At 39.8% G+C, this 72089-nt stretch overlaps 1 protein-coding gene and 1 non-coding gene across 2 annotated transcripts; one reads left to right on the top strand and one right to left on the bottom strand.

Moving 5' to 3' along the window:
• Positions 1-28802: 28802 nt before the first annotated feature.
• On the bottom strand, positions 28803-32860 carry LOC141629170 (uncharacterized). The gene is made up of 4 exons (XM_074442213.1): positions 32399-32860; positions 31373-31536; positions 30090-30506; positions 28803-29616 (listed from the first exon to the last, which is right to left on the bottom strand). Exons 1-4 carry the CDS (start codon positions 32858-32860, stop codon positions 28803-28805), a joined length of 1857 nt encoding a protein of 618 aa, XP_074298314.1.
• Positions 32861-33745: 885 nt separating this feature from the next.
• LOC141635972 (small nucleolar RNA R71) lies at positions 33746-33847 on the top strand. Its single transcript, XR_012540620.1, has one exon. It is a non-coding gene; the product is annotated as a small nucleolar RNA R71 (small nucleolar RNA).
• The last annotated feature ends 38242 nt before the right edge of the window (positions 33848-72089 follow it).

Below are 72089 nucleotides of genomic sequence, written 5' to 3'. Positions count from 1 at the left end.
CACAAACAACTCTACAATTAGTAAAGAGGCAAGTAAAGGTCGGATCCCAAGGGACGGGAATTGAGATGAGATTTCTATTGAAACTAGTGGTGTCTTAGGGGTGTCACAATTTGGGTTGATGTAGAAGGTCACTAACTAAATAGCAATGAAAGTAAATAAGCAAGATGAAATAAAAGGGTTGTAAACAATTGATAAAAAGCACTAGGGTATCATGGGGTCATAGGGGAATCATGGGAATTGATCATACAAACATGTTCTCAAATTATAAGCAAGCAATTATTTTGTGATGGATTGAGTTGGGTTATATCTTACAATCCTAGGAAAGTTTGGGTCTCGGAGCCAAATCGATTAGATTGTACAACACCTACAAGTCGACTTAGTCTTTCCTACTCAACAACATACATTGTCTAATGAGACTCGAGTTGGTTTATGTCTTACAAGTCTCATTGAAAAGATAGGTGATGGGTAAAAAATGCAAGGATTCATAGGCTCACATTTCATCAAACATAACATGTGCATGAGTTGAGATCAAAACAAGCAAGCAAATAAACCATGAAAGCATATTAATTTAAGCATGAATCATTCCCTATGTTGGTTTCCCCTAATTACCCATTAACCCTAGCTAGGTCACTACTCACTCATTATCATGTTGATCATGCTAGCAAGGTTGTCAATCATACCAACAAAATGAAACATGATGAACAAATGAAAGTAATTAACAATAATTAAAGAGGGATTAAGAGAATTATACCTACTAATGATTCCAATAATAAAGCAAAGAATAAAAGAAGTACTTGATGCTTGATTGAGAGGTTGTCAATCTCCCAATAATAACCCAAATAATCTTCAATTACCCAAAATAAAGGATGAACAAAAGAGAGATTAAGGAAATAAAACTTGTATTAAAACTTAATTAATTGTTGATTACAATACTAAAGAGAGATTTGATTGATATTAACTACTCTAATAATTGATAAGAAGAACCTCCTCTTCTATTTAGACTAATGGGGTATTTATAGTGGAAATTAGGTGGATGCATTAGGGTTAACTAAGGGCTAAACTAGTAATTACACTTTTTAGATTGAGCAGGGAGAAGCCGGTATTTTTCGAAGGAAGGGCTTCTTTCTTTAAAGCTTGAAGAAGACGAAATTGTGTTGGGCTGGAATCCGGGCGTATTGGTGTCGGGACGGGCGGATTGTAGCAGGGGAAGACGGGCATCTTCAAGGGAATCCGGGCGGATTGTGGTGGCTGCTTACCCGGGCGTCTTTGAAGGAAGACGCACGGATTCTGCTGTGGAGGACGGGCAGATTCAAGGCAATCCGCTCGGATTGTAGCTCAGCATTGTTTCTTCTTCTTTTCTTCCCTTTTCTTCATAAAATCCTTGGGGATTTCCTTGGGGATGCAAGGATCCTTCCTCAACATTGCTCATCTACTATCATATGTACAAAGGCCTTCTAATCTTGTCTCTCCTTGATGCTTGGTCATTGAATTTAATCAATTTAGTCTCGTTTTGCCATGAAAATACAAGATTTGCACTCCTTTCCTACCAAGGGATCAAAATCTCAAAGAATATGCAAAACAAAGAACTAAAGACAATAAATGACCCAAATATGCACTAAAAAACATGGGAACAAGGCTAATTCGGGGGCTAAATATGCGTTAATTATGGTCATATTATTACTATATGTTAGATAAGGTTACCCTAATAAATTTAAAAGGCGTTCATTATATAAAATGCGTTCGCTTCAGCATAACTACCCCGGAGATGTCAACACTAATGAATGCTTCAGGCCATTGCACAATAGAACCCACGACATCTTGCAAACGCCTATTATCACTAAGTGGTACTATTAGAGTACCATACTCTTCCAGATATAAGTCGGTCACTTCCACTTCCCTCCATCCCTCATGGAGGGCAATGCCTTGATTGCCTTCAACCTCAACATCTTGATTCTGGTCGTAATAGAACGCTACTCCCCTAGCAACAACAATTTTGCCCGATGCTACTGCAGAGGCTTTGTAGTAAAGAACACAAGGCTTCTTGTAAACGACCTTCACATTTTTAATTAATTACTATATATACATGCACTACTTTAATTAATAAATTTAATTAATTAGTATATATACAGCAATTATAAACTACTCGTAGTAGCTAATACCTTGTCAAAAGCCGGATTTGGAGATGATAAGAACGTATCTTCGGCTCCCACCTCCACCTCCTTCTCCCCTGCCTTCATGGTTTCCTCTTCAACTACCCCATATTAATCCTTTGCCATGTCTTCCTCACTTCGCATGCCCGCTTTTTACTTCTTCTCCCCTGCTTCCTTTATGACTTGCCGATCCAAAACCAACTCTTCTTCAGATGGCTTATCCCCCCGTTTCCACCATTATTCTGAGTATCAACCTGGCCATTGTTTATAACTGTGTAGTAGAAATGAATATGATTAAAATAAGTATTATGTTGAATAAAATACAGTATTTATATACCCTATCATCACCACTCATTGTCCTTCAAGTAATTTTCCCGAAATACTTAGTGATACCAACATGCGTCGATACCCCTCTCACACGACCTGGATGCTCTGCTTTGCCGATTGCCCTAGCAAGAATGTCATCACGTCCTTCAGGCTTCCATTTTCCTTCATGTACCTCCTTCTCACAGATCCTCTACATACACAAAAAACCATTATGCAACTAAATTTTATTTAAACTCACAATTATATAACCGACCACCAGTGGTAGGAGTGACATATTTATTCAAACTTACAATTTTCTCTTTGATGGCCTTATCATATGGAGATTCTAACTTTCCATTCTTAGGAGTGTGACCGGCCACCCAAGCGTCGTGACGATTAACAGTTCCAAACTTCTTCTTAATCAATCTATAACCACCTCTGGAGCCATGAAAGACTCTCTCTTTCTTTGAAATGTTCTCTAGGTTCTGCTTACTCATAGTCTTCATAAAATGAATTGTATCGAGTAACGTAAGCATATTTCATTACTTATTAAGTGATTACTAATAAAGTAATCCCAATGAGTCGCAGATAAATTACCTCAAACTTGTCAGACTGCCTATAAGCAATAAAGTTATACCAATCTTGCTGGCTGACATACCGATACTTCTTCGTTGGTGGTTTCTTGTTTATCTCCCTGGTCTTATTGTTGGACAAGTGGTTCCGAGCAACCTTTAACTTCCATGCTCTGAAGGATTCCCCTATCTTTTTTTTAGGTAACCATTATGTTCTTGGGGGGACAGTGTAAGCTGCCTGCATATATGGTGAGCATATTTAGTTAGTTTCGGCTAATAGCACATATCGAATACTAAGATAATTTCATCTCACTGCATTTAGTACTGTATATACATACCTTTATTCTCCCCCATAGCTTTTCCTCCTGGTCTTTACTCAACTGATCGATACGCGGCAAATCGAGAGGCACATACTCTCTTACACAACAACCAATCCAACTCGTGAATTTTGAAGCAAAGATACCATCTGGCAGCACCGTTAATTTATCCCATTCAAGTTTATTAGGTATCCCTTTATCTATTGCTTCTAGGGAAACCCTATGGCTCCTTCGCCCAGTATCCGATTCTAAATTATTCTCATCACCTGAATCTTCTTCGTTTGACCTTTTCCCATCATTTCTTTTCCGCTTTCCACCCATATCTAAACCAGAAATTAACAAACTACTAACTTTAAGCATTAAGTCAACATAGCAGGAGCACCGTCTCAAATAAATGATCACACAGCATACCTAAAAATATAGGTGTTGTCTAACACACAATATACTTAAAATAATAGGTGCTGTTTAACACACAATAAACCTAAGATAGTTAGGGGATAATATGATAACTAAAAAAGAAAATAAAGACATTAAGTTAATGAGACGAAGGAGTAAGGTTTATTATTACTTCTTCAAAGAGGATAAGCCGGCCCCGGTATGGCGATGACGGAGGAGACGACAGAGGCAATGGGGATGGCGACGACGACGACGACAACGACGGAGAATAGTAATGGTTCTAGGGAAACTCAGTGTTCGAGGGTTTTAAGTGAGCGAGGAGAAGGTTTGCTTGTGTGTTGGTTGAAGAATTATTTAATTGAAAATAATAAACACGGGTTATGCGAAATCGTCTTCTGTATTTTGCAATATGACCACGGCTGACTATAAACCCGTAATTGTTATCATTATAATACATCGGTTGGTGTGTAACCGTTGTCATTTATCTTTCATTGTGTCAAGTTTTTCCCGCAAAAAAAAAGCATCTTCCATATTTGGTACTCCGTATTAAGTTAGTACAAACTTCTTTCCTCAATTAGGCAACTGGGATAGGAAGTGGGGGAAAATGGAAATTCAAGACTAAATTATACACAACCCAATGTAATTAATGCATATATTAAAAAATTCTTTCCTAAATTAGTTTCCTAAATACAACCCAATGAGCAATTAATAAACATACATTAATCAAATGACCCAAAATACACTGCGTCATGGACAATATCTCTTCCCATTAATGATGGTGTAGGAGTCTATTTCAACTCTGGTCTTTTCCTCTAAATCCGACATCACTTTCGATGACCTAAACCACCATTGACGCCAAGCTTTTGTTGCTTCACTCACGGTAGATACATACCAATCGCATCTGAGTAATATATACCCCACTATCAAATCCTCAGAAGAACCAACTTCAAAAGCCGATGAATTCTCATCTGTACCTTCAAGAATTATGTGTTTAGGGGGGAACTTAATGAAATGGAAAGGACATTTTTCCTTTAACCTTTCTCGTAACGCATCCATTTTCTTCTCGCTTTCAATATTGCTCGGTTGACGAAACAATTCCTTTAATCTTTTATTTTCTGCTTCTTCTGACAACTTATGATCCCTCTGCACCCATGGACTCACAATATTTGTACCTTGGTTAACGACCATAATTTTGGAACAAAATCAAAATTATAGAATCACCCACCAATAATGCAGTGTTGATTCAAACCCACCAATAATGCAACGTTGATTCAATAAAAAATAACGGAACAGTTCGTGCATTGGTCAAATCAAGAATAATGAGAAATATTAGCCACGGCTTAAAAAATACCTTATGGTCAAACAATTAATTATTTTTTAATATATTGAGTCGTATGGTCATATCTTACATGTATTTATTTTTTTAATATATTGAGTCGTATGGTCAAACAATTAATAAACGGTGCACGTTGAAGTTAGAACGTCACGATTGACAACGGTTTTAGGTAAACCATTGTTAATGAACAAATTTACAACAGCTGTAGTTGTAGGTGAACCGTTGTTAATGAACCAATTGACAACGGTTGCAGGTGAACCGTTGTTGATGAACCAATTGACAACGGTTGTAGTGAACCGTTGTTGATGAGTATTATGTAGAATCAATCTTGATCTTGATTATTGACTGATCTATGGAGTTCAAAAAATGGAAGCAAATCAAACAAGCATAACTCAACACTTTCAAAATGATCATTTCATTTAATTTTAAACCAAATACATTGCAGCATTTATCAGAAATCAAAAGATGTATAATAAGCCGGAACAACTCTGGTTAAGAGTAAAAAGCGCTTCTCAACCTGCCACCAATTACGCCACTCTGGTATACCGCTAATTTCCGGGTCATTGGCTTCATATTTTGCAATAACATATTGAATATATGCAAGGACACGACTTGCATGTGGGGATAAGATTGGAAGAGTAAAACTTTACATATCTCTGGCTGCAGCCAAGTTGCGAGTAATAGGCCGACGAGGGTATGAAGATGATGATGATTATGAGGCTTTATTGACAAGCCGGACTGCTTCACGCCTCTTAATCCAATAATTCTGTTGATGTTCAAGGGATGCTTTGATTAATGGGTGTTGATCGGCAGGAAGCCCGGCGAGAACCTTCCCATCATCTGCAATCGTTTGTGTAAGCCATTCTTCGTTGTTGATAAAATTAGGGTTCATTGCCATGTTGTTTCAAATTTGTGTAATGGGGATGAAATATTAAGATTTGATTAATAAATGGTAGTAAAGGATGCTTTAACATTTATAGTCACATTTATAATTTTTTTCAAAACCGTTGGTAATTAATTTAATGTAAAAGTTGACTTATTAACAAATATTTTAAACCTACATAAATTGCAATAAATAATTAGAAAATAAAATACACTACCACGCATATATTCAAGAAAAATACATACATAACAAGAAATTAAAAGGCGTGCGGTTTTAACAACATTAATTAGAATAATAATAATAACTAATAAACATAATCATCTTGTAATTCCCCTGCGATTGAGATAAATATTGGGAATTCAATATGTGGATTATTAGGAGGCACTTGTTCCGCCTCCCATGAACGAGGCACAATATCAATATAGTGCCGATATGTTCTTAATAGATTAATGTCACAATCGGTTGCAATCCATAAATATTGCGTTTGTAACACGTCATCCGTATAATAATTTTTCTTCCCAGCATCATGATGCTCGTATCTTGCCTGGAGTTTTCTCGCTTGACGAAAATATTCCAGCTTCTTCCCAACCTTCAAACTCGATCATTGTGTAACCAATAAAACCATGAACTTTAGTCCAAGCTAGGTGGACCTTTTTAACGTTCGTATAACCACCTTGACGAAGCATATCTCTCATCCAAGTAAAACTTCTCGAAAAAACCTTACCATTGTCATCAAATTTGATTGGAAGGCTGTGTATAATACAGGTAATAGGATAGACATAGCGGGTATTTGATTGTGATTCGGCGGGTGTAGAAGACGACGACGACATGGTGATCGAAGTATAATATTTTTAATTAAATTATAGGCTATGATTAATTGAACTTTGAATTGGTGAATATGGTTAATTGATCACATTTTAAGTGATATTTAGAGGAAAATATGTATGCATGTGTGAATATAATAATGGACGGATAGTAATAATGGTCAAATAAAATAATGCATGCAACGGTTCATTATTTATCATACATGCATCGGTTGAATATTAGTAAACATTGAAAAAGTATATAACAGTTATTTTTAACACGTAAATGATAAATGACAACGGGTACAAAGGAACCGTTCTTTCATAATAGAAAATGATAACGGTTACAAGAAACCCGTAGCTATAAAATAACAACGGGTACCAAAAACCGTTGCTGGTGTTAATTTAGTAACGGTTTTCGAAACACCGTTTTCTTAAACTGGTAATTGTTGTCTAACAACCGTTGATAAGGGCGATTCTATAACGAATTTTTGGAAACCGTTAAATGTTTTTGATAACGGTTTGCAAAACAACCGTTGTCACATTATAATAAGAACGGTTTTCGACGAAAACCGTTATTCTTATTAGAGCGGTCTAGGTTTTCGCCAATATTTTGAAAACGGTAATCTAAGTATCATTATTAAATGCATTAAACCGTTGTAATACGCTCCTTATTGATGGTCAGATTTGGCGTAATGTTGGTTCGGGAATCGGGGGTGCGAACTCCGAATCATGTAACCATGCTTAAAACAACGTTAGTAAAGACTGTTGCACTTGAAGACTTAGAATATTTTTCAAACAAGAGAAATGCTTTTAAGCTTTTAAAACACTTTGCAAAACGCTTTGAAATTCTCAGAAAAAGTCTTAAGAAATGAATGAGAAGAGTATTCCTTTTCTAGAGAAGTCAACTAGGGTTTCAAGGTCAAGACAATTGATAGAAAACAAATATAATTGACCTTTCCAAGTTTGCACAAGAAGGAGTATTCTTCCAAAGGTGAAAGATGAAAAGAGGTTTTGTAATAATCCAAAAGGGTCCTTGTAAATCACTCAAGACAAAGATGACAATCAAAACAAGACATTTCTAGAAAACCAGTTTTGGAAAGAAACAGGTTAAATTTTCCAAAAGTCATGATAAAAGAATTTGCCAATTTGAGTAAAGCCCTTTTGAAAGATGCCTTTGAAATATTCTTTTCTTCATAAAACCCTTTCTTTATATTTAAAATATCAAGGATGTAAACTTCTCAAATAAAAGAGAACACTTTGAAAGTATGAGTATTTTGAAATCAAAGACTTCTTTTTTCTTCAAATGACACGGAATTGAGCAACAGTCTTGCTTACTGTTGCTTGATAAGCTTGCTTACTATTGCATCAATAAACAGACCGTTGCTTATGACTGTTGCTTAGTACCATACTCTCTCACCCTTACATTAGTGACTCTATTACAACACAAGTCTTGGGTAGACTTCATCAACACTTTGTCTTGAACATTGATTAATTCTTAATTAGGGAGATGGACTTAATCCTGAAATGGAATACATGAAACATAATTAAAATGGGCATGTCATCATCAACAATTAGGTTCTAACAAATTCCCCCTTGATAATGACAAGCCCCACAAAATGAATGTTCCCAATAATTTCCCCCTCATATGGTCAGTCCAAAATATATCATGAAGGTAGCAAAAAAAACAAGGTGAACTTATGAGTCTAACAAATCCTAGAGAAAAGACTAACATACTTAGGTCATCATAAAGCAAGAGATTAATCAATAAGCAAGTAATAGAAACATGAATTTTCCCTTTTCCCCCTCTTGACATCATCAAACGAGTAAGATACTGTCCCGAGACATGGAATAAACATGCATGAGACGTCACATAAAAGACAACCAAATTTGCACATAATAACAAGGTCAACATAAACAGATTTTAAAACCGGATTTCAAACATATCTTCGCAAAAGTTAAGAAAAGTTTAATAATACACCACCAAGATAAATAGGAGCAATGGGCGCGGGGTGTAAAACAAAAAGAGGCAAATTTGTGGGATAAAGAGGGAAGGGACAGGTTTAGGAAGAGGAGTCTTGGATCCTATCCAAGTCGTCATTATCATTGGAAGGAGCTTTGGGATCCTTGTTTCCATCATCAACTTTCACTTGAAGGATATTGGACACAATGTCGACTTCCCCTTTCAAAGTGTCAAGGGTGGTCTTGACAAATTCCAAATCGGCAATGAGACTCATCAGGCATTTGAGGCCTGCTACTTCCTCCTTTAAATCTGCAATTGCAGCAAGAATGCTAGAACTGTCCGCACTACCACATTTGGCTACACCCTTGCTAGAGGACCCCTTTTCAGAAACATTACCCTTTCCACTAGGAATAGTCGTAAGACTGGCATTGTTTGGGCGCAACATCATTTTACCCAAGTTTCCCGAGGACATACGGTCAAACATTCCTTGATAACCCACACTTCCCTTAACCAACACTCCTTTGTGACGAAGCATCTCAGAAATACATATTCTATATGGGAGACGAATTTATTTGGTGTATTGGGGATCGCGGATTTTAGCTTCTATCATCGCAAAGCGTTTAAACATTAGATATGGGAGGTTGATTTTGTGGCGAGAGACCAAATGATAGACCAAATATTGTTAGACATCGGATATTCTTGCATGGTCATTGGAGGTGTAAATTGTGCAACTAAGCAAATTATAGAGCAGTTTGGCAAGGGTAAGGAGTTCCGCTGGGTCAGCGGGTTGGAAGGAGGGGGAGGATGGATTCATGGCTGTTATGACATCTGTAGGGGAGACATTATCAAGGACTGGCCAGGTGTTTTTGGTGGGGGTGAGATCATACCCGTCATGGGGTATGTTCAGAGTTTTCGAAAAATGAACCAAAGACAGAGAAAATGTCTTACCATTGACCTTTGTCGTCAGAGATTTCATAGTATCATTGACATGAACCGTCGTATAAAATTGAAGGACTTCACTAGCAAAGATGGGTTTTTCCATTTGTATGAGGCTCTCCCAACCCCGCGCTTTAACCGCTTCCTCAAAACCAGAAAAGGCAGGATCAGAGGATGACCATGATGAGGTGTACACCCGTGGAGAGTGAATGGCCTCCTTGAAGATCAATCGTGCACACGTCAATTTGATGGGTGGAGGAAGAGTTCTTGCCTCGATCTGTCTTTTGAGGGTGGTCGAGTCCCATTTACCGGCTAAGGGAACCAGATCCTTATAGGAAAGATAGTCCCCTTTCTTGTTTGTGAGAGTTCGTCCTTTGGTTTTCTTTTTCGGAGGTTTTTTTTCTGCCAATTCTGCTTCCTTTTTACCCGATTCAATTTATTTCCCAGATGTCCCTTCCTTGACTGAGTTTTTTCAGATCCCATTGAAGGGTTACCTTCTTCTTCCTCGGCTTTTCCATTATCAGACTTACCCTCATCCTCAACATCATACTCTCCTTCTTCGAGAATATCAGACAACACAGAGGGACCTCTTCCTCTTCGGATGAGGGTGTTTGCTTTATTACTGTAACTATATCCCTCAATGTTTTGATTAACTTCCTCTTCGGATGAGGGTGTTTGATCGAGCGGATATTTCTCCCCATTTTCCTCATCATTGATGATGACTGGTTCAGGTGTACTGGAGGTTGAGGATGGTTTCTTCGTTCCAGATCGAGTTCTTTTTCTCAGCATGGACGGAGTTGGTATGAGTGGTGATAGAATAGTTATAGGCGTGGGTTGGAAGGTTGGTTCTGATGAATGGGTGATGGGGAAGGCGTATGAGCCTCTGGGTTTCTCGGAGGTGGCGACGGTGAGTGTGTTGGATGAGGAAGGCGGATTTTGTGTGGTATCGGTTGAGGATTTAGGCATTTTTGGAGTTTGATGGGGTAGGTGAGAATTGAGTGACGTTTTTACCATGGCAAAAGGGGTGGTTTATAAGTTAGGTGAGGGAAATGAGGGGTTTAGACAAAAACGGCGGTTTGAGGACATGTTTTAGGGTTAAATGGGTGTGGGGGGTAGGTGTTCGTATTTAATGGGGTAAGTGCACATTAAACATATGACTAACAATTCGGTTGAGTGATGATTTGATGCATAAAGGCGATTTATCGATTGCGGACATGTCACGGAATGAATAAACTAGAGTAAAGAATAGCAAACTCGGTTTAGTCAATCATGTGAGGCATTAGTTTAATTCACATAAAAATTACATGCAATTAATTAAGCCAATTTATCACCTAAGTTTTTCAAATTGTTCTCTTGCAAGTGCTTTAGTAAATATGTCGGCAATTTGATCTTCGGTTTTGCAAAAAATAAGTTCAACATGCCCTTTTTCTACATGATCACGAATAAAATGGTGACGAATTTCAATGTGTTTGGTCTTAGGATGTTGAATAGGATTTTTTTGATATATTTATCACACTCGTATTATCACATAATATGGGAACGGAGTCGTAAATAATACCAAAGTCGAGAAGTTGTTGCTTTACCTAAAGAAGTTGTGAGCAACAATGAGCGGCACTAACATATTCACTTTCGGCCGTTGAAAGAGCAACTGTGTTTTGTTTCTTTGTGCCCCATAAGATTATGCATGGATCCAAGAATGTTGCAAACCCCAAGGTACTCTTTCGATCAACGCTACACCCCGCATAATCAGCGTCGGAATATCCTATAAGATCAAGGGACAATGTAAGGGGTACCACAAATAAAGATATTGTGTTCCAATCAAATATCGAAGAATACGTTTAACCGCTTTAAAGTGAGATTCTTTCGGATTTGATTGGAATCTAGCACATAAACAAACACTAAAAAGAATGTCGGGACGACTTGCGGTCAAATAGAGAAGCGATCCAATCATACCTCGATACACCTTTTCACTAATGCTCTTAACCTTCTCATCTTTGTCCAATTTGGACTTGGATACCATAGGTGTGGAGTGAGTGTTGCCATTAGTCATCCCAAATTTCTTAAGCATCTCTTTAATGTACTTTTGTTGATGGATCATGATTCCATCTTTGGATTGCTTGATTTGGAGCCCAAGGAAAAATCCTAACTCACCCATCATACTCATTTCAAATTCCGATTTAATTAGTTCCGAAAAATAGGTATAAAGTATCTCATTTGTTGCTCCAAATATAATGTCATCGACATACACTTGGACAACCAACAGTTCACTGGACTGTTGTTTTAGAAACAATGTTTTAGCTATAGAACCTCTTCTAAAACCATTTTGAATGAGAAATTTAGACAATTTATCATACCAACACCTAGGTGCTTGTTTTAAACCATAAAAAGCTTTGTCTAATTTGAAAACGTGTGATGGTTCAAATCTTAACCTCGCAAGTGCACGGTTTGTCGTCGTACAAATTGAGGGTCGAATCGCGAGGAACTAGGGAGATTACTAATTGTCCTAATTCTTAGGCTTAGCTAAGTCGATAATAATAGGGTGGATAAATTAACTAGACAACTAAACTAATCAAATTAAAATGCAAATAAACTAATTATGAAAATTAAGCAAGTGAGACTTAAAGTTGTAATTCAAGAGAATAAAATGCCTAGGACTCGATTTTCCCCCAACAATCCATAATTTTCCGTCAAGATTCCTTAGGCTAGTCGTTGGGTAGGTGCTTAAGGTGGAGATGGATCTAACTCGCCTAAAACCCACCTCTCGGGCTCGCGATAGGACACTAGCACGTACTCCTGACCAACCCCCCTCTCGGGTTCGAAGATCGGTATCCCTAGCTTAACACCCGGTTACCCCAGAAACATGCACATCCCCAAAGTACCCTAACATTAGCTAAGGTCAATAAGCCTACATCAATTACGGGTCATCCCACTCCTCCTCTCGGAGGTCGGTTTAAAATCCTAGTCTAGAGGTGCCCTCCATTAGATCTCCCTATCGGTCTCAACCAAAGATAGCAATATGAACAAACTCCGGGTACCCGATTCCCAACCTAACCAACTTTCGTTGGTGGACATGGGTCACAAACCAACACTACCCAAAATTAACCAATTTATCAAAACAATCCTCTAGCCTACCTTTATTAATCCTCCCCAACAACAAGGGGAATCTATCAAGCAAATTACTCATGTTGGGTTAAACCGAGTCCTAGTTAAAAGACTACTCACTAATCATGGTTCTTAAGACAAAATAGTTGATAAAAATGAATTCTTTAAGCATGAACATGATGTGAAAACGGATTCTACAATTAATCATGCAATAGTTCAACAACTCTATGAGGAAAGACTAATTAAGCTAATATGAGGAAGGATTAAAGCAAAAAGACACAAACTTTAACACAATAACCCAAAGACTCAATCTTTGGAAGAGAACAACAATGGTGAACAAGGAAAAGATGAACAAGAGAGAGAAAGATGAAAATCCAACAATAAAGTGAAGGAATTAAGCACAAACAATTAAATAAAACTTAAAGGAAATCAAATGTAAACAAATGAAATTAAGGGAGGAAATTGTACCAATTCAATAGCAAGAAGGAAACTTGGATTGAAAATAAGGATGGAGAAATCTTCAATCTTGTTACAACCCAATTACTAGAACTAATAATATGCTAATTATTGAAGGATTAAACTAATTAAGGAAAGATTAGCAAAGTAACTAGCAAAGTTTCAAACTTGGAAAATGGAAATAATGTAGATCTAGGGTTGTGTGTCCAAAATGAATTAAGAGCGGGGTATTTATAGTTTACAATCATTTGGGCCAAAAATTACAAGGAAATATAAATGCGGAGAAAAGGAGTCTGGACCGGCTGGCCGGCCGCTGGTCCTGGACCGGCTGGGAACCTCCTGGAATTCCAGCTTCAATTAAGTTGCCAGGTATGCTGAGCCGGCTGACCGACTGCCATCTCTGAAACGGTCCCTTGGAGGGACTCTCAGCCGGCTTACCGGCTGGGAGTCCTTCTTCGCCTTCCTTCAATCTTCTTCCCTATACTTGCCTTGTGAGGTTCTTTGCTAGCTTCTTTAGTCCTCTCGGGTTCAAAACCTGCATGGAGAGACATAAAACTCGTAGTACGGGACTAAAGCTACAAAATCCAAGCTAACGAGGTAAAAACCGTCTAGATTCGGGATAAATTGCATAGGGAAGAAGGGGAAAAGTGATACCAAATATTCACTCATCAAACATCCCCACACTTAGCTTTTACTCATCCCCGAGTAAGTTAGTGAGCAAAAGATAAGACCCTTATTTAACTAGTGCTAATCTAGACTAATAATATCCGATGGTAGGCAATTAACAGGCCTCCTCCGTCCCTTCAACTCACAATGAAATGCAATGAGGTATGCACTCCTTTGCAAGGCAAGTGGGGGCTTGCGGAAAATTTAGACACATCCAACATTTAAGCACGTAAACAAGCATAGGATGCATCAATTAAAAAGTCAACCGCTTTCCTCATCTAAGCGGAGGGTTTTTATTTGAACAATTAAAGGTTTCGGTCGGGAGATACCGTCTCATAGTCTTGGCGGGGTATCAATGCCCTAGTGATGGCTTAAGCAACCTCAATATGACAACCAAATGCCTAGGAAACAAATTCGAAGACGGGAAAGGGGGAAGCAAAGCCTAACCTTCAAGATTGACATGACACACACAAGATTCGACCAAATTGACCCATGACTAAGAGGACCTAGACTACCGACTTTCTCACGGTTTTCACTAGGCTCTCATTTTTTTAAGAACGGGTGATTTTTGTGCCAAAAAGTAACCAAAATCACTAAACTAATCGACTCGTGAGACATGCTCGCAATCTAACGTGGAATCCTCTCCTACAAGACCATTAATGAGATGCAAAAAGGGAAATGCGCATAAAGAGAAACAAGGGTTGTAGCGGGGCTAGGTGACGGGACGAAACGGGTTTGGTGCAAGCACCATTTTGGAAAAATGTGGAGGTACACATCAAGAAGTTGCCAAAATTCTATTCCTTACACTTTATTACAACAAATGAGTAACGTCCATACCCTAACAAAAATTCGGTTTCCCAAATTATGCAAAAATTGTGCAAACACGACTCACTTTGGAAAAACATAAAAATCATCACCTTATTGCAACAATTGAGTAACGTCAACACCCTAACATGAAATCGGCTTGCCAAATTCAAGCAAAAATTGTGTAAACCCGACTTACATTGGAAAATCATCATATGCCCCTTTATTTTTCAACGCCTTTGTCTACTCCTTAATGACGGATGAGGAGTGTTGCATGGCTTTTTCTCATCAAACAAGGTATAAGTGAAACAAAATTTTCTTCTTTTCTATTTTTTTTCTTTTCTTTTCAAAACCTCTTTATTCAAAGCAATGCCAATTGAAACCATTGTTCCGACTCAAGTGGATTGTACACATCCACTAATCAAAGACTCGGGTCCCCTTCATCATACTACCAAAACTCATAGACAACTTTCTTGATCAAGGTCGGTTGTTTTTGGGTTGTAGTTAGTATTGTAGGTGTCAAATGAAAGGTTAAGGCTCAAAAGCGGTAAGCAAAAACGGTCCTAGACTAAAGGGTCGAAAATTAAGCTTATTTGGCAATGTAAGGCTCAAGAACGAAATGCAACGAGTTGTTTCAAATTATGCACACAAATGAACATCTCATGGTAAAAAAGCAGAAGACGCCACGCTTATGGGTAGTGATGTGACATGCCACGCAAGGAGCCTACTCACACCTAAGGGAGACCGGGCATAGATGTACCGGTCCCAAGGAGGCTCTAGATCTCACATGTAAGTGGCTATGTCAAAATCTAGGTCTAGACTACGGTTTAGGTCTCACATGGTGGTCAATACTTTCTGGTTTAGCCTCATTTCCCGGGTATTTGCAAGCAAATACCCTAACAAGGAGGTCAATGGGTTCAAGCCACTAAGAGGGGAAAGACACGGCCAAGACGGTATAATCATAGGGGTATCATGCTCCCTTCCTAGACCACATTTGTTAGAAATATGTACACACAAGATGCAAATAGAAACTAAAGCACAAACAACTATTTACAAGACCCCCGATGCAATTCTAAACTAACAACAAGAGTAAACATGCAAACAATTTTTCTAACCTAGCAGCACGTCAACACATAAACCAAGTTCGAAAATGGAACATCTGTTGGAATATGTGTCCTCCGACAATAATGCGATCACAACTGTTGATCATGATGATCACATGTTTAAGTCTCATTTTAAAGAATACAATTGGGAAGTAATATTTTATCACAATCGGTCCATACATATCGGTAATGATTGGCTGACTAGAGTTTCACATTACTGTCGTGCGACGGTGGTGACCAGTTGATCCCCTTAGGACATACCTAAAGGGTAACACTCTTAATTGATCATTTAATTGATCGTATGACGATACGGGTTAATTAAATTACTTAAAATTGACGGACGATTTTGGAAGTAAAATTTATGTGTCTCATTGTAATTTGATTAAATTAGATACGGTCTAAGTAATCGAATTGTTTTATTACTTAGATGAAATTATTGTTTAAGGAAACAATTGCATTTGAATGAATAAATTATTATAAATACAAGATGTTGTGATTTATAATTGGTAAAATATTTTGGTACAAGTAATTATGAATTACTAAGTCGATTTTTGTATATGACGTATTTTTATTAATGCGTTGATTTTTAATATGTTAAAAATACATAACAATTTTATGTGACATGTGACATGTGACATGTGACATGTGACATATGACAAATTGACAAATTAACAAAGATAAAATGGAGTCCATTTTATCTCTAATGTCCGAAATTAAGGGGAGTATTAGGAATATATTGTGTTGATTATGTTAGTGGTAAACATAATCATTTCCTTCTAAACCTAGCCATGCAACCCTACTTGCTCTTGTGAAGACCACCTTGTGCATGCATTAGTCCCTTTCCTTCCCCCTTACCCGGTTTTTCAAAGAGCAAGGCCAAGGGTGTTTTGCTCTATAATTTATCTTATACACTACATCAAAACACTTGTGTATTCAATATTCATTCATCATCTAAAATAAGAGTTTTAGTGAGATAATATCTTCCTCCTCCTCCCTCTCTCTTAACCGAATTATTGAGAGACAAAATAATATTTTGGGTCAATTTTTATACAAAATTAATATTGTTCTAGTAATAATAATATTAATTTTATTAAGTTGTTACTTTGGGTATAAAACCTTGGGAGGGATTCTCTACTTGAATCCTTGTTCATCCACTTAAGGAAGCTCAAGAACAAGTGAGTAGGTGAACTCACTTGTGCCCATATAAACCGAAATATCAATGTGAGATGATGATTTCTTCTTTAATTATATTATTGCTTGCATGCATAAGATCATCTTTTAATTTTATGACTAAATTAAAATTATAACATTATGAATATGTTGAGTAAAGAGATATAGATTACTAACAAACGGTATCAAGAGCCTTGGTTGTTTGCATGCAAATCGGTTATAGTTTTTCCGAGTTATACGATTAACATATAAAACTTGTAAATTTGTGTTATTATGATATATCACAAAATAAATTATGCATGTTAAAGTTTCTGATCCTAAAAATGTATTTAGGATATTTTGGTTAATATGTGGATTTTTATTGTTCATCTTATATAATAATGGCATTAAAAATGTGATTTTATGATTAAAATGTCATTTTCGGACTAAAATTAGCTAAACTTTGAATTTTCCAGTGGTTTTTGGATATGTTTCATATATATTATTTTTAGATTACCTGTAAATTTTCATAAATTTTTGGAGTTCTTATGCTCGAAATATGGATTTTTCATGATAAAAATCGAATTTAAATGAAAAATAGGTTAATATGAGATAAATTTCGAATCTGGTCATAGAAATTTAGTATGTTGTCACATGCCATTTTACAAGATTTATGTAAAATAATAGGCTATATTGAAGTCTTTATGCATGATTTATGAATTTTTGATAAAAAATAGCATAAATAGTGACTTAATTAGTGAATTATTGCTAAAACATACTTCATGACTAAGGAAAAACGTCACATGTTGCATTTTATTACCTATTTCAGATCTAAAATTGAAAAGTTGATGAATATAATTTTTCTCATGTTTTTATGATTATAATTGATAAATCCGATAAACCGCAACATAGTTTTTCCGATAAATATTCGAAATTATAACCTAAGGTTTTTGAATATTATGAGTGTCATGGTATTTTTCCAGAATTTTCAAGAGTTTAAATTTCAAATTTCAAATTTATTTGAATTTTTGGTGATTTATTTGAAGTTTATAGCATTTTATTGTTATTTTGGGTCCATTAATGAACAATTTTAAGAAATACAAGTTAATTATGGTCAAATAGTTAGTGGAGACTAAATTTTGAGTCCTAAGTGGTTAGGGTAATTAACTTGTGCATAAATATGAATTTATATAATTTATTGTGATTTTAAAAGGTTGAATCACGCAAATCTGTAAAAACCGTTAAATATACGATATTGGCTCCTTAAAGGCGATTTAGCATAAAATTGGGCATGTTCATACATATTATAATGCTGCATTTTATTTATGATTGTCATAATTTTATTTTATGTAATTTTTGAATTATGTAATTTACTTAGTATGGCCTTAGTTTTTAATTGGTATTACCCGAAATGTATGGGAATATCGATTCGGTTGTAATTTATTGTGATCTCGTATCACCGTTTTGTAATTTAATAGATTTATTTTTATTTTAATTACAAATGTATAATAGGAAATTATGTAATTTGTTATGTAATTTATTTGTTCCGGAGTTCCTTGAAGACGGTGTCACACAAGAAGGCGATACATAAAGACGGTGTTACCTCGAGATGCGTGCCAAAACCGAAGTTCAAGGGACCAATGGAGTTGGTTTCCGAATATGTAATAGTTAATTAGATTTTCTATTTTTAGGAAGGCTATACTAGGATTTATTTTATGCTTTGCATTTTTATTTATATGTTGCATGCATCGCTAAATCGCCATAACTAAAACATGCATCATCTCTTAATCGAGTTTATCGACCGTGTCAATTAGAATTATCGTAGTTCACCGCTTTAGTTCACTTAAAACGTGATAGATAATAAACTGACATGACCTCTCGCTAAAAATAAACAATTGAGACATAGCCTTACCAAAAGGTAGAAACCATAAAAACCTATTTCGCGAGGGAGTGCACTCGGCCATCCCGGGGTACAAACCTTGTTACGTAGGGGAAGTGGGTGATAAATGTCTATCCACCTAATTCATGTGTATGAGGGTTTCATCGGCCATCCCGTGCCCAAGTTAATGTGAATTTGGATCATGGACACATTTATTCGAAATTTGGATTGACCTCAACGGAAGTATTCGTGACCGTAGTCGCATGTGTTCCGGGCTATAGATAAACATTAGAGTAATTTTATCGACCAAGAGTTCTAAAAGTAGAATCGATTAAAAGTTAATCCACCGAGTTATATTAATAAGGGTTTCATCGGCTATCCCGTGCCTAAGTTGATATGAATTTGGGTCTTGGAATCATTTATCTAAGTTGGGTAGAGGTCACTAGATAAATGCAATAAAACTTGTTTAATTTTTTTTACGAGTATTATTTTTAAAACGACATATGTTTTATTCCTTCTATTTTGTTTTGTAGACCGCTTTTATTTCTCATAACAAATGGCCAATCCAAACACCAACGCCACGCCTCTCACTAATACTTTATGGCTCCGATCCTTCATGGATCGTTATAAACTTGAAAAGAATGGGTCAAATTTCTCCGATTGGGATACCCAACTCAAATTAGCCACCCAAGGTGACGACAAGCTTCGTTACTTTACCAAGGCCTCTCCACCCGAACCTAACACTAGGTCGACTGCCGCCACTAGGGAAGCATATGAGGCTTACCATAAGGAGTCCGCCGTAATGAAAAATGTGTTGATCTTTGCGATGGAGGCGGATCTCCAAAGGAGAGCCTTTAAGATGAGCACCGCTAATGAAATCTACTCCAAGCTTGTGACAATGTTTTCACAAACTCCGCGGATCGTCCAATATGAGGCGGCCGCGGCATTCTTTGATCTCGACTTCAAAGAGGCCAAAAGGTTAACCCTCATGTGCTCAAATTAATCGAGTTAGTCGAGACTTTGAAGATTCAAAAAGTTGAAATCCCCAAAGAACTCATTGTAGATAGGATTTTACACTCCTTATCCAAAGTCAAGGCATATGTTCAATTCCGGGTAAATTTTAACATGCAAGACAAGGACGTGTCTCTTGAAGAATTGCACAAGTTACTTGTGCAAGCTGAAAGAGACATGGGGTTAAATGTCAGCCCACCCAAGGATGTGCTTAACATAAGCACCAAGAGTAAGGGGAAGTTCAAAAAGAATGGGAAGAAAGGTAAGAAGCAAGCTCCCACTTTCACCAAAGCTAAGACTTATGAAGCTAACACTTCCAAAATCAAGAAGGGTCCTCTTGATAAATGCCATTATTGTAATGGTGTTGGACATTGGAAAAGAAATTGTTCCAAATATCTTGGTGACATCAAAGTTGGAAAGATCACTCCAGTAGGTAAATGACTATCCTTTCTTTTATGTTTCTAATTCAACTATGGTATTGTGATACAAAGTTGTGATAATGTATCCCCTTTTTATTGTAAATAGGGCCTCCACCAAGCAAGGACAAGGGAAAAGAAAAGCAAGCTTGAGAAACCATCGAGAAGCTAGGAGTAGCTTCCATGAAGCTTGTCTTTTTATTTTCTTATTTTAATCTATGTTTCGGATTTTAGAACCTTTTGATTTCCGTGTTTGACATGGAAATGTATTTTGGATATTGGTTGTATTTTGGATAATGGTGGCTTGGTTTGCAACCCAAGTCACCCGTTTTATCGTATTTTATCCTTGTTCTAAAATTCGTCTTTATCCGCTTGCTCATAGAAACATATGATAATTCACTTAAAGTGATCTAATTGACAACTATAATGATGGGATTCATTATATGTCCACAAGCTTAAGTCTTGTATATGATCAATTATAAAGTCAAATTGAGTTGATGAACTCTCTTAAAGGAATGTCAATCACCAAGTACACTCATCAAATTTAAAACAATTAGTCAACCTATGAGATAGTCCTCCTTATACTTCAAAATCATTATTTGTGTCTCATAAGCTATCTTTGAATCTCTAGTGTATTCATTCTAAAAATAGAGTGGGAGAAAAATGAGGACACAACACCAATTTGTGTACTTGTGTAAATGAGATCTACGCAAGGGAGAATGATTTGAATAAAGGTATCTATTTATATAGTATACCCAATAGATGAGATCTATGGTCTCGAATAGATATACATGACAAAAGAGACCAAGTGAAGTAATCAAAAGAATATGTTCTCAAGATAACTACACGAGGAGACCAAAAGAAAGTTTTGGAAGAAAAATGACTAATTTAAAGTCTTAACCAAAAGTTATGACTAAGTTTATGAACAACTTTTGACCAATAGTTTCAATATTGATATTTACTTAAGAGCCTAAATAAAAGAAAGTTGCATCTTCGAAAATAAGTGAGATTTATGACCAAAAGGTTGCAAATGTTGATATGCCGATATCCACAAAAGCTGAGTTAAGTATTAAGCTCGCTAATGTCATTACTTAACCTCATTATGAAAGTTAAATGGTTAAACCTCCTTCCGAAAGGGTATCTTGAAGGACGTGTATTAGATATAATTCACATTTGAATAATGACATTGCTACGCATCATCACAATATGAATGAGTTAAGAGATTAGAATCTCTTTTCATAAGGTTAAGATGAAACCTCTTCAAAATAGGTATTTTGAAAGGATATGATGGGAACATATATGGTTTTTATCTTAATAACTTGGCAAAGCAAAATATATTTCAATTCTTGAAAATGTTTCGATTGAGTAGTCAATTACGAAACATGTGGAATTAAGTGGGAGTTTAGAAATTATCATGTAAAGACATGGAATTTAGTGGGAGCAATCATCTTGTAAAATTTATAACTCACTAACTCATTGATAATGATGAGCTAATACCTTCTTTCACAAAGAAGTATTTGAGTTTTCAATTCTAGATGAAAATGGACTATGATGAATCCAATTACATCACGAGATGTTGGATAAGTATTGAGATATACACATCGAATCAACGAGAAACATAGGTTATTCATGTCAATGAAAATGGAATTGCCATTAGCAGTCATGGTCGTTCATTGAACCTAAGAATGGTTGATCTCATGATTATTAGTTACTAATGTTTCCGCCATTAGAATAATCATGCACATGTCCAATAATGAATCATATGCATAAGTGGCAAGCCATAGAAGAAACGTCATGAATTCTCGAGGAGAATTCGATGAGCGATTTCAGTGTTGGACAGAACACTCTGTTATGTGTCAAGAGGTTGCACATATTAAAGTTCGAACAACACGTAAGGATTTATGAAAATCCTAAGCCTTTCAAGCTAAAAAGTGAAATACAAGGTTTGGAAATGTACTTAGTTGAAGTAAGAAGTTACTCAAAAACTAATATTTCCTAATATGCTAGGACTTGTGAGAAGTGCTAGGCTAATTATCTTGACAATTGTTGCAAGACTCTGCAAAACATTTACCTAGTGCATTATGAGTGGGTGGAGTACTTGATCAGTGCAAGTTATATCATTCACCGCAAATTCATTGGTTATGTGATAATCGACAGAGAAGTTCTTTCAAGATAAAGAACCCAAACCAAGGTTGGAAACCTATATGTGTACTTGGTAAGGTTCATGCTATGATAGATAACATGAATGTAAAGGAAAATGCGATTATAAGAAGTTTGAACACATGGACACATGGTATGTTAAACTTCTATTGCAATCAACAAGTGTTTACACACTTACGATATGCATCACAAGGTTGTAATATGGTATTGACTACCCGAATGTGATGTCGAAATTTGTCGTTTGAGTTATTATTAACTCACCTTATACTTTGTTACATCCAACGGGTTGTAGAGACAATTGAACTCCGTTTAAGTGAACACGGATTAGCATTGTATTCGCCCATAGTTACTTACATGAGGTGACGTCTCGAAGTGAATAGAATGTGATGCGATTGATGGCAAGTTCAAGTGCCATGGAGTCATATGAGAATGACTAGTCGATCACATAGGCAGACTGTTAGGAACATTTTGTCGGGCCTTATGACCGCTTATAGAGTTCTGGGAAATTTATATAGCCTGGTCGTGGCGAGAGCTAATATAGTATTATAATGAGTCGATTCTTTTTGACTAAAGACTATTCGCCTAAGGTGGCGGTGGCACAGTTTCAGATTAACTTTGATTTGTGTTACTACGACCTTCGTAAATGGGGTCAAATGGGCATATTTTGGGTTATGATGGCTGTGACTAGTCGAAGGGAATGAGTGCGATAGGAATTGTCCACCCCTAGTCAGGGTTATAACAATATCTCAGGGCCACTCGAGGAGTAATGAACTGGAAATGCGTGGCCACGCTCGGTAGATAAATCCGGTCAATCAGTTATTCTCCAAGATCGAGGAAACCACTCTCGATATGATCACTTGCAAGTACGACCTGAAAGACACCTTGCATTGAGTGGGAGATAGTAATAGGACAAGAGAATTGGTGACGCACACTTGTCGAGGACAAGTGGGAGATTGTTGGAATATGTGTCCTCCGACAATAATGCGATCACAACTGTTGATCATGATGATCACATGTTTAAGTCTCATTTTAAAGAATACAATTGGGAAGTAATATTTTACTGTCAACTGGTCCACACATATCGGTGATGATTGGCTGACTAGAGTTTGACATTACTGTCGTGCGACGGTGGTGACCAGCTGATCCCCTTAGATCATACCTAAAGGGTAACACTCTTAATTGATCATTTAATTGATCGTATGACAATACGGGTTAATTAAATTACTTAAAATTTACGGACGATTTTGGAAGTAAAATTTACGTGTCTCATTTTAATTTGATTAAATTAGATACGGTCTAAGTAATCGAATTGTTTTATTACTTAGATGAAATTATTGTTTAAGGAAACAATTTCATTTGAATGAATAAATTATTATAAATACAAGATGTTGTGATTTATAATTGGTAAAATATTTTGGTACAAGTAATTATGAATTACTAAGTCGATTTTTGTATATGACGTATTTTTATTAATGCGTTGATTTTTAATATGTTAAAAATACATAACAATTTTATGTGACATGTGACATGTGACATATGACAAATTGACAAATTGACAAACATAAAATGGAGTCCATTTTATCTCTAATGACCGAAATTAAGGGGAGTATTAGGAATATATTGTGTTGATTATGTTAGTGGTAAACATAATTATTTCCTTCTAAACCTAGCCATGCAACCCTACTTGCTCTTGTGAAGACCACCTTGTGCATGCATTGGTCCCTTTCCTTCCCCCTTACCCGGTTTTTCAAAGAGCAAGGCCAAGGGTCTTTTGCTCTATAATTTATCTTATACACTACATCAAAACACTTGTGTATTCATTATTCATTCATCATCTAAAATAAGAGTTTTAGTGAGATAATATCTTCCTCCTTCTCCCTCTCTCTTAACCGAATTATTGAGAGACCAAATAATATTTTGGGTCAATTTTTATACAAAATTAATATTGTTCTAGTAATAATAATATTAATTTTATTAAGTTGTTACTTTGGGTATAAAACCTTGGGAGGGATTCTCTACTTGAATCCTTGTTCATCCACTTAAGGAAGATCAAAAACAAGTGAGTAGGTGAACTCACTTGTGCCCATATAAACCGAAATATCAATGTGAGATGATGATTTCTTCTTTAATTATATTATTGTTTGCATGCATAAGATCATCTTTTAATTTTATGACTAAATTAAAATTATAACATTATGAATATGTTGAGTAAAGAGATATAGATTACTAACAACATCCTCATCAACAAAGCCTATCCTCCTCTATATATACAACAACTTGTAAAAGAAAAGGAATGGGGAAAGGAGAAAGAGATAAGAAAGATCAAACGTGGCGGTCTTCTAGTCTCCTAATGCCTCCAATGTCCCGTATGTGCCTGTGCCACTTGTTAGATAACATATATATACAATGCAATATTTTTTTGAATTTTTTTTTTTGAAATTTTTTAATTTTTAGGCATTTTCTTGAATTTTCTTAAATTTAAAAGTATATATATATATATATATATATATATATATATGGATATTTACAAATGCACATTATATACAAATATATATGAAGTAGATATTTCCCTCCCCACACTTAGAAGTTGCATTGTCCTCAATGGAACAAAGCATAGGGAGAGAATAGGAAAAGAAATAACATATTTTTGAATTTTTGAAATATTGAGAATTGAAAACATATTTTTTTTTTTGTTTTTTTTTTTTTATGATTTTCGAAAGCAAGGAACATGTTTTTTTTAGCCTCCTCCCCACACTTGTTAAATACAACATCCGGTGACGGAGGAAGTGTGATTAGGAGGCAAGTTTATAAAAATAAAAGCAACATATTTTTGGATTTTGTTGATTTTGGAAAATTAAAAACATGTTTTTGTGTTTTCTTTGAATTTATGGAATTTCCTCCCCACACTTATCTATTTACATAGTGTGCGGAGGAGATTCGGAAAACAAATTGTATATTTTTGTGATTTTTGATTTTTCAATAATTTTTTTTTTTTGCATTTTGAAATGGGTATGCAATGCATGAACAATCCTATATGCTATATTGAAATTACGTTGCAAAGTACACTAAATGAATGCAATTCCTATATGTGACAATATTTTACAAAATTTAAATCTAATGCAAGCCTAAATGGATGCAACTAAATGGTTTACTAATCTGTTTTCTTACCTAATAAAAAAAATGATTTACTAATCTAAATATATTACAAGTAACCTAAATGTATACAAAAAATAAATATGAATGAGAGAGTTTGGATTAAGGGAGGGATCATACTTGGCTTTGGATTTTCAAGGTGGGAGCAAAGATCAAGGCTCATTCGATATCCGAGCCATAGTCTACTTGTTCTTGTTCCGGATCTTCATCATCATCATCAACATCAACACATTTTCCTTTTCCGCGGCCATCATCATCATAGCCGCCTTGATAACCAACGTTTCCGTAGACGCCACTTCCTCCATATCCACTTCCACTACCACCAAATCCACTATCATGAGCATCAAACCCACTCCCGCCATAGCCACTATCTTCCACCTCGAATCCACCTCCACTTCCTCTATATCCACTACCACTACAACCAAACCCTCATTGACTTCCATGATGGTCATAATGAGCATCCACATTGATGGTAGGGTTGTAGCCTCCCACACCCGACCCTCCTTGGACATTAAAGACCCCTCCCAAACCACCATAACCGCCTCCTTGGTTGTAATCATATCCTCCACTAGTTTGGAAAGAAGGGGCACTATAATAGTCAGGGTGCAAGTTGAGCCCGCCATGAATTTCCGGATGGGTGTACCCTCCATTTGGTAAGTTGAAGTAAGAGGGAAAAGGGCCATCGGGGGGGGGACCATGCTTCGGGAAGCGTAGTCCTCATAGATCGGGTAGTTTCCAAGGGCTTGATTCACGTAGATTCTATCAATTTTTTGGTGTGCTCGGCCCAAGGAATCACCGACTTGCTCAAAGCGTTTGCCGATGTGGGTGCGGAAGTCATCTGAAGAGGTTTGCACCTTCCCAATCCCGAGGTTCATTTGCTCCATAAGCTCCATTACTCGGGGATCTACGGTTTGGTATTGGGAAGGTTAGGCGGAGGAAGAGGTACCGGTAGAAGGAGGGGCAACGTAAGTGACGGATGATGGTGTTGTCCCTCAGGCATCTCTTCCGTAGGAAAGGGCACTACAGGCTTGTTCATATGTCGTAGGAGCGGGAGTTTGGGTTAGGGGAAGGAGGTAGCTTTGTTGGTCCGGCTCAAGAGTGATAATATGGGCATTTGGGAGGGCAATTGAGGTGAAAGTTTTCCGGATCAAGAGGTATGTCCTCTTATCCTCCCAATTATAACGAATGAAGTCAAGAGAGGTCAAATGGTCATTATTAATCGTGGTAATTCCCTCAACCGGTTTATGCCGCGACTCGACAAATCCCACCGTGCTCTTGGCAATTTGGGTGATTAAACCCCTTATCGCAATTGGCGAGTTGGTTCCGATGTTATTCCCAAGCTTTTGCATATGCAAGACCATCAAATGGGCAATGTTTATTTGGTAGCTCTTGGGTTGTTGCGTAAGAAAACTTCCTAGAATGGCTAGCTCATCGTATCGCATATTGTGAGACTCATACCTCCCGAATATGGTCCAACCCATAGAATGATGCCAAGTCCGGATGATTGGGTTGTGAATATGACTCTCTTTCATTTTAGGTTCATCCTTAACACTCTCCCCTGAAATTGCCTTCCAAAACTCATTTTGGTCAAAAGTTGTCTGGGGAGTATGGCTTCCCGTACATGGCAACCCGAAAATATTAGCAAACCTAGCAAGGGTTATTTCCACCATTTTGTTCATCAAAAGGAAAGATATGCTATTTATCTTACTCGTGTTCTTGTTCTTATCCACTTCTAGGGAGCACAAAAATTCAAGGGTGATCCTTTCGAAGGTTTGTCGACGCAAATTATACAAGGCTCCTATCCCGACCCCTTGGAACAATTTTTCACACTCGGTATCCCACCCAAGTCTACGCAAAGTATTGCGACAAATAAATAGAGTAGGTATAATTAAACTAGACTTTAGGTGAGCAAACCTTATCTTGTGTGCCTCACTAATGAAGATGACCTCCGGGAAGGATGGGTCGGGTTCTATTCCGGTTCCACTAGAGCTAGCCTCGGCCCTAGTCCCCTTGCTTGGTGCCATCTTTCTCACAAAAATTGCCTTACCTTCTTACCCGAGTGAAAACTCAAATTTTTTACACCAAAAGGCTTAAAAAAGGACAAGTAAAACTTAAACAACAAAGCAAGAGTATAGAACTTACCCGAAAATTGATGTGGAAATTTCGGATTTCCCTAACCCTAGATTTTTAAGTGATGATTTTGGTTGTTTTTTTGGTGTTTTTAGGATGAAAAATGAGCCTTGGGGTGAAATTATATGGTTAGAAGGTAACTTGAGTTGATAAAAATGGTGTTTTGTTGAAGATTTGATGAAGTTGAGGTTGAGTTGGTGAGGAAAAATGGTTTGATTGTGTTTATTATTTGTAGAGAGAGAGAGAGAGAGAGAGAGTGAATTTGATAAAGTGGTAAGAAAATGAGAGATGAGGAGAGTATATGGTATCCCGCAGGTGGGTCTGGGCCGGTTTGGGACCGGCCGCCGGTCGACCGGCTTAGATCCTTGGTGGGTTTTTGATTTTTGCAATTTTTCTTCAATTTGAATCAGCGGGTTTTGTGCCGGTCATTGACGTCCGCGGGTGAGCCGGCTGGTAACCCTCCTAAATTCCTCTATTTTTTCTAAGGCAAGCTGAAGGGACTCTCAGCCGGTAGACCGGCTGCCGGCCGGCCGGCTGGGAGTCCTCCTTTTCTTCCTTTCCAAATTCGCGAATAAAGGGAATCTCTGCCGGTGGGCCGGCTGCCGGCCTGCCGGCTGGGAGTCTTTCTAGGTCTTCTTCAAAAAATTTATTCACCAATTTTACAGGAGGTTCCCAGCCGGTCATGGACCGTCCGCCGGTGAGCCGGCTGGGACTCCTTTTTCTCATTTTCTCAGCTATTGGTAACTTGAATTATGTCCAAAAGTTCCAGCGGGTTTTGAGCCTATCTTAGACAGGCCGCCTGTCCACAGGCTCATATCCCCTTTGGACATATACATTGCTTCAAGTATCAAGAATTTACCGATGATGGACCATTTCAAAAATCAACTCCCCCGAACACAATTAAACCACCGAAATTCTTTCTAAACTCCAACACCAACTCCATCGTGCCAAGTATGATATTTCTGAATTTCTCATTATCTAGCTAATATGAGTGATATTTACAAAATCCATGGGTTGCCTCCCAGGTAGCGCCCTTGTTTTACGTCGTAGGCTCGACCAAGTCACGAGATAGCTTAAATAAATAGATAAGTCATCAAGAATGAAATGAGATTCAATGATGGATAAGACAAGTATCAAAGGAATTTATATTCTTCAATATGGGCGATCCGGCTATATAGTGCTTGAGCCATTGTCCATTCACCTTGAAAGCTTGATCTCCATCGGTCACTTCTACCGATCCATGAGGGAAGACTCGGACTACGGTAAAAGGTCCCGACCATTTTGACTTTAGCTTACCCGAGAAGAGCTTAAACCGCGAATTAAAGAGGAGGACCAAGTCCCCTTCCTTGAATTCTCTTCTAATAATGGCCTTATCATGAAATCTCTTTGTCTTCTCTTTATATAATCTAGAGCTCTCATAAGCCGCTAGTCTAAATTTCTCAAGCTCATTAAGGTCAAGGAGTCGCTTCTCCTCCGCACTCTTCAAGTCGAAATTTAGAAGCCGGATAGCCCAATGAGCCTTGTGTTCCATTTCCACCGGCAAATGACATGGTTTTCCGTACACCAACCGGAATGGTGAAGTTCCTATTGGTGTTTTGAAAGCGGTGCGGTAAGCCCATAATGCATCATTGAGCTTGATTGACCAATCTTTTCTTGACCGAGTCACGGTTTTCTCAAGAATCATTTTAATCTCACGATTGGAGATCTCGGCTTGTCCATTAGCTTGTGGGTGATAGGTAAGACTCCGCCTATGTTGCACCCCATGTCTTCTTAGAAGAGCACCCAAAGTCCTTTCCCGGAAATGGGTTCCACGGTCACTAATCAAAATCCTTGGCACTCCGAATCTTGGAAATATGATTGTCTCCATGAGTTTGGCAACCGATTTTGCATCACAAGGTTTGGTTGGAATGGCCTCAACCCACTTGCTAATATAGTCGACCGCAACAAGTATATATTCATTCCCATGGGATGAAGGAAATGGACCTTGATAGTCAATTCCTCACACATCAAATAACTTCACTTCTAGAATGTAATTCATAGGCATTTCATGCCTCCTTGAGACGTTCCCACTCCTTTGGCACTTGTCACATCCCTTAACATAGCTTGCCACATCATGAAATAAGGTAGGCTAATAGAAACTGCATTGGAGCACAGTTGCGGTGGTTTTTCTTGAACTTCCATGCCCTCCACTTGGCATATCATGGCAATGAGAAATTATTTGCTTCACCTCCTCATGTGGAACACATCTTCTAATAATCTCATCCACACATGACTTATAAAGACATGGTTCCTCCCAAAAGTATTGTTTGACATCGTGAAAGAACCTCTTCTTATTATGGGAATCATAGTCATGTGGGATGATGCCCGACACCAATTATAGTTAACGAAATCCGCATACCAAGGAGCATCCACTATATGAAGTGCAAACAATTTATCATCCGGCAAGTAATCATCAATAGGTAGCCCATCTTTCACATTCTCATTGAATAGCCTAGATAGATGATCGGCTACAACATTTTTTACACCTTTCTTATCTCTTATCCCAATATCAAACTCTTGTAACAATAGTATCCACAGAATCAAACGGGGTTTTAATTCCTTTTTTATTAGCAAATGCCTCAATGCCGAATGATCGGTATGCACTATTACCTTGGAGCCCACCAAATAAGAACAGAACTTTTTCATAGCATAAATGACCGCTAAAAGCTCCTTTTCTATAGTGGTGTAATTGGCTTGAGCTTCATCCAAAGTTTTGCTTGCATAATATATGGCATGATGTTTGCCATTCTTCTTTTGTCCAAGCACGCTCCCACCGCTACATCACTAACATCACACATCAACTCAAAAGGTTTTCTCCAAGTAGGAGGTTGCATGATTGGAGCGGTGATGAGAGCTTCCTTCAACCTATTAAAAGCATCCAAACATTCATTAGTGAATTCAAATGGTACATCTTTACCAAGCAAGTGAGTTAATGGACGGGCAATCAAAGAAAAATCATTGATAAACCGCCGGTAAAAACTAGCATGCCCAATAAAACTCCTAATGCCCTTGACATTAGCGGGAGGGGGCAAGGTTTTGATCACTTCAAATTTAGCTTGGTCAACTTCTATACCCTTACTAGATACAACATGTCCCGAAACCACCCCGGAGGTCACCATAAAATAACACTTCTCCCAATTTAGAACCAAGTGACACTCTTGGCATTTAGTCAAGACTTTCTCCAAATTCGTCAAGCAATTTTCAAAATATTTCCCAACCACCGAGAAGTCATCCGTAAATACTTCAATTTCATTCTCAACGAAGTCGGAGAAAATTGACATCATGCAACGTTGGAAGGTCGAAGGTGCATTACATAATCCAAACAACATTCTCCTATAAGCATATGTGCCGAAAGGACATGTGAAGGTGGTCTTTTCTTGGTCACTTGGATGGATAGGGATTTGGAAAAATCCCGAGTATCCATCTAAGAAACAAAAGAAGTCATGTTGAGCCAAACGCTCCAACATTTGGTCTAAGAAGGGGAGTGGGAAATGGTCTTTCCTGGTGGCCTTGTTCAATCTTCAATAATCCACGCACATGCGCCACCCGGTCACGGTTCTAGCAGGTATCAATTCATTCTTGTCATTTCTAATCACCGTCATCCCCCCCTTTTTGGGCACCACATGCACCAGACTAACCCACCTACTATCCGAGATGGGATAGATAATCCCGGCATCAAGTAGTTTGAGAACTTCTTTTATCACAACTTCCTTCATGTTAGGATTAAGGCGGCGTTGGGGCTCAATAGAAGATGAGCCCTCATCCTCTAAGTAAATTCGGTGGGTGCAAAAGGAAGGGTTAACACCCTTAATATCATCAAATGTGTAGCCAATTACATTTCAAAATTTTCTCACAACAATAAGTAACTTTTCAAGTTCAATGTCATTGAGTGCACTATTGACAATGATGGGGTAAGTCTCATTAAGACCAAGAAAAGCATGTTTAAGAGTATAAGGAAGAGGTTTTAATTCCACTTGAGGAGGCATAGATCTCTCCTCAATGTTACCGTCCTTCCTTAAGCTCTCAAATTCCTTGTTTGGGTCTTATATAATTGTTGAATACATAGCCAAAGCATACTCCCGATGCTCCTTGCAATCCCTTACTTTACTCTCAAGAAATCCTTGCAAGCCTTTGTCTTCTTCAAATATTTTCATGTCTACCCATTCTTCTACCATATCAATCATGTAGCATGACTTTGCTTCCGAAGGCTCTTTCATAGCCTTATTCAAAGAGAACTCCACTTTTTCTTCCCAACTTGAAGAGATAGCTTCCCATTTTTCACATCAATCAAGGCACCCCCCATGGTAAGGCAAGGGCGCCCTAATATGACGGGAATGTTTGAATCTTCGGGGATATACATCACATAAAAATCACAAGGAATTTCAAGTTTCCCTACCTTGAGTGGGATATATTCCACAAGACCAATTGGATACCTCACCGACCTATTCGCAAGTTGTAAAGAAACTCTAGTTGGTGAAAATTCATAATCCTTCAATTTCTTGAAAATTTTGAAAGGCATGAGTCTAATGCTTGCCCCCAAATCACATAGAGCTCTCTCTCTATTTGAACGGTCCCAATGGTGCATGGTATGGAAAAACTCCCCGGGTCTTCAAGCTTTTGGGAGACCTTATTCATTAAAATGGCACTACATTCCTTAGACAAATTTACCGTTGTTGAGGTTTCCTTGGCATTCTTGTTGGAAATCAACTCCTTCAAGAATTTACCATATGTTGGTATTTCCTTGATGGCATCAATGAAAGGCATTGTGATGTTAATTCCCTTCATCATGTTCATGAATTTTCCATACTTTTGCCCAAGCTTTGCCCTTGCCAACCTTTGAGGAAAAGGAATTGGTGGCACATAAGATTTCACTATTTGTTGCTTGGGCTCTTCAACAATCTTAGTAGGCTCATCAACTACCATGGGAGTTTCCACAAAAACCTCTACTAGATCATCTTCAACCACCTTTGGTGGTTCAACAACAACTTCCGGCTTGCTACTCTTTCTCCTATGGATGAACACCCGGTCTTCCAACTCCTTACCACTCCTCAAATATATAGCATTAATGGTCTTTGGGTTTTCCTCGGTTTTACCTGGAAACCTACCATTTGAGGCTTGCAATTGACTCATTTAAGAGGCCAATTGAGAGATTGATTATCCGTCATTCTTTGGGACGCTTGAATTTGAGTCCTTAGTTGGTTGATAGAAGATGTTGTCTCCACTTGTTTTTGGTTAGAGTGGGTAATGAATTGGGTTTGAGTATTCATCATTTACTCCATCATGAGCTCCATATTTGATTTAGGTTGAGTGGATTGTTGGCATGGTTGTTGAGGGGCTTGTTGGAAAGGTTGTTGGAAGGCTTGTTGTGTAGGTGGGTTGAGTGGTTGGAATGGTGGCCTTGGATGAAAAGTTCTTCCTTGGAAACCCGGTGGACCTTGGTTAAAGGGTTGATTTTGTTTGTTGGCTTGGAGGCTTTGTGGGTTTTGCGGTTTTGTTTGGAAAGTCGGGTTTTGCACATTTTGAGAACCATATGAAAAATTTGGGTGGGCTCTCATCCCGGGGTGGTATTGATTGTTGTTGAATGCTTGCCTTGCCGGACTTGATTCCCATACCCCATTCACTTATTCCATACAATTAGCCTCTCCCATCATCAAAGGACACCCATTTGGTGGATGTCCTTGATCTCCACAAATTTCACAACAATAAACTTGGTTTCTACTAGATGAAGAGTTGCTAGAGGTGTTGCTAGAGTTCAACAAAGCAACTTGTTGTTTGAGTTCCTCTATCAATCCCTTAACTTCCACATTGTTTGCCGACTCCAAATTTGACTTCCCTTTCCTTTTGTGCCGGTCATTATTCCAATGGAAAGTCCGGGATGCCATCTCTTCGATAAGCTCCTTAGCCGTCTTGTGATCTATCTTGTCAAGTGCTCCTTTTCCTGAGCCGGAGTCTAGATTCATTTTCATCTCATTATTCAACCCCTCATAGAAGTTGTTTATCAATTCATCGTCTCCGATCCCGTGATGAGGGCACAACCTTTGGAGTCCTTTATATCTCTCCCATGCTTTATAGAGGGCCTCGTCATCTTGTTGAGTGAAGCCTTAAGCCTTTAAGGCTTCACTCTTGATTCATGCCGTCCTTTGTGGTGGAAAGTACTTGTTCAAGAAGGCTTTGGAGACATCGTTCCAAGTTCTAAGTGAATCGGGCTCACAACTCTTTAACCATTCCTTAGCACTCCCCCTCAAGGAATAAGGAAAGAGTCGAAGGCGGATTGCATCCTTCGATACTCCATTTACCTTATACATATCACAACTATCCAAGAAATCATTAAGGTGTTCATTGGGGTTTTCGGTAGCTCCCCCTCCGAATTGGTTTCCTTGGACTAGTTGAAATAAAGTAGCCTTCACATCAAAATTATTTGCTTGTATAGGTGGCTTGACAATGCTTGGGTTTACCACCTTCTTTGGAGCTAAATTGTCCCTCAAAGGAACCGCGACCATTGTTGCTTCTTCGGGAATTTCAAATGGATTCTCAAAGAACTCAAGAGTACCCAGTTCTTATAGAACGTCTTCCACTACTAAAGGTTCTTCGAAAATAGGAGTTTCTATCAATGCCCTTCTTCGGAGTGAATTGAGTCTTCTTGCGGTAGCTTCAATCTCGTGGTCAATCGGATGAATAGGTTGACCTCTTTGATTTCTCCTACTCATGCAAAAGCCTACACACTTAAGAAAAGGATTAGTAACACAAGAGAATTAGCCTAACTAGAACAAAAACGATTAATATCTATCCTTTGCTCCCCGGCAACGGCGCCAAAAACTTGATGGTTCAAATCTTAACCTCGCAAGTGCACGGTTTGTCGTCGTACAAATTAAGGGTCGAATCCGCGAGGAGCTAGGCAGATTACTAATTCTCCTAATTCTTAGGCTTAGCTAAGTCGATAATAATAGGGTGGATAAATTAACTAGACAACTAAACTAATCAAATTAAAATGCAAATAAACTAATTATGAAAATTAAGCAAGTGAGACTTAAAGTTGTAATTCAAGAGAATAAAAGGCCTAGGACTCGATTTTCCCCCAACAATCCATAATTTTCCATCAAGGTTCCCTAGGCTAGTCGTTGGGAAGGTTCTTAAGGTGGACATGGCTCTAACTCGCCTAAAACCCCCCTCTCGGGCTTGCGATAGGAAACTATCACTCCCGACCAACCCCCCTCTTGGGTTCGAAGATCGGTATCCCTAGCGTAACACCCGGTTACCCCAAAAACATGCACATCCCCAAAGTACCCTAACATTAGCTAAGGTCAAAAAGCTTACATCAATTCCGGGTCATCCCACTCCTCCTCTCGGAGGTTGATTTAAAACCCTAGTATAGAGGTGCCCTCCATTGGCTCTCCCTCTCGTCTCAACCAAAGATAGCAATATGACCAAACTCCGGGTACCCGATTTCCAACCTAACCAACTTTCGTTGGTGGACAAGGGTCACAAACCAACACTACTCAAAATTGACCAATTTATCAAAATAATCCTCTAGCCTACCATTATTAATCCTCCCCAACAAGCCTTTATGGGAATCTATCAAGAAAATTATTCATGTTGGGTTAAACCGAGTCCTAGTTAAAAGACTACTCACTAATCATGGTTCTTAAGACAAAATAGTTGATAAAGATGAATTCTATAAGCATGAACATGATGTGAAAACGGATTCTACAATTAATCATGCAATAATTCAACAAATCTATGAGGAAAGACTAATTAAGCTAAGATGGGGAAGGATTAAAGCAAAAAGACACAAACTTTAACACAATAACCCTAAGACTCAATCTTTGGAAGAGAACAACAATGGTGAACAAGGAAAAGATGAACAAGAGAGAGAAAGATGAAAATCCAACAATAAAGTGAAGGAATTAAGCACAAACAATTAAATAAAACTTAAAGGAAATCAAATGTAAACAAATGAAATTAAGGGAGGAAATTGTACCAATTCAATAGCAAGAAGGAAACTTGGATTGAAAATAAGGATGGAGAAATCTTCAATCTTGTTACAACCCAATTACTAGAACTAATAATATGCCAATTATTGAAGGATTAAACTAATTAAGGAAAGATTAGCAAAGTAACTAGCAAAGTTTCAAACTTGGAAAATGGAAATAATGTAAATCTAGGGCTGTGTGTCCAAAATGAATTAGGAGAGGGGTATTTATAGTTTACAATCATTTGGGCAAAAAATTACAAGGAAATAGAAATGCGGAGAAAATGAGTCTGGGCCGGCCGGCCGGCCGCCGGTCCTTGACCGGCTGGGAACCTCCTGGAATTCCAGCTTCAATTAAGTTGCCAGGTATGCTGAGCCGGCTGACCGGCTGCCTTCTCTGAATCGGCCCCTTGGAGGGACTCTCAGCCAGCTGACCGGTTGCCGGCCTACCGGCTGGGAGTCCTTCTTCCCCTTCCTTCTATGTTCTTCCCTATACTTGCCTTGTGAGGTTCTTTTCCAGCTTATTTAGTCCTCTCGAGTTCAAAACCTGCATGGAGAGACATAAAACTTGTAGTACGGGACTAAAGCTACAAAATGCAAGCTAAAGAGGTCAAAACCGTCTAGATTCGGGATAAAATGCATAGGGAAGAAGGGGGAAAGTGATACCAAATATGCACTCATCAACGTGTTTAGGAAACTCATTGTCTAAAAAGCACTGAGGTTCCTCTACAAAGACATCCTCTTCCAAATATCCATTTATGAAAGCGGTTTTGACATCCATTTGGAAAAGCTTAATGCCTTTATGAGCCTCAAAAGCTATCAATAATTGTATGGCCTCAAGCCTAGCTACTGGTGCATAGGTTTTATCGTAATCAATTCCCTCTTGTTTATTGTAACCTTGCACCACTAGTCTAGGTTTATCCCTTACGATTTCACCGGAATCATCAAGCTTATTACGAAAGACCCATCTAGTACCAATGACGGTACGCTTAGATGGTCTAGGGACTAGGTGCCATACCTCATTTCTCTTGAATTGATTGAGCTCATCTTGTATAGCTTGCATCCAATCGGCGTCGGTCAATGCAATTGTTATATTGGCCTGCTCAATTTGAGAGAGAAAGGCGCTTTGGGCACAAAACTCATCAAGCGATGCAAAGTTGTTGAGGGAGGCCCTTGTTTTATCTCCGGAGTTCAAGTCACTTGTTAAATTTGAGAGAGGATGGGAGCTTTGATGTTTCTATTTTCTTGGAACAATAGTGTTTTGTTCCCCCTCAGATGTAACATACTCCGTGACTATTGTTTGTGTAGATACCTCATTTATGCACCTTCTGCCAACCACCCAGTGATGATTGGGCCGCATGTTTGGTACGCAGAACGATTTTATGACAGTTCGTAAGTTCATCGACAAGTGATAGCTCAAACACTCGAGTCAACCTCATGCTTATCATCTACGCGCCGATACGGTCGTTTTGACAGTAATTAGAATTCATTTGGAGTCCGGGTCAAAAATCGCTTCATTTTTTAAAAGACCGTTTAAATGCCGAGTCAGAATGTTCCGGAATGTTCTAGAATTCTCTGGATATCTATTCCTAATTAAATTAATATTTTTAAGGAAATATCTTCCGTATATTGTGTTTCATGGAATAAGGATGTGTAAATCTACCGAAATTGCATAAAAAAACGAGGAAATCTTTCTTGCTGAGGAGGAAACCTCTAGGGAAATGACGCAACAGGTGCTACGCCTCTTCCCCAGCCCTCTTTTTCATGCTTTCCAAAATATTTACGTGATTTGTTTCCGTATCCGTGTCATTCCTAAACTCCTTCATGTGTTTAGTATAAATAGAGAACTTCGGTCTCCATATTTGGCACGCGAGTGTCTGCCCTTCTCTTCTCTCTTTGCATTCTAGACCACGCTTTTGCTTTCAATGCCTACGTGCTTGATCAATTGACCACATAAGCTCAGGTCATTCTGAGTCCCAGTCACGTTGCATAGACCGACCAATTTGACCAACTCCACTTGATCAATCTAATCAATCCTTTAAATCCTTTAACAAGGGCACTTTCCACACATATTCGAGTCGAGAAATTACTAAATGATAACTTTAGTCAATCTAGTTTCATCAAACATGTAAGTTTGACGGTGTAAAATCCCATTTTATTATTGTACTTTTATTTTGTATCACTAATGTAAGGTCTATATCAAAAGCACGTTCAAAACCGTCATAAAAACCATCCTTTAAAACCGTATTTACAAAACAGCAAAGGACTGACGTTGAGAAGAAATGCAGCAGCAGCTGCGCATCTTCGAAGGGTCACAGCACCTGCTGCTCCTCTTCCTGAGACTGGCGCTGCTCCTGCTCTTCTTATTCTTCCTCGACCTTCTGCAACTTTTTTTTTTCTCTTTTTCCTTCGTTTCTTTTGTCCATATCAGTATATAATCTTGTCTTAATAAATCCTTTTCAAATTATAACGCATAATTCGACTTAAATCCCTTATAATTCAATATTTGCGAGTTTTCGTCATCTATTTCAATCCTGGATTTTAGAGGTTCGATTTTCTCATATCGATTCTCTGGAATCCGTCTTTCGTACATAATTTTCTTTATTTGATTCCAATTTATCAAATTCTATTCAACTTTCGAGTTCAAAGTTCGTTCTTTTTGTACTTCCGACACGAGTTCATATAATCATGTAAATCGCTGTAAATTCTCATCTTTAATTTGTTTTATGACGGTTCCAGATGTATGCAATCCATTAAATCACTTCAACTTGAGTTCTAATATCAACACTCGACCTTAAATTTACCAATAAATGATAACAATCCACGATTCTGACTTCACAACCAGAATCCAACTCAAGAACAGACGCAGAAAGTGTTGCGCCTCTTCCAGAGGACGCAACAGATGCTGCGCCTGTTCTGGGTTGGCTTCGGCTCCTGAACTCTCTCTCGCTTTGACGTAGCTTCTAATTACGTATTAAATTAACTATAATCGTATCATCATTTATAATCTGACGTATTTTCGTACTTTTATTTCCAATTTTATTTTCCTTTTTATTTTCTTCTTTGAAATCCCGTTTCGAGGGTGCTTTTGACGTAGATCAAATAAACCTTGTAATTCTTGTAATTTTAATTATTGTATTTTATTTATCGTAATTATTATTATTATTATTATGTATGATTTATTTACTTGGCCTTCACATGTAATTTAATCTAACATCCTACTTTGACCAATTGTTTGCTAAATTACGTGTTAACCGACATAGTCTAAATTCACATGCTAGGATCAATCTATGTTTGTGGCATTTCATGCATTACATCGACGACATATCAAATATGAACGATTTACCTAATCATTAGTAGAGTCCGCTATCGAGGCGGGCGGGATTAGGTGTTCGATTAAAGAGCTTCCTAATACGTACCCTCGCCCCTTACTCCAATTATCTCTGGACACCCGTGTCCATTGGCATCTTCGAGAGTCATTCTAGACATAGAATGCTAAGGGTAACTAGTTCGTAGTGTTCATGTCATTACTCTGTGTCTTGAGATGACACGAAGTATTCGAACGGTTTCCAATTTTTCCACAATAAATTGGTGGCGACTCCACAAATGCAGGCTTATTCAACCTTTTACCGGTTTCAATGCCTCACAAATCGGTAACGGCCCATGATGTGCTTTGGCAAACCAAGGTTCCGTGGGAGAAGTGTCGCCGCCTCGAAACCAACACGCGGGTGCGCACAGCGCGGGTGGCCCATGACCACAGTTTGGCGACTCCGCTGAGGATGATACACTTACATGTTACCCAGGGCGAAACTTGAACGATGTTAGGGAATACTTTATACGAGACAGTTGTCGGTTTTCATTACTCGACCTTCTTAGGTCGTTTCATTCGGCCTTCCTAAGCTTAACCCAACCCATTCGACCACTCGTCCTGTCTGGACGGTCCAAATTCTTATCTGGGCCTAAGGATGGATAGTGATTGACGTCAACCATACCGTGGTACATACTCATGTTTATATCATGGGCTTTCACTACTCGAGGAAATGGACTAGGAACCGACCTTACTCATGTTTGGCACGGACCTCTTCAACAGACCAGGGTTTGATTGCTTGGTATGGCAACCCACCTTTTTAAACCAAAACCCTTTAAATGCACGCAACATACCGTTATAATGCCCATATGTATGTTTGTATCATATACGAGATCACCATTTTGTAAACAAAACCATGACAAAATTTTGTAAAATAAAATCCTTTGCCTAAAATAGCGCAAAATAAGCCGAAACTCTGTCGAGTCAAAATTCGGACCTCAAACCCATTTCAAACCTCACTTCGAGTCAGCACTCCTACAACTACACTACAGTTGTCTAGGACAAACATGTCAAAATTTTGTCATTTTTAAACCCCACTTGACACAGTGGCACACACCCACTTCACGAGTCGAGTCTCTTTTGAGTAAGTGTGCTAAAATGGTCGATCGTGTTTTGATTCATCGTCGATCTCTTATCCTCAGTTCCAAAATGGTGGGAACTAGTCACAGAAGCATTAATGGTCAACCCCAGCCATCCGTAAATGGTAATGATCAAATCCTAGCTGCACTCATTCGTCTCCAGACAAGACAAGACCAAGCTTATGCTCACCTTAATGCCATCGAAGGCCGAATTGTCGCTGTAAAAGCTAGACTTCCTCCTGTAGAGGATGCCATTCCCGATATGGTTATACACAATAATATCCCACCTTTTGTTGGGCAACCAGAAGTCAATCTTCCACCAGGTTCTAGTGAAGCTGAAAAACGACTCCAATATTTGGAGGAACAACTAATGTACCTCAAAGGAGATGACATCTATAGAGAAAACAACCGCAAATATGAGGCAGTAAATGCTCAACTGCCAACCAACTCCAACATGACTGACATCCCGAAGTTTAAGGGGCATGAAAACCCGTTGAACCATATTCGTGCCTTCAAATATTATATGTCTATCAAAGGCATCAAGCCAGAGATGTTCCTAAGGATCTTTCCTTCATCCCTTGATACTATTCCTAAGCAATGGTTCTACTCTTTGGAGCACAAGAAAATTGCTACTTGGGATGATGCTATAATCGAGTTCACCAAACAGTATGCAGATAATGCTGAAGTTCAAGTCAATATGCGCACTCTAGAGGTTCTTACCCAAAATGAGAAAGAAGGATTCACTGACTTCCTAAGTAGGTGGAGAAAGAGTAGCACACAACTCGTCGAACGCCCAGACGAGGCTACTCTTGTTGAAAATTTCATGGATAACTTAAGGCCAATCTATGCGAATCACCTAAGATACCAAAACATAAAGTCTTTCAAAGACTTAACTGTATTAGGAACAAGAATCAAAGACGACATCCATAAAGGACTCTTGTCCAAAATGGTAGGTCGCGGATATCAAGGCACAAAGAGTTGTTCTTATGGCTCCACTAGTAAGGCCGACGAGGTCAACCTTGTCGAATCATCTACTAAGAAGAATGTCCCATAGAGGAAGTTCACCAACGTTGGCGACTCGTACTCCAATGCTTTGAAAAGACTAATGAACCAAGGTAAGCTCCAACCTATAGGACCTACACCTGACCCAGAGAAAAAGTCTAAATTCTGGGATGAGAATGCCTACTGTGAGTACCATACAAGTAAAGGGCATGATACAGAGAAATGTTTTAAATTAAAACATGTCATTTAGGATATGATTGAGGATGGGCACCTACCTATACCTCCTGCAAGCAAGCCTAACAATACTCAGAATCCTCTTGAAATTCTGATGATCACGGATGAGGAATCCACCTTGGATTGCTCACACCTCATTTCTCCAGCTGAAAATGAGGTCAATGCACTAGAAAATGAGGAAAGTTATTCCACCATCTCCCCTATTATCGCTGATTTTGCCGCATGGGCAAAGAATGTAAGTAGACAAGTTTCAGAGCTAGAAGCTGTAGTGGCATCCCTACGCACTCCAAGCACTATACCTAGGGAAAATAGGTCAATGGTTCCAATCTTATCTCAAGAATCCACAATGCAAGAAGTGATCGCAGTGACCGATGATCTAGTCGAGCAAATAATCAGCCTAGAAGCTGAAATCATAAGTCTTAGACCGCTCAGTATCGTCAATGGAGTTTGGGAGGATGACGACGAAGATGTTTACCTCACAGAACATCCTCTAGTCAAGGTTAGTGAAGATGAAGATGTGGACCACCTTACTCGCTCAGGACGTCCATATCAAAATGTCACTCAGACAAATGGTCCAGTTACTACTAACACCAATGTCATCACACCAAACGATGGCGAAGATACTTCTCCTGACCATTTATTGAAGTAACTTCAAAAGACGAAGACTGATTTTTCAGTCTGGCAACTAGTTGCAAGTTCATTTCCTCATCTCCAGGCTTTACTGCAAGCGTTGGCTAAATTGAATGTAGCACATAACTCCACACCTGATGACGTCGTCAACCTAGTCTTCCAACACTCAGTCAAGCTAAGTAACCCAGTTACTTTCTCAGATGAAGACTTGCCTCCCTTTGGTGTCACTCATAACCTTGCTCTATACATAACAGTCACATGCTTGAAGAAAAATGTACCCATCACTTTGGTGGATGATGGCTCCGCAGTCAATGTCATACCACTAAAAACAGCATACAAGTTAGGCATGAAAGAATCAGACCGGAGTCCTACTAACCAAGGCGTTCGGGAGTACGATGGAACACGACGTAAAGAAGTGGGGCTAGTGAACCTTACTGTGGCCACTGGGCCAATCGACCGAAAGGTTAATTTTCAGATAGCGGACATCGAGGCATCTTTCAATATACTTTTGGCTAGGCTCTGGATTCACGCTTCCAAGGCGGTAACATCCACCTTACACCAAAATATTAAGATCCCTCTAGATGGAAAGGTAGTGACGATCACTCCATCACCTATCAAGGCCGTGATAGAGAAAATGTCTAGAAATCAAGTAATTGCAGATCCAGTGTATGAACTTGGAGGATTTCAAATCATAAACCTTATAGAGTGTGAGCTTACTCCCTTATATTTCGACCTATACTCCAACTTAGTGGTCAACCAAATTCTCAAATCCCAGGGATACTTCCCAGGAATGCCGTTAAACCCTATTAAAGAGAGTACCTTTACACCTATTAAGGAATATGACTCCTAAGAGATACCACTAGGCTTGGGGTACAAACCTACGAAAGCCGAAACTCTTGAACTGCTTGCTCAAGTTAGGAATCGCAAGAATAAGGGAATCCAAATGCAACCCTATCTCCCTACACTAAATGGTTACTTCGTCAGAGAAGGGGATTGTGAACATTTTAATGCATTTCCCAAACCATGGAGGTACAAAGGCATTCAACTAGCTTGAATCGAGATCTTCCACGATTGCTACTTCATTCCTCCGGAAACGGTTCCTACCGTCAAAACTCGTTAGACACCTTGTCTCGACGAACAGGCTGTTAGCCTCCTGTTTGGAGAAGATCAATTCGCCAGGGTAGCGCAGGATGAGATCATTACCATGATACTTCAAGACGACCATTTCAACCCTACAGCACTGATCACTGACATCAACTCAAATCAGTAGAAAGGATGGAGAAAGTCAATCAAATGGACCAACAATCAAGGAAAGCTATTCAAGGTCACTACTGGAGAAGGAGGGATGTTCAAAGGAGAACTCGAAGATGATGAATTCGAGTCAGAGTCGAAATCAGAGTCAGAGTCGGAATCTACGTCTAGCGAAGTCACTAGAGAGTCTCCTCCTATCGTCACTCCCCACCCCTCTGTTTCTCCTAGCATAACGCCGCCTAGTAACAGTAACTTGGGGAATGTCCCAGCAACTATCCCTTTACCGCCACTGACTACTGCGTAGATGGCTTCTTTGTTTCAGCTATTTTCAAATTTTAATATGAATAAATCTGATTCTTCTTACTCCTTGAGTTATTCCGAATGCAATTCTATTTACGATGATAATAAGGATGATCCTGACCCAGACTCAATCGAACTACCTCCCTATATAATTAAAGAAATACTAGAAGAAGGGAAGGGGCACCAGTTATAGAAAACACCGAAGCTATCAATGTAGGAACGGAATTAGAACCCCAAGAACTTAGGATAGGGACGACCCTAGACCCAACTGAAAAGGCCAATTTTATCAACCTCCTACACGAGTTCAAAGACGTCTTCGCTTGGTCTTACAAAGATATGCCAGGGATCGACATGGATATTGCAGAACATCGTATTCCAATCAAGCCAGGTTTCAAGCCTGTAAAACAAAAGCTTCGTCGGATGAGGACGGAGTGGGCTCTTAAGATTAAAGAAGAAGTCGGTAAGCAATTCAAAGCCGGATTCATCAAAGTTTCCGAATATTCAGACTGGGCGGCTAACATAGTCCCCGTACCCAAAAAGGATGGGTGAATCCGGGTTTGTGTTTATTTCAGAGACTTGAACAAGGCGAGTCCTAAACACGACTTCCCTCTACCTCACATCGATATATTGGTAGATACAGCCGATCACGCATTGTTATCCTTCATGGACGGGTATGCAAGGTATAACCAAATCAAAATGGCCGTGGAAGACATGCACAAGACAACTTTCGTCACTCAGTGGGGCACATACTGTTATACTGTTATGCCATTTGGGCTAATCAATGCTGGGGCTACATACCAACGCACTGTGACCACTTTGCTACATGACATGATGCATAAAGAAGTGGAGGTGTAAGTGGATGATATGATTGTTAAATCTAAAGATAGGAAAAGACACATCGATAACCTTCGCAAATTCTTCCTCAGATTGCGCAAGTACAACATGAGACTCAATCCTCAGAAATGTGCATTCGGAGTAACGTCAGGCAAGCTTCTGGGATATGTCGTCGGCCAGAGGGGGATATAATTTAATCCATCGAAGATCAAGGCCTTAATCGAAATGCCACAACCCCAGACAGAAAAGGAGGTTAGAGGATTCTTGGGAAAAGTGCAATACATAAGTCGATTCATATCCAAACTCACTATGATCTGCGAACCTATCTTCAAAAAGCTCAAGAAAATGGACCATACCGTATGGGATGAAGACTGTCAAAAGGAATTTGACAGGATAAAGGAGATACTGGCTAAGCCACCCGTGCTAATGCCTCCCCAACGAGATCAACCTCTTGGTTTATATCACAGTCACCTAAACAGCCATGGGGGCTATGCTCGCGGAGACGGTTGGAAAGGAAGAAAGAGCTATCTACTACCTTAGTAAGAAGTTCTTAGAGTACGAGAGTAAGTATACACCTCTCGAGAAGACATGCCTCGCTCTTGTGTGGGCAACAAAGAAGCTACGCCATTACATGCTTAGCCACTCTGTCAAGGTGTATTCTAAAATGGATCCCGTCAAATATCTCTTCGAGAAACCGGTTCTCAATGGACGTTTAGCAAGATGGGCCTTGATGCTCTCAGAGTTCGATCTCCAATACGTACCTTTAAAAGTCATAAAGGCACGTGCTGTGGCTGAATTCTTCGCAAACAATCCTATAAATGATACGCAAGCAATAGACACGTGGTCGTTTCCATATGAGGATATTCTCCAAACCAGTATGGATTCTTGGGATCTGTACTTTGATGGGGGCATCCAACTTAAGAGGATTCGGAATAGGAGGGTTGCTCATTTCTCTTGAAGGCGAGCATACACCACTCTCTGTCAAGCTCGACTTCGAGGTGACAAATAACGCAGTAGAGTATGAGGCTTACCTCATTGATCTACAAGCAATAGTGAGTTTAGGCATCAAGCATCTTCGAGTTCACGGCGACTCATCCTTGATCATTAACCAGATAACTGGATCCTGGAAAATCCAAAGTGAAAGTCTAGCACCCTATCAGGCTAGGATAGATCAAGTTGGTCAATTCTTCGATCATGTTACTTATTTACACCTGCCTTGCGAAGAAAATTAGTTTGCAGACGCTCTTGCAAAACTCGCATCCTTGATTAATATGCCAGACGACATGGTTGAAATGTCCTTGTGCATCGAATGGCGATCAGCGCCAGCCTATGTACACTTCCTCACATATGAAGAGAAAAACCCAGAGGAACCTTGGTTCCAGGCCATTCTCAATTTCAAGCTCAACTGTACATACCCACCAGGTATGGATAAGAGGGGACAACGCGCCATACGCCTACTTGCCTCTCAATACCTCCTAATGCAGGGAGAGTTATACAAAAGACCACCTCTTGATGTCGTCTTGTGTTGCCTTGATCATTCACAGGCACAGAAAGTAATGGAAGAAGTTCATGATGGAGAATGCGGTCCTCACATGAGTGAACCTATGATGGCAAAGAAGATTACACGTCTGGGGTATTATTGGACGAAAATGGAGTCAGACTGCGTCAAATATGTTAGGCATTGTTATAACTGTCAGATCATCGGGAATGTATAACATGTTCCTCCCTCAATGCTATATACCATGACATCTCCTTGGCCCTTTTCTGCATGGGGAATAGACATCATCGGGAAAATCACTCCAGCTGGGACAGGAGGTCATTATTCTAGTAGCCATCGACTATTTTACTAAATGGGTCGATGCAGTTTCCTACACCGGCCTCACAGCCAAATATGTGGCAAAGTTCTTACAAACCAACCCTATCTGTCGATATGGATGTCCACATGAAATCATCACTGACAATGGATCACATTTTCAGGCCGAAGCTGCGCAATTGCTAGCCAAATCTAAGATCAAACATCACCATTCCTCACCATACAGACCTCAAACTAATGGTGCGATGGAGGCAGCTAACAAGAATGTCGTCACAATCCTCAAGAAAATGATCGACAATTATCGCGATTGGCCTAGCAAAATACCCTTTGCATTATGGGGATATCGCAAGCCAGTTAGGACGCCCACTGGGGCTACTCCTTTCTATTTGACTTACGGCATGGAAGTTGTACAACCGGTGGAGCTAAATAACTCATCTCTACGTATTCTACTCGAAAGTCAAATCCCTGAAGCTGATTGGAAAAGGGATAGGTATGAAGAACTCGTCCTCTTGGACGAACGAAGGCTACGCGCATTATATAATGTGTAGACATATCAGGCACGTATCAAATGAACTTTTAACAAACGGGTCAAACCCAGAAATATCAAGGAAGGAGATTTAGTACTCAAGTCAGTCAGAGCTCTCTTACCTGTCGATCCACGGGGTAAATTTAAGCCTAATTGGACGAGACCATTTTTGGTCAAGTCCATACTTTCAGGGGTGCGGTCAAGATCACAGACCTAGACGGGAATGAGTTTTCTAACCCTACCAACCTAGACCAATTGAAACGGTACTACCCTTAGAAATAGGATAGAACGCGCCTCGCGTGACCCACGTGCCGCTCATGCGACACGTAATAAAATCGACCCCTGGCCCGCTAAAAGCTCATGACATTTCGCTCTTGCGTTTTGACATTTTGACGTCCTCATATCATCAAATAAATTAAATTGCACTTCCTTAGGAGTAAGTAAAGCACATACTTATTTTCTAAGTTCATTACAAGCTCTTACTTCGAACATTTATTCTTTTACATTTTTTCGAACTACGTACAGGGTTTGATTTCATTTTTCAAATGACTATGTAGGCAATCATTCACAGGATACAACCCGTCATTTCAAAATGTAAATAGAAGGACATTTGCATGATACATTTGAAATTCGACAAGAATAAATAAAGGAAATTCATGAAAGTTTCTTTACTAATAAATATTTTATTCATTGTTCCATAAATAATAATAATACGCCAAATACATATAAATTTAAATGCTAAAATTTTAAAATGCTAGGCCAGGATTCTAAAATCCCCGTCATTTATTACAACTCAAGTAATAATAAATAGTACTATCATATAATGACTAAGGCTATTCTTCTATTTTCCCCTTACCTTTGTCACCCTTGTCATATTTCTTGTCTCGACCACGAGCGGGGCGCTCTTGCGTTATTTCCGACCTAATCACCAACGGTCGTCCACGCGGTCTAGCATTCCCATTTCGATCCACCACCATCTTCTCGGCAGGAGCATTGTTTGGTTTCTTCGATGGATGAACAACCTGATATCCGGCCTCTTCTTCCTCCTCAGTCAAGTACCTTTGGTTCTCCTTCGCCACTTCACGGATTTTATAGTCCACAGGCTCATGTTTTCTTAGCTTCTCACGCTCCTCGGGGGTGCTAGCTTTCCTCCATTGCAGATATGAATCAAATACCCATAATGAGCCAATCGGGACAGGTATAAACCACATATTCCTTTGGGTCCAACGAATTGCCCACTCCCGACAAGAGTCCGTAGTATGCGCCAAGGCAGTTTACGGGACAGTGTCTATCTTCGGGATTTTCTGTCTTAACCCCACTTGCCTCATCAATCTCTTCAAAAAGGTATGGACCATTAATTCTACGCCAGGAACGCCAATAGACTGCGTCGGATCCAAGGATGATACTCCAGTCACTGATCTGAGATGCCACCATGGCACTATCAACCTTATTAAGGGCCCGCCTTCACTCTTCAGTTTCTTTTCCCAATAATCGTATACTCGAGTGAAGTCCACCATGTACAGCCTCGTTCTCATCGCGATCGATCGGGAGCGGTATCCTACCACATCAACTGGGGGCTCGATCAACCTCTGTCTTTCCATCAGCCAAATCTGCAAAGAAAAAGAGACGGGAGTCAGCCCCATGTTCGGAAAAAAAAAAACGGACGGAAATAATAAAACGACCAAATAGGACAAGAGACGGGTTTTTACCTGTAAAATGATGGGACTCCCAAGATAAGGATTCTCGCGGTTCGCCTTCCTGTTGTCCAAGCCAAGGATGGTCTCCCCTAGAATCAAGCATGCTGGGCTCCTGCGTAGTTCCATTTGCTCCACTATACCTAGAAATCGAGGGCCACCCCTCATTTGTTGGTCCACATGCCCTCGAAGGATATAGCAATGAAGAAGGCAGAATCCATAAGCTCGGCGCCTCGCCACATAAAAAATAGTGGGGTCCTGCCTATAAATCGATCAACAAATTCAAACATGCGGACTCCTTTTGATGTCACAAGATGGTCCACCTCAGCCTTGGTCAACCCAAGCAAGTCCCTAAATTTGTATTTATGCCCTAGAGAGCTAGGGGGTATAACCGGAACACTTTCTGCGTCCCATCCTCCAACCGCAGCAATTACTTCAGGAAAAGGACAAATTTCGCCTTCCGGGAAGGCAAATACATGGAAATTCGGGTCCCAATATTCAAGACATGCATCCAAAAAGGGCCTCACGACCTTCAATAGTTTCAAACTTATTATTGATCCCAAATTGAAAGCACCCATGTCGTGTTTCTCCACATTTGTGAATTCATTCGTCCACTCCATAATGCGATTTTCAAAGGCATCCATATTTAGTTGGAATTTTTGAGAAATATATAAGAAATGTTATAGACGAAGTCGAGAAAGACAGAATTGTGAGAACAGAAGCTCAACCGAGGTCTCTATTTATACAATTCGCTGTTTCTTAATTTCAACTGAAGACGGACCAGCTGGGGAAATGACACAACAGTCTTTGCGCCTCTTCGAAGGATCGCGACTCTGCGCGCCTCTTCCCAGTCCTTTTTCTCGTTTGACGACCGTGGATCTTTCCTAATTCCGTTTTAGTTAATATTTCCTATTCCTATAAGGATTTAATTCGGTAATTCCGTATAATTGCCAAATTTGTGTTTCCTAATCGCTACGGGTTCGCTTTTCAAGGCAACATCAACATTTTCGTCATATACGCACTCATTTTTATTTTCTTTTTCTTTTCGAGGAATCATTTCACTCCCTCTTTTCAAAATATTTCTAATACACTTAGACATTTTTTTTAAATTCTTTTTTTAGGGGGTAGTCCTCCATACCGTCCGGTCGCGTCATTTTCGTCCATTTCCGGACACTTTTTTTCATTTTTGTCCATTTTCGGACACTTTTTTTTTCACTTTCGCGCTTGTTTAGACCATTTATTTAAGTTAATTCATTTTATTTGCTATGTGATTTTCTACGTAAATATCGGTAGCATGACGGCATAAACCGTCACATACCAAACCTGTTTTTTAAGCTAACTTGCAGATACAACAAACACCCACCAGCAAAGGCACACATGCCATCATATATACAACCAAAAAGCAAAGTGTACATCAAAATACGGGCTCCTGCCCAAGCCAAAGTGACACCAAAAGGAAGTGTAGAAATGTACAACAAACAGCCAGCTAACTAGTCGTGGCGACCCCTCAGCTCAGCTACTGTCACCTCAAGAGCAGCAATCTCAGCATCTACATGGAAATTCGGGTCCCAATATTCAAGACATGCATCCAAAAAGGGCCTCACGACCTTCAATAGTTTCAAACTTATTATTGATCCCAAATTGAAAGCACCCATGTCGTGTTTCTCCACATTTGTGAATTCATTCGTCCACTCCATAATGCGATTTTCAAAGGCATCCATATTTAGTTGGAATTTTTGAGAAATATATAAGAAATGTTATAGACGAAGTCGAGAAAGACAGAATTGTGAGAACAGAAGCTCAACCGAGGTCTTTATTTATACAATTCGCTGTTTCTTAATTTCAACTGAAGACGGACCAGCTGGGGAAATGACGCAACAGGTGATGCGCCTCTTCGAAGGATCGCAGCTCCTGCTGCGCCTCTTCCCCAGGTCCTTTTTCTCGTTTGACGACCGTGGATCTTTCCTAATTCCGTTTTAGTTAATATTTCCTATTCCTATAAGAATTTAATTCGGTAATTCCGTATAATTGCCAAATTTGTGTTTCCTAATCGCTACGGGTTCGCTTTTCGAGGCAACATCAACATTTTCGTCATATACGCACTCATTTTTATTTTCTTTTTCTTTTCGAGGAATCATTTCACTCCCTCTTTTCAAAATATTTCTAATACACTTAGACATTTTTTTTAAATTCTTTTTTTAGGGGGTAGTCCTCCATACCGTCCGGTCGCGTCATTTTCGTCCATTTCCGGACACTTTTTTTCATTTTTGTCCATTTTCGGACACTTTTTTTTTCACTTTCGCGCTTGTTTAGACCATTTATTTAAGTTAATTCATTTTATTTGCTATGTGATTTTCTACGTAAATATCGGTAGCATGACGGCTTAAACCGTCACATACCAAACTTTTTTTTTAAGCTAACTTGAGATACGAAGAAACACCCACCAGCAAAGGCACACATGCCATCATATATACAACCAAAAAGCAAAGTGTACATCAAAATACGGGCTCCTGCCCAAGCCAAAGTGACACCAAAAGGAAGTGTAGAAATGTACAACAAACAGCCAGCTAACTAGTCGTGGCGACCCCTCAACTCAGCTACTGTCACCTCAAGAGCAGCAATCTCAGCATCTACATGGAAATTCGGGTCCCAATATTCAAGACATGCATCCAAAAAGGGCCTCACGACCTTCAATAGTTTCAAACTTATTATTGATCCCAAATTGAAAGCACCCATGTCGTGTTTCTCCACATTTGTGAATTCATTCGTCCACTCCATAATGCGATTTTCAAAGGCATCCATATTTAGTTGGAATTTTTGAGAAATATATAAGAAATGTTATAGACGAAGTCGAGAAAGACAGAATTGTGAGAACGAAGCTCAACCGAGGTCTTTATTTATACAATTATTTGTTTCTTAATTTCAATCAAGACGGACCAGGTGGGAAATGACGCAACAGGTGATGCGCCTCTTCGAAGGATCGCAGCTCCTGCTGCGCCTCTTCCCCAGGTCCTTTTTCTCGTTTGACGACCGTGGATCTTTCCTAATTCCGTTTTAGTTAATATTTCCTATTCCTATAAGAATTTAATTCGGTAATTCCGTATAATTGCCAAATTTGTGTTTCCTAATCGCTACGGGTTCGCTTTTCGAGGCAACATCAACATTTTCGTCATATACGCACTCATTTTTATTTTCTTTTTCTTTTCGAGGAATCATTTCACTCCCTCTTTTCAAAATATTTCTAATACACTTAGACATTTTTTTAAATTCTTTTTTTTAGGGGTAGTCCTCCATACCGTCCGGTCGCGTCATTTTCGTCCATTTCCGGACACTTTTTTTCATTTTTGTCCATTTTCGGACACTTTTTTTTTCACTTTCGCGCTTGTTTAGACCATTTATTTAAGTTAATTCATTTTATTTGCTATGTGATTTTCTACGTAAATATCGGTAGCATGACGGCTTAAACCGTCACATACCAAACCTTGTTTTTTAAGCTAACTTGCGAATACAAACAAACACCCACCAGCAAAGGCACACATGCCATCATATATACAACCAAAAAGCAAAGTGTACATCAAAATACGGGCTCCTGCCCAAGCCAAAGTGACACCAAAAGGAAGTGTAGAAATGTACAACAAACAGCCAGCTAACTAGTCGTGGCGACCCCTCAACTCAGCTACTGTCACCTCAAGAGCAGCAATCTCAGCATCTACATGGAAATTCGGGTCCCAATATTCAAGACATGCATCCAAAAAGGGCCTCACGACCTTCAATAGTTTCAAACTTATTATTGATCCCAAATTGAAAGCACCCATGTCGTGTTTCTCCACATTTGTGAATTCATTCGTCCACTCCATAATGCGATTTTCAAAGGCATCCATATTTAGTTGGAATTTTTGAGAAATATATAAGAAATGTTATAGACGAAGTCGAGAAAGACAGAATTGTGAGAACAGAAGCTCAACCGAGGTCTCTATTTATACAATTCGCTGTTTCTTAATTTCAACTGAAGACGGACCAGCTGGGGAAATGACGCAACAGGTGCTGCGCCTCTTCGAAGGATCGCAGCTCCTGCTGCGCCTCTTCCCCAGGTCCTTTTTCTCGTTTGACGACCGTGGATCTTTCCTAATTCCGTTTTAGTTAATATTTCCTATTCCTATAAGAATTTAATTCGGTAATTCCGTATAATTGCCAAATTTGTGTTTCCTAATCGCTACGGGTTCGCTTTTCGAGGCAACATCAACATTTTCGTCATATACGCACTCATTTTTATTTTCTTTTTCTTTTCGAGGAATCATTTCACTCCCTCTTTTCAAAATATTTCTAATACACTTAGACATTTCTTTTAAATTCTTTTTTTAGGGGGTAGTCCTCCATACCGTCCGGTCGCGTCATTTTCGTCCATTTTCGGACACTTTTTTTCATTTTTGTCCATTTTCGGACACTTTTTTTTTCACTTTCGCGCTTGTTTAGACCATTTATTTAAGTTAATTCATTTTATTTGCTATGTGATTTTCTACGTAAATATCGGTAGCATGACGGCATAAACCGTCACATACCAAACCTGTTTTTTAAGCTAACTTGCAGATACAGCAAACACCTACCAGCAAAGGCACACATGCCATCATATATACAACCAAAAAGCAAAGTGTACATCAAAATACGGGCTCCTGCCCAAGCCAAAGTGACACCAAAAGGAAGTGTAGAAATGTACAACAAACAGCCAGCTAACTAGTCGTGGCGACCCCTCAGCTCAGCTACTGTCACCTCAAGAGCAGCAACCTCAGCATCTCTAGCCTCGAGCTCTCTCAACAAGCGGGCCGTCTCCTTCTGGGAATGCACTAGCTCAAGCTCGAAGACACGCTTCCTCTATACAAAAGAAAATGGAGCAACATTTCACTTTACTCCCCTTCACGAGGTTAGAAGTTTTAAGAATAAGAAATAAGAAACGGGAATGGAAGGTTCATATTTGCCTCCCAGAGCCACCTACAAGGGCCTCGATGGCTGTAGCTCGCAGCCGGTTGGCCATCCTCCACAGGTCCACGTACCTAGACGGTGCCACCTTCATTCAAATATAGAGAGAGAAGGTTCAAGCAAATGCATTCATACGTAATAAGGCATAAAAAATACAAAAGACAGTCAAAGCTGGGGGCTTACCCTCCTCACGATGTGCTGCCACTCGTCTAAGCCAGCATCGGTCATCGCCTCACTGAAGTCACGGATCTCCGAAATCGCTGTCGTGCCCGTCGAGTTGGTGTAATCTAGTGTTACTGGAAAAGCTGGGGGCTCGAAGCCCGCCACCTCGATCTCCTGCAAAGCTCAAATGATTCATTATTTTGATGATCATTCATCGTTCATCAGTTTTTATCAAATAAAAAGTAAGTATGCTTACCACGATCGGCCAGTACGCCAACCTCTGACGAACAAATTCGGCGTACTCCTCGCCAGGAAGGAGGAGAGCGTCACCACTCGCACCGACCAGGTCCGTCGTCCTCTCAGCCTCCGAAGGCTCCCTAAACTTCGTCCTTAGAGGATCGATGGGAACCGTAAAAGCGTCACGGGAGCACTGCCGTGCCAAACGCTTACCCAAGTACCACACAGGCCCCATGGGTGTCGTCAACAACAACCGACTCGAACTCTGAGGAAGGAGAACCTCAGCCACGAAAGCTGGAGCTCCAGTGTAGCTCGCCCAAGGCCTAGGCACCCAATAAAGCAAGAGAATGAGGGGTCATTGTTATGATCGTCTCTAGGCAAAGAAAAGAGATAAAATGAAAATCAAAGATACTTACGCTGTCTAAGCTCAGGGCGTTCACGCCCCTCCGGCAAACGTCGTAAGAAGACCGCTGAGTCTTCCGACGGCAGACGATCCAGTCCCTGACGACGGGGTACTCTCTTAGTACGTCCGCCGCCCTCTTGGGCGCGAAACTGGGAAAGTAGGAGTACACCCACGCCTGCAGACAAATAATGGTGATTACAGCTCATTTTGTACAAAAAATGATCTTTCATATTTCTAAAAAGTATAGAAGAATAATGATAAAATGATCTTTCATAGTTGCAAGAAAGGTTCACACCTCTAACAAAAGTCCAGGACCGACAGTGGCAGGAGAAGTCCCCTTCTCCATCAACTCTGGACGAACCATGGCCCTCATGCAACGTGTGAGGACCACAAAGCTAGGAGTAACCCAGTCCTAACGACCTAGGCTACTCAAGTCGGCAAGAAACGGAAGAAGCTTTGTCGACAGCCCCCCCCCCCCTTGTCTGCGAGGTAAATCGAAGACAAGAACTACCACAGCCACAAGCGAGCCCGCTGCTTAGCAGTGTAAGCAGGAACCTGGGCCGCACTCGTAGCCAGGTTCTAGCCGATTAGACTCCTCGCCTTGGCCGAGTCTATTCTAATGGCCGTTGATGATCACACCACCGGCTCCTCTCTACACGGCAGACCCGAGATCATGCCTAGTCCTCCAGGGTGACCCCGATCTCTCGAAAAGGCATATGGAAAGTCAAGGTCATGTCCCAGAACCGATCAAGAAAGGCTTGAATCAGGCAAAGGTTGGCCTGAATCTTCCTTGATCTCTCTCCAAGCTCGCACCAGGGCACCGAAAGCTCCTAGCTCAATGATGGCCTGCTTCTCTTCCGTCAGCTTCCCGTAGGCATCCATCATCGTCGTGTAACCCGAGAAGGACCGCATATTCCCGGCCTCCTGCGTTAATTCAAAAGAAAGTTTTCTTAGGCATAGCAAATGACAAGGAATGAATAAACAAAGAAATGATGAGAAGGGAATAAATAATGAAATGCCAATAATAAGTAAATAAAATAAATGACAAGTGGAAGGCTCACCATGCTCCTTGACGTCTTGTACGATAAGTGGCTCTCTACTACCAAATGAGATGTCTACCATCCCATTCCGCGGCCCACTCAGGCGCTTCTGCGAGCTGGTGGCCGCCTCGTCCCACGTTGGCCCTCCGTGGGACCTCCTCCTCCTCTAGGTCCTCCTCCATCACCTGAACGGTAGAGGGCTCAACGTCAACGTCAGTCTCCATGAAGTCTCTCCCCAACGTAGAAGGAATATCCTTTGCAATCAAAGCAAATAAGGCAATGCTAAGCATATTTTCAATCATTTTCGAGCATTTCAAGCATAAAAGCGGCATTTCTAGCCATTTTTGGCCACGCTTTCCAAAGTCCAACTACTCATGTGGTAGGATGGGTCAAGAAGAGTCTAAGTTCAAGCCTATTTGTGGGTTTGAGCCGATAATTCGGCAGCATTTTGTTACAATGTCAATTATGCCATATAAAAGTGTCCCGGAGGAGCTGTTACAAATCAAAAATCTGGCATGATAGCAAGTTCACCCATTACTCAAGGGTTCCAAAACACCAAGTTTCATCAAAAAATGGGCTAGTATTGGGCCATTTTCGAAGGGTTTTACGGTTTACTAGAGAAACCGTCACATTTCGCCCTGAAATCCTTAAATACTCGATGAAAGTTCGAAAGGGATATATGGTTGTGTTCCTAACATGGCCAATTAATCATTTATAATGTCAATTTCATGAGGAAAATTCATTTGGGACGAAAGCCCCAAATTTTCGACATAAATGAGTATAAAAACCCTAATTTTCGACCCAAAATCAAGCTCAAATGCAATTTAAAGCAAGTACAAGACACATACCTTGATTAGTCATGATTTATGGCGAGAATTGATCAAGTTTTTGGCGGAATTTATTTGGGTTTTGATAAAGAAACAAAATATTTGTGTTTTGAAATGAAAAATAAAACACGACTTAAGTCGCGTTTTTACCTATACAGGGACGAGCTTGGGAAAGGACGCAACACTAGCTGCGCCTCTTCCAAAGGTCGCAACTTTTGCTGCTCCTTTTTCTCAAAAACTTCCCCAAAATTCGTTGAAATTCGTTATAAGTTCGTTATTTTGTGGACCCAGGCTTCATGCGCCTCTTCCTCAACATGTGGCTCTGTTTTGGCGTTCTCTTCATCCGGATCGGCGTTTTCTCTACAACAGACTACAAGGCAACCACGACGTTTTGTTTCCAGTAAGAGTCCATGATCACTAAATACCGTTCATTGGCTTCTTCTCTTTATCGGAATTTCGCTTACAAAGGCCCAAGCAGATTTTCTCCTAAACGGTGCTAAGGACGCGTCATTGATACCTGTATTTTCCTTAGTGATGCTAAGCACGCGTCGTTGTCGATTTTCTCCTCAGCGGTGCGAAGGAGACGCCGTTGTCGATTTATTATCTTTCTCCCCGACGGTGCCAAGCGCGCGCCATTGTCGACCCAACGTATGATTCGACCCCGACAAAGTCATCGATATGTTCCAATATATGATTCGACACCGACAGAGTCATCGATATGTTCCAACCTATGATTCAACTCCGACAAAGTCATCGATATGTTCCAATGTATGATTCAACCCCGACAGAGTCATCGATATGTTCCAACGTATGATTCAACCCCGACAGAGTCATCGTTATGTTCCCCCAATGAGAGTTCGTTGCCGCTCATAGCCCACGTACTCCTCAAAAACAGAGTTTGCTTGAGGATCAACAGTAGATTCCCCAGGTATGATTTCTTCTTATGGCTGGCGAGCTTCCTTATATAGTCTAATGGACTTTAAAAGGCCCTCCCCGATAGTCGACAAACTCTAAAACGTTCCTGACGACAGGTCCTTGGCTCGGACCCCTTGAGCCACCTCGCGTCGCCATAGTCGTCAGGTTGTAATTTTCGATTAACTTGATGGCTATACTTTGAGTTTCGCCTTGTCCAAGCCTCAGTCAAAGTGGGGGCTTTGTAGATACCTCATTTCTGCACCTCCCGCCAACCACCCAGTGATGATCGGGCCGCATGTTTGGTACGCGGAACGATTTTATGACAGTTCATAAGTTCATCGACAAGTGATAGCTCAAACACTCGAGTCAACCTCATGGCCGTCATCTACGCGCCGATACGGTCATTTTGACATGAATTAGAGTTCATTTGGAGTCCGGGTAAAAAACCGCTTCATTTTTTAAAAGACCGTTTAAATGCCGAGTCAAAATGTTCTAGAATGTTCTAGAATTCTCGGATATTTATTCCTAATTAAATTAATATTTTTAAGGAAATATCTTCCGTATATTGTGTTTCATGGAATAAGGAAGTGTAAATATACCGAATTTCCATAAAAAAACGCGGAAATCTTTCTTGCTGAGGAGGAAACCTCTAGGGAAATGTCGTAGCAGGTGCTGCGCCTCTTCCTCAGCTCTCTTTTCATGCTTTCCAGAATATTTCCATGATTTGTTTTCGTATCCGTGTCATTCCTATACTCCTTCGTGTGTTTAGTATAAATACAGACCTTCGGTCTCCATATTTGGCACGCAAGTGTCCGCCCTTCTCTTCTCTCTTTGCATTCTAGACCACGCTTTTGCTTTCGACGCCTACGTGCTTGATCAATCGACCACGTAAGCTCGGATCATTCTGACTCCCAGTCACCTTGCATAGACCGACCAATTTGACCAACTCCACTTAATCATTCTAATTAATCCTTTAAATCTTTTAACAAGGGCACTTTCCACGCATATTCGAGTCGAGCAATCACTAAACGATAACTTTAGTCAATCTCGTTTCGTCAAACATGTAAGTCTGAGGGTGTAAAATCCCATTTTACTATTGTACTTTTATTTTGTATCACTAATGTAAGGTCAATATCAAAAGCACGTTCAAAACCGTCTTAAAAACCATCCTTTAAAACCGTATTTACAAAATAGCAAAGGTCTGACGTCGAGAAGAAATGCAGCAGTAGCTGCGCCTCATCGAGGGGTCGCAGCACCTGTTGCGCCTCTTCCTGAGACTGTCGTTGCTCTTGCTCTTCTTCTTTTCCTCGACCTTCTGCAACTTTCTTATTTCTCTTTTTCCTTTGTTTCTTTTGTCCATATCTGTATATAATCATGTATTAATAAATTCTTTTCAAATTATAACGCATAATTCGACTTAAATCCCTTATAATTCCATATTTGCGGGTTTTTGTCATCTATTTCAAACCTTGATTTTAGAGGTTCGATTTTCTCATATCGATTCTATGGAATCCGTCTTTCGTACATAATTTTCTTTATTTCATTCCAATTTATCAAATTCTATTCAATTTTCGAGTTCAAAGTTCGTTCTTTTCATACTTCCGACACGAGTTCATATAATCATGTAAATCGCTGTAAATTCTCATCTTTAATTTGTTTTATGACGGTTCCAGATGTATGTAATCTGCTAAATCACTTCAACTTGAGTTCTAATATTAACACTCGACCTTAAATTTACCAATGAACGAAAACAATCCGCAATTCTGACTTCACAGCCAGAATCCAACTCAAGAACAGACGCAAGAATTGTTGTGCCTCTTCCAGAGGACGCAGCAGATATTGCGCCTATTCTGGGTTGGCTTTTGTCCTTGAACTCTCTCTCGCTTTGACGTAGGTTCTAATTACGTATTAAATCAACTATTAATCGTAGTATCACTTCTAATCTGACGTATTTCCGTACTTTTATTTCCAATTTTATTTTCCTTTTCATTTTCTTCTTTGAAATCCCGTTTCGAGCGTGCTTTTGACGTAGATCAAAGAAACCTTGTAATTCTTGTAATTTTAATTATTGTATTTTATTTATCATAATTATTATTGTGTATGATTTATTTACTTGGCCTTCTCATGTAATTTAATTTAACATCCTACTTCGACCAATTGTTTGCTAAATTACGTGTTAATTGACATAGTCTAAATTCACATGCTAGGATCAATCTATGTTTGTTGCATTGCATGCATTACATCGACGACATATCAAATATGAACGATTTCCCTAATCATTAGTAGAGGCCGCTATCGAGGCGGGCGGGATTAGGTGTTCGATTAAAGAGATTTCTAATACATACCCTCACCCCTTACTCCAGTTATCTCTGGACATCCGTGTCCATTGGCATCTTCGAGAGTCATTCTAGACATAGAATGCTAAGGGTAACGAGTTCTTAGTATCTATATCATTACTTTGTGTCTTGACATGACACGAAGTATTTGAACGATTTTCAATTTTTCCACAATAAATTGGTGGTGACTCCACAAATGCTGGCTTATTCAACCTTTCACCGGTTTCAATGGCTCACAAATCGGTAACGGCCCATAACGTGCTTTGGCAAACCAAGGTTCTGTGGGAGAAGTGTCGCCGCCTCGAAATCAACGCGCGGGTGCGCGCGGCGCAGGTGGCTTATGTCCACAGTTTTCTGGTAAGAAGATGGCTCCATATCAGTGTTTGATGTGTATTTGAATGGTGTTAATGACAATCTAGCTACCAAAATTGTCAGGCTTGCAGGGTTTAAGTTGGGGCAATTCCCTTTTAGATATTTGGGTGTGCCAATTTCTTCTAAAAGACTGAGTATTGCAGATTGCAGTAGGGTGGTGGATAAGATTGTAGCAAGGATTCGAGGATGGGGAGCTAAACACCTAAGCTATGCTGGGAGGCTAGTGTTGGTTAAAGCTGTCCTAACTCAGATACATGTGTATTGGGCTAGGATTTTCCTGTTACCAAAAGGAGTGCTTCACAAGGTGGAGAGTATCTGCAGAAATTACTTATGGGCAGGGAGTGCAGAGTATAAGCATTCTCCTCCTGTGGCTTGGGAGACCTGCTGCTTACCCAAGGAGCATGGTGGTTTGGGTATAATTAATTGTCATCTGTGGAATGCTGCTCTAATTGGCAAATATGCGTGGTGGATTCATAGTAAAAAGGAGAGTCTCTGGGTTCAATGGGTACATCACATTTATATAAAGCAATGTGATTGGTGGTTATATGAGCCTTCTCAGAATACCAGCTGGACATGGAGACAAATCTATAAGATTAAGGATTTACTTAAGCCTGGTTTTTTGAATGGTGCGTGGGATGGCAACTACTCTATTCAGAAGGGTTATACTTGGTTACTTGGTCCATATCAAAAGAAGGATTGGGTTCCTATGGTTTGGAATAGAGTTTGTGTGCCCAAGCATAATTTTAGTACTTGGATTTTTGTTCAACAGCGGTTCTTAACTCAAGATAGGATGCATAAGTTTGGTATTTGTACTGCTGGACTGTGCTACTTGTGTGGGTTGCAACTGGAAACTCACAGGCATCTGTTTTTTGAATGCCCGTTTAGCTTGCAGTGCATGCTTTGCTCTTTGTAGGCATGGTTACAGATCCAGTGGCAGGGAGATGTGCTGGCTTGGCTCATTCGTTGGAGATGTTGTTCTCTGCTGAAAAAGCAGGTGGTTATGGCAGCAATATCAGGTCTTATTTACCACATTTGGGAATGTAGGAACAAGTGTAGAGTGGAGCTGTACATTTCGCAACCAACTCGTGTTGTGAAGAATGTTCAGAAGTTGGTTACATGTAGAGTGAACAGAGGAGATTTTGGTAAGGGGAGATTGAAGTGTATGGCTTGGCTACAAAAAATCAATGTAATAGGTTCAGTAGCTTAGCTTGATTGTAGGTTGGAAAGATGTATGGTGGATTTTGATTGCTTTTAATGATATTCACATTTTCACCAAAAAAAAAAAACAGTGTCTTGGACTGTTGTTGTTCTGGAAGTGGAAGCAATAGTTACTCGAACCGTTGTTTCACTGTTTGTCCCCCCCGAGTTGTTGCTTGTATCACTAGGTAACAGTCTCTGTGACTGTTGCATGGCGTCATTGTTTGGAGCTTCCTCATCCTCAAACACGAAGTCTTTTCTCAGAAGACCTATCTCAATTTCGTAATCTTCATCCTCATTTTGTACCTGTCCAAGAATGCTAGATTCAAAAAATATGACATGGACACTTTCTTCAATTAACATGGTTCGTTTATTGTAAACTTTATAGGCCTTGCTATGGCCGAAATAACCAATAAAAACCGCTTCATCACTACGTGGATCGAATTTTCCCAAGTTATCTTTACCATTATTGTGAGAAAAACATTTGCTCCCAAAGCATCTAAAATATGAACTATTGGGCTTTCTTCCACGTAGTATTTCATAGGGTGTTTTATTAATTATGCTCCTTATCATGACTCGATTATGAATGTAGCAAGCGGTGTTTACCGCTTCGGCCCAAAAGTTCCTAGGCAATTTACTACACAAGAACATGGTTCTAGCCTTACTTTCAAGGGTCATATTCATTCGTTCAACCACTCCATTTTGTTCTGGAGTTCTAGGAGCTGAAAAATTATAATCTACACCATTATCATTACAATAAGCACTAAATGATGAGATTTAAAATTCGGTCCCATGACCCATTCTTATGGAGACAAGTTTGAAATCAAGTTTATTTTGAATCTTTTTCAACCAAATTAAAAACTCATCAAATGCCCCATCCTTGGAGCTTAAGAAAAGTGCCCAAACAAACCTAGAATAATCATCAACAATGACACACACATAACGACTACCACCTCTGCTTCTAGTTCTCATTGGTCCACATAGGTCGATATGCAAGAGTTGTAATGGACGAAGAGTACTAACAATTCTTTTGGGTTTAAAGGAGCTTCCAACATGTATACATCTTGCACATTCATCACATACTTTATCAAAGTCAAATTTCATGTTAGCAAATCATTCAACTAATTCAAGTCACCTAAGTGTATTAAGAGTTTTAGCACTAACATGTCCAAACCTTCTATGCCACAACCAAGGATCGTTTTTCATTACACTCACACATGACATGGTATGACCGGATAACGTGTTTAAGTCGGTTAAGTACACATCTTTAACCCGTCTTCCTTCGAGAATAATTTCATGAGTTGTGGCATCAATTATTTGACACAAGTTAGCACTAAATTCCACAATATTACCTTTATCACATAGTTGAGAAATGCTAAGGAGATTATATTTCAAACCTTTGACAAGCCGCACATTGTCGACATAAATAACGATGACTTAACAACCTTTCGCATGCTTATTATTTCACCTTTCTTGTCGTCACCAAACATTACCTTGCCACCATCATAAGCTTCTAGTGAGAGGAATTGGCTTCTATCACCCGTCATGTGACGAGAACATCCACTATCTAAGTAACAATTGCGGCCGCCTCTCAGCAAGCCCTCATTGTCGAAATCCGAGTTGGAATCATCGGGATGAGCCATAAGACATTTAAGATGTTAAGTTTTAGAGGGTTTGGAGACTTTATCTTTGAGATGATGCGTAAGACACGTTTTTGCCTCTAGTTCCTCCTCGATTATTTCATCGTCCTCGGAGTCGGACACTCCCCAAATGGCGGACATGACCTTGTCCTTGTATTCCTTTTTAGCCTTATCTCGCTTATCCTTAGACTTAATCTCATCCCACTTTGGACATTCTTTAATTTGATGTGATTTGTCACCACACTTAAAGCATCCAATAGTGGTAGTAGGTCTTTTCTTAGGAAAGCGTTTTTTCGTGTAATTGTTGTTGAACCTTTTATGTCCTTGGCCATTTACCATTCCTACTAAGTTCCTAGATAATAAAGCAAACTCATCTTCCTCTTCATCCTCGTCATCAATTGAAGAGGATGTTAGAGCAAGACTCTTTCCCTTTGAAGATTCACTAGAATGCTTGTCAAGATTAAACTCGTAAGCCATTAGTGATCCCATTAGTTCATGAAGAGATAGAATGGATAAATCCTTGGCCTCCTCTATGGCGATTACCTTAGGTTTCCATTTAGTGGTAAGACTACGAAGAATTTTTCGAATGATGTCCTCGGAGTCGAAATTTCTCCCTAGACTTTTTAGTTAATTGATAATACACGAAAAACGAGATGAAAAGCTATTTATGGACTCATCCTTTGACATATAAAACATCTCATATTGTTGCATGAGAAGGTCAATACGGTGTTTTCTAACTTGAGACGTCCCTTCATAGGCAAGAACAAGGGAGTCCCAAATTAGTTTGGCGGTAGGACATCCGGAAATCCGACTCACTTCGGCCTCACCTATACACCATTGAAGAATCGACATTGCTTTCGAGTTTTTCTAGGCCAATTTGAAATCATTTCATTGTAATCGTTCTCAGCCTTGACCTTAATAGAACCCGTAAGAATGTCGGTTTCCTCAATAGCAAAAGAGGTCCGTCCTCAATGATTTTCCAACATTCATAATCGATACTTTTGATATAGTGCTCCATTTTGAGCTTCCACCATCCAAAATTCTCACCGGTAAAGACCGGGATCTAGGAATATTTTGAGGAATCCATATCCCAAGAATAAAACTCAAAGGCGGTTAGCCTCGATCAAGAGCACGAGGCTCTGATACCAATTGAAGAGTTTAGGATTCCAAGTACCTAAGAGGGGGAGGGGGTAAATTAGGTACTATTTAAAAATTTTAACTTAAATCTTTATTGAATTAAATTAAGTTGATTAATGATATGAGGAACAAGTGGATACATCAAATAAATCAAGTAATTAGAAGTATATCACGTTTGTTGAAGAAGATTGCTGAAATGAAAAACAACGGTTGTTCTGACTGTTGCTTGTTTGTCTTAACAAATAAGATAAAGGCTACAGACCAAAGCAACAATATTCATGACCGTTGTTAAAGAAAAACGCAATTGAAATACGAGTAAAATAAATGCAGCGGAATTGAAAGTAACGAGAGATCAACACAATGTTTTTGAATTGGTTCGGTCAATGCTCTAAGGGCCTACGTCCAATCCCCTTTTTATTGATTAGTTAAGTGATCTACTCCGACTACTTAAAACTCTTACAATAAAAAGGACCAACAACCTACTCCGGTTGCGACAAGAGTTCAAAGAATACTCCGTCTAAGAACTCGACACTCTATCCTAGAATGTTTACATGATCAAGTTTCCTCAAACTGATTCAAGAAGAATTGATAAAGACAACTTATTGATCAAACGATTCTAGGTAAGAGAATATGGTACTTAAAACAACATTAGTAAAGACTGTTGCACTTGAAGACTTAGAATATTTACAAACAAGAGAACTGCTTTTAAGCTTTTAAAACACTTTGCAAAACACTTTGAAATTCTTAGAAAAAGTCTTAAGAAATGAATGAGAAGGGTGTTCCTTTTATAGAGAGGTCAACTAGGGTTTCAAGGTCAAGACAATTGATAGAAAATAAATATAATTGACCTTTTCAAGTTTGCACGAGTATTCTTCTAAAGGTGAAAGATGAAAATAGGTTTTGTAACCATCCAAAAGGGTCCTTGTAAATCAGTCAAAACAAAGATGACAATCAAAACAAGAAATTTCTAGAAAACAAGTTTTGGAAAGAAACAAGTTAAACTTTCTAAAAGTCATGATAAAAGAATTTGCCAATTTGAGTAAAGCCCTTTTGAAAGATGCCTTTGGAATATTCTTTTCTTCATAAAACCCTTTCTTTATATTTAAAATATCAAGGATGTAAACTTCTTAATTAAAAGAGAACACTTTGAAAGTATGAGTATTTTGAAATCAAAGACTTCGTATTTCTTCAAGTGACACAGACTTGAGCAACAGTCTTGCTTACTGTTGCTTGATAAGTAGACCATTGTTGAACAACGGTCTTGCTTACTGTTGCATCAATAAACAGACCGTTGCTTATGACTGTTGCTTAGTACCATACTCTCTCACCCTTACATTAGTGGCTCTATTACAACACAAATCTTGGGTAGACTTCATCAACACTTTGTCTTGAACATTGATTAATTCTTGATTAGGGAGATGAACTTAATCCAGAAATGGAGCACTTGAAACATAATCAAAATGGACATGTCATCATCAACAATTAGGTTCTAACAATGCACATTCTGGAGGTATCAATATTAAACCTGAAAGATCCACATGGACAATTCCACAATCATAAATATGTACTCTAATAAGAGAAATTGGGTAGAGAGAGGCCTTCTAGCTTGTAAGTAGGAGAACACGTAAAAGAGACATTAATAGTGTAATAGTATCGTATCGTAAGTATGGTCGAGCCCAAGGCCCGTCTTGAGTAGTATTGAGTCGTAACCCTAGTTGTAACCCTACGTGATATGTACTATATATTGATATGTCGTATAATGGAAGAGGCAAGATATTGTTTACCAATCTTAACATGGTATGAGTGTATCCAAAAATAACAAAATTAAAATCATAAAAACTTCAACCCTAGCCGTCATGACTAACGGCAAAGGTAGCTATAAAATCGATGCCTCTTCCCCGTATTTTCTCGGTCCTCAAGACCGTCCAGGCGATTCCATTACTTTGACTCGTCTTACTCTTACCAATTTCGATGATTGGGTACACGATGTTAGTGTCGCGCTCAAATCTCGGCGAAAATTCGTTTTTGTTAATGGCACAATAACCGAACCCAAGCCTCCATGTACGACGGATGATTGGGAAACTATCCATTCCATGCTTGTATCGTGGCTGTCACACACGATCTCCCCTGAAGTGCGTGCCCTACTTCCGAAATACAAGAACGCCAAACGGTTGTGGGACGATCTCCATGACCGTTTTAATGTCGTTGATGGGTCCCGTATCCAACAGCTTAAATCTGCCCTTCGTGACTGTCATCAGACCGAGGACATGTCGGTGGCCGTTTATTATGGTAAGCTTTGTCAACTTTGGGACGATTTAGACTCTCATGAACCGATTATTTCGTGTAATTGCTCTGATAAATGTATTAGTGGGACACAATACGTGGCTCGACGCGATTCTGATCGACTGCATCAGTTTTTACTTGGTCTTCTACCGACCCCGTACTCTTCTCTTCGCTCCGTTATTTTGGCTTAGGTACGTTTGCCCACTGTTGCTCGAGCCTTCAATATGATCTCTCAAGAAGAACGAGTCAGAGGTATTGATCTAGCCAATGACTCTGCCACCGAAGTTTCCACGTTCAATGTCAAACCACGGTTTAATTCTCGCCAGCCGCCTAAAGACCCGTCTCAAATGACTCGTACTGAACGACAACAATTGCGTTGTAATAATTGTAATCGCAAAGGACATGATCGAAGTATGTGCTTCGATTTATTGGATGAAATACCCGAATGGTGGTATGAATTGAAGGGCATAAAGCCTCCAGGCTCTCGTGGTGGTAAGACTGGCCGTGGCCGTGGGGGGGGGGGGAGAGAGGCAGCTCCTCTCGGTCTCGGGATGAGGGAAATAATAAGGGCGACGTTGCAGGTCCCTCGGCGGCTAGTACGGTGCACGTTACACCCACTACTGCCGGTGAGTCCTCGCAAAATGCTTCCGCTTCTCTGGTAACCGTATATGGTACCCCTACTCACACTCACTCTGGTAAGTGGTTACTTGATATGGGTTGCTCTTATCATGTTACGGGCAATTTTGATTTACTGATCAATGTGAAAAATATACCAAGTAGGGTTGTGGGTTTACCCGATGGCTCAATGGTTTATGCTTCAAAATTGGAGCGTGTCGATGTGACTCCCAAACTCAGCCTTGACTCAGTTTTCTTTATACCATAACTTCACTGTAACTTGATCTCGGCATCGCAATTGTGTGATGCCTTGAACTGTGAATTTATTACTATTGCTACCTCTTGTATCATACAGGACCGGGGTACGAAGGAGACGATTGGCATGGGTGAAAGGCAAGATGTACTATATTATTTGCGGACTGATAACGGGAAATTGAATAAAGCCACGGCTGAGTCATCTTTGACCTTATGGCACACTCGATTGGGTCATCCGTCGGACCCTGTTGTTAAATTGTTTCCTTTCTTACGTACTTGCAAACAAAATTTGTCAAAGCCGTGTGAGGTTTGTCACCGTGCTAAACACATTTGTAATAGCTTTCCTTTAAGTAATAATAGAAGTGCTCATGCGTTTGAACTCGTTCATTGCAATTTATGGGGTCCATATGATACTCCGTTTATGTCAGGTGCTCGGTATTTTATGACCCTAGTGGATGATTTTTCGAGGGGAGTATGGATTTATCTGTTGAATGCGAAAACTGACGTACGTAACAAATTCTTACTATTTATTTCCATGATAAAAAGACAATTTTCAGCTGGAATTAAAACCGTGAGAAGTGACAATGGTACAGAATTTCACACATTAAAACCATACTTTCCTAATAACGGAATTTTATTTCAATCCTCGTGTGTGGGTACCCCTCAACAAAATGGGCGAGTTGAGCGAAAACATCAACATATATTAAATGTCGCACGAGCCTTACGTTTTCAGGTAGGGTTGCCTGTTCAATTTTGGGGCGAGTGTGCTTTGGCAGCAGCCTTCGTCATAAACCGCACGCCATCTCTGGTCTTAGACAGGTTCACACCTTTCGAAGTCCTCTTTAACAAGTCCCCGAATTTTGACATATTAAGAGTTTTTGGGTCGCTTTGTTTTGCCCACAACCAACGCTCCAAGGGTGATAAATTTGCAAGTCGGAGTCGTAAATGTGTTTTTATGGGATATCCTACGGGTCAAAAGGGGTGGTATTTATATGATTTTGACAAACTAGAATTCTTTGTGTCCCGCGATGTGAAGTTTTATGAAACCCAATTCCCATTTCTCAATCCTGTGCGTGATCTCCACCATACCCCTGACACTCCTACCTCGGCTATGCCCACTGAGCCTAGTCATATTGCATGGGATGAGAATCCAGCAGACGATGTTGATGAAGCAATCACGCCCACCGACCCACCTGAGTCAACCGAGCCGACTCAGCCTGCCGTGTCTAATACCCCAGCTACTACGCCTGCCCACACCCCTCCACCATCTTTGGGTCGTGGTCAGGATAAGAGAATTCCTACCAAGTCCCTTCAAGACTATGTGACTGAATTTTCAGATGATGACAGTGAAGATAATAGTCCATCTCATGCCTCGACTGTCCATGTGCCATCGTCTTCTTCAGGTACCTCCTATCCTCTAGTTAATTACTTATCTTGTCAAAAAATTTCGCCTCCATATCGTTCATACTTGGCAGCCTTATTAAGCACACTGAGCCTCGTTCTTTCAAAGTGGCCGTGAAGCATGGAGGATGGTGAGATGCTATGCAAGCCGAGATGCAGGCTCTTATTGCTAATGATACTTGGGAAATGGCAGATCTTCCCCCGGGTAAGAAAGCTCTTGGGAGCAAATGGCTATATAAAATTAAGTACAAATCCGATTCCTCTATTGAGCGACTAAAAGCACGCTTAGTTGTCTTTGCGAATCATCAAACCGAGGGAGTGGACTATGATGAGAATTTCGCTCCTGTAGCTAAAATGACGACGGTTTGCACCTTCTTATCTGTTGCTTCGGCAAAGAAATGGCATCTCCATCAGATGGATGTTCATAATACCTTCCTTCATGGTGACTTGGAAGAAGAAGTATACATGAGACTACCACCGGGGTTTAAGTCATCGGTTGCTGGGCAAGTATGTCGCTTAAAGAAATCACTTTACGAACTCAAGCAAGCTCCTCGATGTTGGTTTGCGAAACTTGGGCACGCGATTAGGCAGTATGGTTTTAATCACAGCTATTATGATTATTCACTGTTCACTTATGTTTGTGAGTCTGTGCAGTTGAATGTGTTGGTGTATGTGGACGACCACATTGTCTCCGGAAACAATTTATCAGCACTTGGTGAGTTTAAGGCATATCTAAATAAATCCTTCCACATGAAAGACTTGGGTGAGTTGAAGTATTTTCTAGGCCTCGAAGTGGCACGTAACTCAGATGGAATTTTTCTCTGTCAGCGGAAATATGCCTTAGACATAATCTCGGAAGCAGGTCTTCTTGGGTGTAAACCCGCGCCCACGCCCATGGAGCAGCACCATCAGCTCGGGCGCTCGGACAGTCCCCCACTTGGGAATCCGGAGTCTTATAGGCGCCTGGTTGGGCGACTCGTGTATCTAGCCGAGACCAGGCCCGATATCTCGTATGTGGTTCATGTGCTATCCCAATTTATAAATGCACTGCAGCAAGACCATTGGCATGCCGTACTTCGTGTTATTCGTTACTTGAAAGATACTCCCGGACAGGGAATTCTTCTACCTATTGCTTCTGATTTGCAGCTCACAGGATGGTGCGACTCCAACTAGAGAAATGCCCCCTTTCTCGCCGTTCAGTTACGGGTTGGTTTGTGTTTTTGGGCTCGTCTCCGGTCTCCTGGAAAACTAAGAAACAACCCACGGTCTCCTTGTCGTCCGCCGAGGCCGAAAATCGAGCCCTGCGTGTTGTGACGTGTGAACTGACATGGCTTAAAGGCCTCCTATCCGATTTGGGTGTCTCACATTCGTCTCCTATTTCAGTGTTCAGTGATAGTAAGTCCGCATTGCATATTGCTCAGAACCCGGTGTTTCATGAGCATACCAAACATATAGAGATCGATTGTCATTATGTACAGGATGTCATCTAGTCCGGGCTTATTGCTCCATCGTTTGTCTCTACCAAAGTTGAACTAGCTGACGTTCTTACTAAGGCTCTTGGCACTTCTCAGTTTGTATCTCTAGTTAGCAAGTTGGGCATATTGAACCCCTATGCTCCGACTTGAGGGGGGTAATAGAGTAATAGTATCGTATCGTATGTATGGCCGAGCCCAAGGCCCATCTTGAGTAGTATTGAGTCGTAACCCTACGCGATATGTACTATATATTGATATGTCGTATAATGGAAGAGGCAAGATATCGTTTACCAATCTTAACAGACATGTCTACCTTTCAAAAAAATTCATTCGTTAAACATCATTAGAAAAAAGTTGCTAAAGTTCATGAAACAAACATATAATCTATGTTGCTCGGACTCTTCATTTTACCTCACTTACCCGTGTCGGATACTCGACACTCGAACATCGGTGGGACACTTGGACACTTCATTTTAGACCAAAAACATGTATTTTTTCCATAAAATAGACGTATCCGACACTTGGACACGTACCCATGTCGAATACATCTAACCGAGTCCAAGCAACATAGCATATAATCAAAAGTAATGCTTTCGGAGGGGTGGAATTTACCAAGTTTTGAGTTACGTCAAAAACTTGTATTAATAAGTTTGTTGGATGAAGTTTCCATCTCATACCTTGTGAGATATGATACTTAGTTGTTTGTTCATTGTATGTAAAAGAAAAAAAAAGGAGAGAAAAATCGATATAAGATTTAATGCAAACTAACTAAATTTTGTTGTTCATTCACTTAATTGATAAAAATGATTAAATGACCAACCTCACTACTTACTTCTTTAGTAAGAAGTCCATCAAAAAGGTTGAAGGCTTTTCGACCACAATAGGTTCTTTCTCAGTAGAGCCACACACAGCAGCAACCTGTTGGGAAAATCTCGTATTTCCTTCTTTGTGTAATTACGGGAAAAATAAATAAAGTGGGTAAATTAAATTGAGACAAAGATGCAATATAATTTTTGGTTACGCGGAAAAACCCAAATAGGTAAACAACCGCGGAACGAGTAGTCCAATTCTTCCACTATAATATTTGTAGTAGGTGATGTGACTCATATTTTAGCACATTTAGTCCCCGAATTAACCTCGTTCTCATGCTTCTAGCATATATTAGGGTCATTTCTTATCTTTAGTTTCCCATTTTGCATATTCTTTGAGGTTTTGTGTCCCTGGTAGGAGAGGATCGCTAACCTTGCATTTATGGAGCGAAATGGAGCTAAATGGATCGCATCTAATGACCAAGCATCGAAGAGGAGACCGATACTAGAGGCCTAAGCAAATAAATAAAGTGAAATGGGCAATGATGAAAAGATCCTTGCATCCCCAATACGATCCCCGCGGATTGTTAAGGAGCCAAACAAGAGAAGAACCCTATGCCACGATCCGAGTGGCTTGAGCTCAGAACGAGCGTACCAGAGCACGATCCGAGCGTCCCGACTGCCAGCCCGAGCGGATCTTCTTACAGGACCAGCCGTGCATCAGGTGAGGATGAGCGGATCCTGGTGGGAGTTGCAGGAACGATCCGCGCATGTCCCTCATGAGGAGCAAAATTACCAAGTTTCTCTTATGGTCTTAATAGTCATTTAAGCCCTTAGTAACCCTAATCCTTGTACTTAATTTTAGTATAAATACCCCATTGTACTACCTAGATTATCAAAAAAAAGAACCCTTAATATCAACTCTTAATCAACTCTTAATATCATCTTAATCCCACATCTTAATCTTTCATTAATCTCTCAAATTGTTCTTAGTTTTATTTGGGTAATTAGAAGATTATTTGGGTTTATTGGAGGATTGACAACCTTCCATGTAACACCCCCATATACCGAGGAGCCTTAGCAAGACCTCCCCTAGCATATAAAGGCGTTACCATCTCGGTTACCCGAGGCAAGTAATGATCAAAAGTCGATAAAAGAACATTTATAAATATTACAAGTGATTAAACCAAAACTACTGATACAGAAAATACAACTCGACAGTCTTAGGTGAACTATCCTTTGACGTAACTTGTGAAAGACCCAGCCCTGTCAAGACTCCAGCTAACTTCCAAGACATCAACTGAAAGACCGACTGCTCACCATAAGGGATCACGGCAGACACAACAGAAATAAATAAGAGACAAAACCACACAAGGTCAGTAACTAAGGCAACACATCAACAACCACAAACACTACACAAGTACACAAAACACATACACACCACATCTCCGATCAATCACCGTCACCGACTGTCCACTAGACCAGCCCTGCCAGTGGGGGACCGCAGTCGTTCCCACCTAAGCCCCGCTCATCATACTGAGCGATAACCCTGTCCCATTAATGTGCACATCCCCTCCCGTGG

This window comes from Silene latifolia, chromosome Y (genome assembly GCF_048544455.1).
Source record: "Silene latifolia isolate original U9 population chromosome Y, ASM4854445v1, whole genome shotgun sequence".
Classification (NCBI taxonomy): domain Eukaryota; kingdom Viridiplantae; phylum Streptophyta; class Magnoliopsida; order Caryophyllales; family Caryophyllaceae; genus Silene; species Silene latifolia.
Note: the sequence above shows the minus strand (reverse complement) of the source record. Positions and strands in the feature narration are given on the sequence as shown.

What these genes read in the sequence shown, in the direction of transcription:
- LOC141629170 (XM_074442213.1), bottom strand. Translation starts at nt 32,860, where the DNA reads ATGAGTCAATTGCAAGCCTCAAATGGTAGGTTTCCAGGTAAAACCGAG. An exon ending in TATCCCATCTCGGATAGTAG is followed by an intron (nt 30,507 to 31,372) that starts GTGGGTTAGTCT and finishes TTAGTGATGTAG; the next exon opens with CGGTGGGAGCGTGCTTGGAC. An exon ending in CATATAGTGGATGCTCCTTG is followed by an intron (nt 29,617 to 30,089) that starts GTATGCGGATTT and finishes CGACTATATTAG; the next exon opens with CAAGTGGGTTGAGGCCATTC.